Below are 72,089 nucleotides of genomic sequence, written 5' to 3'. Positions count from 1 at the left end.
TTTATTTCTGCCAAACTGCTAGTCACTGATGACTGGAATGCATCCATCTTCTCCCACATTTTCTCGAAGTTGGCTGCAATGTCTTGCTTGGAAACTAGAGATTTAATATCAGCTTTCGTCACTGGGGTCAGATCTGCAGCAGACTCTGATGGTGTCAAGTCAGTATTCTCTCCTTCCTCTTCAGCTACTGGTTTTGTAAGTGGTGTAGCGTCTCCTTTAGGAGATCTAAAAAATAAGCTGGGAGCTGTAGATTTCCCTGATATAGAGGTTTTAACCTGCCTCCTGGACGCCATGGTGGCTCTGTGTATGAGGCTCTGATCCTGTGCCTTTTTTAAAAAGTTCCTTTGTTTACTCAGGAGAGGCTTTCTGCTTCCAATGTAGATTGCCTAGACAGCTATCTTAATGATTACAAACACAGTACCCTGTCTGAGCAACCTCCTGTGGGATAACTTCCTGAAGTAAATATCACTGACCTGGGGTCTCTCCCTCTGACTGTATGGTTAGTAGCTTTTCTTCCCTTTTCTCCTTTTAACCCTATTTTTTTATTTTACTTTCTGTCTGTAAGGGGGGTCCTTCTTTAATGATGCAGTGAGGGAAACAGTTAGGTGGTCTTGCACATTAAGCCTGTAGATTGTAGTGGGAAGTGAGATGTCTCATATTAGTAGCTACATCTGCCTGTATTGTGGATGAGCTTTCAAAATGTATTTGCAGCTGTTGTGTCATCTATGAGGCTCAGCACACTAATACTCTCTTTATTCTTATTATTCCCATCTCCCTAATCTTATGTAGGACAGAGAGGGTAAGCCAAAATTGCCCTTTATGGTCTCCCATATGCCACCTTCAGCATTTCAGTCAGGCTGCAACAGTGCTCAGAGTCTTACCCCACGTGGCTCAATAAGATGGCGTCTCTTCTACACTCTGTTTCAGCTCTCATTGCCTCTCCACCGGAATCGCCCAGTAAGAAGCGCAACCGGAGCCTCCCCAGATCTTTCACTCCTAGGGTAGGCACATCTGTTAGCCTTCCGTGATGCTGACTGCACCGGATCTTAGTATTAGGCTGCTCTCATCGTTCCGCTCCTGGCTGCCGGCTGTTCACAGTATGTGGGGACTTGCGGCCTTAAAGTAAGCCTGTCACTCGATGTCTGTGACCTATTCTCCCTCTTCTCTCCGTGGCGGCTTGCTGTAGGAAGAGTGGGTACAAAGGCTGCTTGGCTGTCTAGTGTAGCTATAGTGTTAAAGCCGACAGGGGCCTGTGAGGTTCCGGCGGGAGGGCAAGTTGCGCTCTGCAGATGATCTTCTTCCCCTTCACTGTCATTCCAAAACATTTAAAGGGACACTGAACCCAAATTTTTTCTTTCGTGATTCAGATAGAGCATGCACTTTTAAGCAACTTTCTAATTTACTCCTATTATCAATTTTTCTTCGTTTTCTTGCTATCTTTATTTGAAAAAGAAGGCATCTAAGCTTTTTGTTTGGTTCAGAACTCCGGACAGCACTTTTTTATTGGTGGATGAATTTATCCACCAATCAGCAAGGACAACCCAGGTTGTTCACCAAAAATGGGCCGGCATCTAAACTTACATTCTTGTATTTCAAATAAAGATACCAAGAGAATGAAGAACATTTCATATCAGGAGTAAATAAGAAAGTTGCTTAAAATTGCATGCTCTATCTGAATCACGAAAAAAAAATTTGGGTTCAGTGTCCCTTTAAGGTCAACAGTTCATCAGTAGAGCATTCTAAGTCGTCTTTCCTTGCAAAGGGTTCTTTCAAATTGAATTTTCTAACATATAATTGAATGTCTTTAACTATTTTGAATTTATCAAATTGTCCTGTGGAGCAATGAAAGATCTTTTGTTACGTGACTGGAATCATTCTACGATGGAACTGATGTACGGAGTAGAAATGTAGAGATCCAATGAAGACCCAGTAAAAGCAATTGTGAGTCTGGATACAGTATAGCTTTTCCATTCTTTATAACTTTTATATGGAAATCGTTATCTGGATCTTTGCTTGAAGATTTTTTACTCATATTTTTAAAAATTGATTTAAGCCTCACATGGATGATTTAGTGTGTTTGTAAGACATGTGAAAACATAGAAAAGCGAAAAGCGAAAAAACTCCTTACCAGGTCATCTTAGGGATCTGCGATGCACGGGTAATGTATTTACCTCTCCAAGTGCTCGTCTGTCCGCTCGTAAACTTGCTTGGCGTCCTGGTGGGTATACTCGATATTCCCAGCGTCTCTTCTGCCCGCCTCCATCAAGGTGACACCTCCTATTGGCGGCGTTCTTCTGTCACTCACCCTGAACGAATCAACTGCATGGATCGAACCACAAAATCCTCCAATGGCTGCAGAGTTTCAGCACACACCTCCCCACAGGCGTAACTCCAGGATCAGACTGGCAAGTAGTGAAAACATAGAAAAGCGAAAATCCTGGAAGTTATGTAAAATCTTCTTTATTGAAAAATATTAAAAGGGACAATGGCACACATAACAAAATAGAATAGCAACCAGGTGTGGCACTAGTTGTCTTACGCGTTTCGGCTTGTAGCCGTAGTCATAGCCTGTAGTGCTACGTGTCACACCTCTTTACATAGTCATCACCTAAAATCTTATTGGATAAAAGATATATTAACACACCTGGTTGTTAAACATGTACAGATGACTAAAATTAACCCTACAACCTCCTCAATTGAGAGAATACTACACATATTGCCACAGAGTCATTCTATTACATTAAAAAGATTACCATTGTAGCATTAGTAAAAAGGAGAAGCAGAGCCATATAGCAATACATTAGATATAAAGAGAAAAGTTGGCTATGAAAAAGGGGGGGGGAGAGGATCAAACAGATAAACATGATAAATGAGTAATAGCAGAGATTATATGCTTGCAAGAACTTATCTGAGTAATAGTAAAGGCATACTAGGATGGCAAAAAAAAAGTATAGAAAGTGGCAGCCTTAGTGTAACAGGGCCTGTAAAAATTGAAAAAAACAGAAGATGATCAATAATAGTTGTTAATAATGGTTATTAATTAACCCCTTAACGACCAACGACGTATGGGGTACGTCCTGCAAAAAAATGCAGTTAATGACCAAGGACGTACCCCGTACGTCGTTGGTCTTTGAAAGCAGTGGAAGCGATCCTGATCACTTCCAACTGCTTTCATGTTATAGCAGTGATGCCTCGATATTGAGGCATCCTGCTATAACATTTTTTAGCCATCCGATGCAGAGAGAGCCACCCTGTGGCCCTCTCTGCATCGGCCATCAATGGCCATGTTCGTTGGTGGGTGGGAGCTGATCCAGGGAGGCGGGTGGGCGGCCATTGGTGGGAAGGGGGGCGGGATCGAGTGCGCGCGCGTGCGCGGGTGCGCGCGCGTGCACGTGAGCATGTGTGCGCGCGTGCGCGGGAACGGGTGCGCGCGCGCGGGGGGTGGGAAACCTACACTATGGAACAACAGGGGTACTTGGTGGGAGAGAGGGTGGCATCATAAAACATTTTAACGATCTGGGAGGGTGGGAGGTTGGGGGTTGAGGGGGGGCAGCTACATAATTGAGGGGGGGCAGCTAAATAATAAAATAAAAAAAATTGATAAAAAAACATTTGATTTCAAACTGGGTACTGGCAGACAGCTGCCAGTACCCAATATGGTGCATAATAAGGCAGAGAGGGGGGTTAGAGAGCTGTTTGGGGGGGATCAGGGAGGTTGGGGGCTAAGGGGGGATCCTACAGAGCAGAATTATTATTGGGTTTTTTTTTTAAATCCCCAAAAAACTCTTATTTTAGTACTGGCAGACTTACTGCCAGTACTTAAGATGGCGGGGACAATTGTGGGGTGGGGGAGGGAAGAGAGCTGTTTGGGAGGGATCAGGGGGTGTGATGTGTCATGTGGGAGGTTGATACCTACACTAAAGCTAAAATTAACCCTACAAGCTCCCTAATTAACCCCTTCAATGCTGGGCATTATACACGTGTGGTGCGCAACGGCATTTAGCTGCCTTCTAATTACCAAAAAGCAAAGCCAAAGCCATATATGTCTGCTATTTCTGAACAAAGGGGATCCCAGAGAAGCTTTTACAACAATGTATGCCATAATTGCACAAGCTGTTTGTAAATAATTTCAGTGAGAAACCTAAAATTGTGAAAAATGTAACGCTTTTTTTTATTTGTTCGCATTTGGCGGTGAAATGGTGGCATGAAATATACCAAAATGGACCTAGATCAATACTTTGGGTTGTCTACTACATTATACTAAAGCTAAAATTAACCCTACAAGCTCCCTACAAGCTCCCTAATTAACCCCTTCAATGCTGGGCATAATACACGTGTGGTGCGCAGTGGCATTTAGCGGCCTTCTAAATACCAAAAAGCAATGCCAAAGCCATAAATGTCTGCTATTTCTGAACAAAGGGGATCCCAGAGAAGCATTTACAACCATTTATGCCATAATTGCACAAGTTGTTTGTAAATAATTTCAGTGAGAAACCTAAAGTTTGTGAAACAATTTGTGAAAAAGTGAACAATTTTTTTTATTTGATCGCATTTGGTAGTGAAATGGTTGCATGAAATATACTAAAATGGGCCTAGATCAATACTTTGGGATGTCTTCTAAAAAAAAATATATACATGTCAAGGGATATTCAGGTATTCCTGAAAGATATCAGTGTCCCAATGTAACTAGCGCTAATTTTGAAAAAAAGTGGTTTGGAAATAGCAAAGTGCTACTTGTATTTATTTCCCTATAACTTGCAAAAAAAACAAAGAACATGTAAACATTGGGTATTTCTAAACTCAGGACAAAATTTAGAAACTATTTAGCATGGGTGTTTTTTGGTGGTTGTAGATGTGTAACAGATTTTGGGGTTCAAAGTTAGAAAAAGTGTGTTTTTTTCCATTTTTTCCTCATATTTTATAATTTTTTTTATAGTAAATTATAAGATATGATGAAAATAATGGTATCTTTAGAAAGTCCATTTAATGGCGAGAAAAACGGTATATAATATGTGTGGGTACAGTAAATGAGTAAGCGGAAAATTACAGCTAAACACAAACACTGCAGAAATGTAAAAATAGCCTTGGTCCCAAATGGACAGAAAATGGAAAAGTGCTGTGGTCCTTAAGGGGTTAAATAGCATTCATCATGCCCGAATACAGAGATACTTAATTAGAATGCAGACACTAAGAACAGCAATGATAGAATTCACCAAAAATTCATAATGTCGTATTTGGAGTTGAGGCCACTGGGAATCCATGTGCCCAATGTAAAGATCCAAAAAGCCTCCCTCAACTCCAATATACGATCAATTGAACCACCTCTTTTGGGTTTATAGACCTTCTCGATAGCACACCATGAGAAAGTGGCAAGGTTGCCACCATGGTATCCTCCAAAATGCTGTACTACTGGAGTGCTAGATTTCGCTGTGGTGAAAGAGGACAGGTGCTCCCTAATTCTAGTATTGAGATCCTTTTAAATAAGTCCTATGTATTGGATTTTGCATTGTGAACAATTTAATAAGTATATAACATATTTACAGGTGCAATTAAGGAATGATTTAATGTTATAAGTTTTGCCTGTGACAAAACTGGAAAAGGTGTTACCTGTCCTCACATAGTCACAGGGTTTGCACTTGTTGTGACCACACTTATGCATACCCTGGTGTCTCATCCAAGCACATGAATCTTTGGTATTTGTCGGCAGCATGGTTGGTGATAGTAGGGAACCTAGAGTGGGACCTTTCCTGTATGAGCATCTAACTCCACTTTTGACTGTGTTAACTAGTTTGTCATCTGCCTGAAGAATTTTAAAGTGTTTACGTACAATTGAGCAGATATCATTATATTGACGGCTATGTGTAGTGACAAAAGTGACCCCATTAAATTGTTTAGTAGTATTACCTTTTTTGTTATTAGTATTCTGTTGAAGGAGACTTTCTCTAGTTTTAGTAAACTACTACACATAGCGGTCAATATAATGATATCTGCTCAATTGTACGTAAACACTTTAAAATTCTTCAGGCAGATGACAAACTAGTTGACACAGTCAAAAGTGGAGTTAGATGCTCATACAGGAAAGGTCCCACTCTGGGTTCCCTACTATCACCAACCATGCTGCCGACAAATAGCAAAGATTCATGTGCTTGGATAAGACACCAGGGTATGCATAAGTGTGTTTACAACAAGTGCAAACCCTGTGACTATGTGAGGACAGGTAACACCTTTTCCAGTTTTGTCACGGGCAAAACCTATAACATTAAATCATTCCTTAATTGCACCTGTAAATATGTTATATACTTATTAAATTGTTCACAATGCAAAATCCAATACATAGGACTTACTTCAAAGGATGTCAATACTAGAATTAGGGAGCACCTGTCTTCTTTCACCACAGCAAAATCTAGCACTCCGGTAGTACAGCATTTTGGAGGATACCATGGTGGCAACCTTGCCACTTTCTCATGGTGTGCTATTGAGAAGGTCTATAAACCCAAAAGAGGTGGTTCAATTGATCGTATATTTTAGTTAAGGGAGGCTTTTTGGATCTTTACATTGGGCACACGGATTCCCAGTGGCCTCAACTCAAAATACGACATTATGAATTTTTGGTGAATTCTGTCATTGCTGTTCTTAGTGTCTGCATTCTAATTAAGTATCTCTGTATTCGGGCATGATGAATACTATTTAATTAATAACCATTATTAACAACTATTATTGATCATCTTCTGTTTTTTTAAATTTTTACGGGCCCTGTTACACTAAGGCTGCCACTTTCTATACTTTTTTTCTTGCCATCCTAGTATGCCTTTACTATTACTCAGATAAGTTCTTGCAAGCATATAATCTCTGCTATTACTCATTTATCATGTTTAGCTGTTTGATCCTCTCCCCCTCCCTTTTTCATAGCCCACTTTTCTCTTTATATCTAATGTATTGCTATATGGCTCTGCTTCTCCTTTTTACTAATGCTACAATGGTAATCTTTTTAATGTAATAGAATGACTCTGTGGCAGTATGTGTAGTATTCTCTCAATTGAGGAGGGTGTAGGGTTAATTTTAGCCATCTGTACATGTTTAACGACCAGGTGTGTTAATATATCTTTTATCCAATAAGATTTTAGGTGATGACTATCTAAAGAGGTGTGACACGTAGCACTACAGGCTATGACTACGGCTACAAGCCGAAACGCGTAAGCCAACTAGTGCCACACCTGGTTGCTATTCTATTTTGTTATGTGTGCCATTTTCCCTTTTAATATTTTTCAATAAAGAAGATTTTACATAACTTCCAGGATTTTCACTTTTCTATGTTTTCACTACTTGCCAGTCTGATCCTGGAGTTACGCCTGTGGGGAGGTGTGTGCTGAAACTCTGCAGCCATTGGAGGATTTTGTGGTTCGATCCATGCAGTTGATTCGTTCAGGGTGAGTGACAGAAGAACGCCGCCAATAGGAGGTGGCACCTTGATGGAGGCGGGCAGAAGAGACGCCGGGAATATCGAGTATACCCACCAGGACGCCAAGCAAGTTTACGAGCAGACAGACGAGCACTTGGAGAGGTAAATACATTATCCGTGCATCGCAGAACCCTAAGATGACCGGGTAAGGAGTTATAACGCTTGGGCAGCAGTGGGGATTACTTTCAACGCTTCCCATGCTATTTATGTTGAGTCACACCAAACACCCTTTGACTTTATGAACGAACTTAAGTTTACAATTCCACGATGCTGCATTGAATCTATATGTTACTACAAGTTATACATCCACTGATTTGTTTCTTTGAATTGTGAAACGGAGTTTCTTTTTGTATGTGTTTGTAAGACACATGTGTCTTGTTTTTTAATATTAAATTTATGTCCAATTTAAAAAAAAAGAAAAACACTGATAGATTAAATATTTATTTTGTTATATATTGTTTTTATTTATTTTAGATACATATTAGATTAGATTTAGGTGAGTAACTGTTTAGCGCTACCCTTATTAGTTTTGTGTTTAAGTATCTTTTCTTGGTTTTAGCAATACTCACTTTTACTAGCAAGATTGGAAGTGTGCTCTTTGGTTTTCAAGTAAGTTTTCTCACTTATCATTCCACTATTTTTCCCCCATAAAAGAATAGGATTCAGATTAGCTCTTTTTATCCACAACTGGCATTACATACCATCAGACCCTTGGATAATCCAATTTATTTCAGTCCTTCATTTAAATTTCATCACTCCTCCTATCCAAGTCTTTTCCCATTCCAACAAAATTTTCACAGACAGATCTTTTTTTAATTAAATCTAGAAATGTTAGACCTGTTCAAAAAACAGGCAATAGAAAAGTCCAACATTATATAGATTCCTTAGTAAGCAGCATGTTCCCAGTAAAAAAGAAATGTATTTTCGTCTGGTTATAAATTTAAGAAACTTAAAGAGACATTATACAATAGATTTTTCTTTGCATAAATGTTTTGTAGATGATCCATTTATATAGCACATACAGGTTTTTTTTTGTTTTTTTTTAAATGTATAGTTTTGCTTATTTTTAAATAACATTGCTCTGATTTTCAGACGCCTAACCAAGCCACAAAGTTTTAGGAGAATACTGATGTATACCTACTCCAGCATGATCCTGTTTGTGTAAAGGGTCTTTTTGTATGCAAAGGAAGGGTAAGTGTCTGCTTTTTCCCCCTTGCAGTGGGTGTTCCAGCTACCTTTTTAACAGAACTAAACTGGGAGCTTCTAAGTAAGTTTTTAAATTGTTTTATAATGGATTTTTATATCAGTTTCTGTGCATATTATTCTTTATAGTAGTGTCTATTACATGCAGTTATATGAAAATTGGTGTATACTGTCCATTTAAACTGAATCTGTAATACAATCACTTCAAGATTGGGGATATTCATCTTCTCATGGATAGTCTTAGACAACGACTGGTAATCCGATTGAACTAAAAAGATGCTTAACTCACTATCCATATACATTCCACCTTTAGAAAATTTATTTTGTTTTAGATGGAAAGATACCCTTTGGCAGTTTTCTTGCCTTGTTTTTGGTCTTTCCTCGACTCCTTGGGCTTTTACGAACATTTTAAGGAAATGAGCGATTCATCTAACCATCTATCTTGACAAAATCCTCCTCTTACATCAGGACCCTTAAATCTCACAATTTAACTTTATGAATATTTCAGTTTTATCATGGGTTTTATCATCAACCTAAAGAAGTCAGTTCTTTCTCCTTGTCAATATCTAGTTATCTTGGGCTTTCACACAGACACAAAAATCAGCTACCATGAGTCTTCTGGCAGAAAAGATGAAGAGATTCTTCATATTCTCAATAAAGACCTGTTTCCCATTAGTTCCCTAACTCATGTCATGTCATTTCCTCATCGATCAAAGATATTTTTCCTGCCCCTCTTCAATACAAAGCTCTTCAGAGACTAAAAATCAAATTCCTTCAACAAGGCTATTCATAATTTCACAAGATATTATTATCCAAGGAAGCCAGAATAGAGCTTCATTGGTGCTTAACCAATAGCAAAGTGTGTGCCATTTTCGACAAATCTCTGGACATTATTTGTCAGCAAGACAGGTTGGGGAGCTAGATGTGGCCCTCATATCAAAGCAGGCAAATAATCCTTCGCAGAACACAATCTTCACATCAACGCTCAACCTGTGTCTATTTTACTTGATGGACAACATTTCTGCAGTAAGTTATATCAATCATTTAGGAGATATTACTTTAAAGAATAACTTATCAGACATAATGAAGGACTTCATCTTTGTCTGTCTCACAATATCTTTATTCAAGCAGGATACATTCCAGGATTGAAAAATTCTGCTCCTGACTGGGGCTCTCCTTATCTCTATGACTGCAGTGATTGAAAATAGAACAATCAACTTCAGATTCTCAGAGGTAAAGGATCTCTTCACAACTTGCCTAAACATCCAAATGCTCACCTTTTTCATCTGGAGACTGGACCCAGAGACCTTAGCCACAGATCCATTTTCTTCAACAATGGCTTATTCAGGGAGCATAGTCCTTTCCTCCTTTTAATATGATTCCTCAAACTATCCCCTTTCTGTCCATCCTTCTGATAACTCATTGGTGACTACCTCAGTCTTAGTTTACCTCTCTTCTGGAAATGTCTTACCTCCCTCCAATTCTCCTTGCTCTTCAAAAAATCTTCTTACAGTCCACAAGCTTGTCTTTCAACATAATGTATTTGATGTGTGGCGGTGCCTTTCTCCAATGGAGAGGGACTTAACCTTCTTCTCTAGACCTCACAAATCCTATTTGAGGATAGATTACTTGTTCTGTGTTCTCGCGGAGTCTACATAAGTTCTCTCAACTTATTTTCCCTTGGTCAGATCACAACCTAGTATGCGCAGACTTCTCCCTTTTGCATCTTCCTGAAAAGTGTTAGAATTGGAGGATTCCAGATCAGACTCTTTCTGAACCATGGACTTCTGAGCTTTCTTTAATAATTTAAAAATATGTACTACTAAATGGTGAAACTAATCTTGCAATGGTCTGGGCAGCCATGAAAGTCTATCTGAGAAGCCATTTTGGAAGTGACAAAAAAAAGAGACCCAAAGGAACTTCTAGCTATTCAGATAGGCCAGATTTGCGAGGAAATAGCCCTTAGAGAAGAACAGAGGGTAAAAGATAACCTCCATAAACTCAAACAATTCTATTATTATAAGGGTAATAAAGTGGATCACCTGCTGGTGAATAAGCTCAGGCAGAGAACACAAGGGCGTATTTCTTGTATAAAGACTCCTAATGACCAAACTAATTCCCCCAGAGAGATAAGAAGTTTGTGAACTATTATACCTCCCTATATAATCTAGGTAAAAGTCCAAACCTAGTGCAAGCTGATAATGATGCTATTCAGAGTTTCTTAAATAAAATGGGTCTTCCTATATTGGACAATGAATTAGCGTCTAAATTAACTAGCCCTTTCACTCTGGAGAAAGTGCAACTAGCTATTTCCTCTTTAAAAAAAACCATAAGGCTCCAGCCCCAGATGGCTTCACAGCTGTCTTTTATAAGACTTTTATAAATTATTTAGCCCTGATATTACTAAACTTCTGTAATTCTACTGTGCAAGATGGCTTCCTCTCAATTGAATTCCTAGAAACCAGCATTCTTATGAAATCCAAGGAATGCAAGGATCTCTAAATTGTGTGGAAGTTACAGACTGATATCTCTCATCAACCTAGATTCCAAAATATATGCTAAGATATTAGCTACCCTTCTTGGCCACCACTTACCTTTGTTTATCATTGGCAGGCAAGGAGTGGATAATACCTTCTTCTTTGAGGTGGCAAAGCATCTGTCCCTGGATGCTGAAAAGGCATTCCATAGGGTAAGGTGGGATTATATTTTCCAGACCTTGAAGGTGTTGTACGCTGTGGTATCAATCAATATGTATTGTGGCGATCTGCCAATAATCACAAATAAAAAATAAACTATATACTGTATACTCATGGGCTCTGCCATAAATTGACCAATAAATCTACTGTGACTATCATCACTAAATAAACGAATGCAGTGAACAAAAACACTACACAGTATTAATCAATGGATCATCTGGAGCTAAAATTCTCAGTGGTGCCCGCGGGGTTAATTGGATATTTTAAGTTCCCAGTGCTCCTGATTCTAGATATAAAGAACGGTATTTAATTAAAGTCAACTCAACAAAATACTAAGTTAGAAATAGAGCACCCCATATATCCCCCAAATGCTCCCCTAACATGTTTCTTCCTCTCTTCCCTCCTATGTTGCTTTAGATGACCTTCTTTGGATCCCATCACACTGTACCAAAAAGATTACAATCTCCAATGCTCTAATCAAGGGGTGCCAATAGTTCAAATTCAGGAATAATTCCTTAATAGCCCCACTTCCTTCCCCAATTCATTCTGCTAGAGGTTTGATTCATGGGTTGCCTGATTTACATATCCAAGGTTGGGGTATTGTTGGCCTACTGTTGCTTAAATACTTCTATTCAGGAGATACTCCCAATAATCAAGCTAAGCTGTTAGACTCATTAGCCATTCTTTGAAAACGTAATTTTGACCTACTCCAATTTAGAGCATTGATGAGGATTTTTTTTTAAAGGTGGTCTTCATCCACTAACTCTACTGGAAATTAGATGGAATGTGGGCATCCAACTTCATAAGCCATTGTCTGCCCATTATAGGTGCCTCATAAACTGACCATTTATTCTTAAAACTAAATATATTGAGACTTGGGAGGTGGACTGGCGACCGGAGTACATAGTAAAACAGTGGTCATTGGAAATTCTCATGATAAAACTAACAATACAGTGTGTCATATAAACTATTATATTATAAGATGTTAATCCGGTGGCATATGGTCCCTTCAAAATTGCACAACATTTTCCTTGACCATTCCCCACTGTCCTGTAGAAATTGCAGGGAACTGAGAAGCCCCTCCATATTTGGTAGACCTGTCCTGTTATTAGGCCTATTTAGGCACAAGCAATATGTGAGCGTTCAGGACTCCCAGATATATTGCACCCTAGTACTGCACTTCTCCACTTAGAACTAAGAAGATCACCAAAGTAAAGCAATGTCTACTAGTGTATGTCCTATTATCTGTGCAGCTTCTGATAGCTAAGAATTGGAAAAATAAAGCAACTCCACAATGGAAAGTTGTATTAGAATGTATCAATTATATAAAAACTATGGAGGAATACATTTTTTGTTCTACACAAGAGATTGACTTATTCGGGATAATATGGGAACCCTAAGAGACTAACTTCTCATGGTTCTTGAAACACTAAGGCTTTCTTTTGAAACATTATGGACCAGATTACAATTGGAGAGCTAATTTTCTGCACGCCCGCAAACAGGAAAATGTGTCCGTTTGTCAGGCGCACGATAAATAACCAGCCATTACAAGTAGCTGGTTATTGCTACCGCGAGCTGGTGGTAGCAACTAGCGCTTATAAAATTAACCAGAGATCAGGAAACCCCAAAATGTTCTTTCATCATTTTGAACATACAATTTTAAACAACTTTCCATTTTACTTCTATTATCAAATTTGCTTTATTGTCTTGTTATCCCTTGCTGAATGAACAGCATTGCACTACTGGCAACTAGCAGGAACCAATCAGCAGCTAACTCCCACTAGTATAGGATATGTGCATATTTTTTTTCAACAAGGGATATCAAGAGAGCAAAGCACATTTGAAAATAGAAGAGAATGTAAAAATTAAAAGCACTATCTGAATCATGCAAGTGTAATTTTGACTTTCCTATCCCTTTAACCCCTTAATGACCATGATGTACCCTATACGTTGCCGGTCCTTAAGGGTTTGTCTGGGTGTAATAGCACAGGTCTTGCGCGAGCGGGAAGACCGCGCTACTAGACCCTCCCTCCTGCAGGCTTTGTATAATATTACGGTCTTGTTGCTGGCGGCGAGACCACACTACTAAAAAAATCACACCCATAGAAAGACCAGCGGCGTACAGGGTATATTGCTGGTCATTAAGGGGTTAAGTAATTTATGCAAGCTGCATTCGTCTGGATAGCGAGACTAAACTTATAAAAAGGAGCTAATTAAAGTACTAGAGAGAGTTCAGCTACTAAGTTTAGTCTCGTTGTTTTCTTACCCCTGAACTCTGTTAAAACACAGTGTTGTTGACGTTCAATGGATCAGTAAGGGCTTCTGGTGAGCTGAGACACTGAGAGGATGAGTGCTCGCACAGGAAAGCAGTTTGCTATTTGTTTACCCCTTTTTTTTTATCTTGCCCCTTTGAGAAGTATATCATTTATAGTAAGCTGGCTGAATGTATTCAACTAGAATGTCTGTCTAAACTTAAAGGGATACTAAACCCAAATGTTTTGCTTTAAAGGGACAGTCTACACATGAATTGTTATTGTTTAAAAAGATAATCACTTTATTATCCATTCCCCAGTTTTGCATAACTAACAATTATATTAATATACTTTTTACCTCTGTGATTATCTTGTATCTAAGCCTCTGCAGACTGTCTCGTTATTTCAGTTCTTTTGACAGACTTGTATTTTAGCCAATCAGTGCTGACTCCTTGGTAACTCCACGGGCGTGAGCACAATGTTCTCTATATGGCACACATAAACTAACACCCTCTAGTTGTAAAAAACTGTCAAAATGCTTTCAGATAAGAGGTGGCCTTCAAAGGCTAAGAAATTAGCATATGAGCCTACCTAACTTTAGCTTTCAATTAAGAATACCAAGAGAACAAAGCAAAATTGATGGTAAAAGTAAATTGAGCGTTGCTTAAAATTACATGCATTATTTGAATCATGAAATTTATTTTTGACTAGACTGTTTCTTTAATGGTTCAGATAGAGCATGCAATTTTAAGCAACTTTAGCAAACCAATAAGCAAACATAATTCAGGTTCTCAACCACAAATGGGCCTGCTCTTAAAGGATTACTTTCTGTTATAATGTTTAAGCTAAACAACTAACATATTAAAGTTAATAAACATTAATTAAAACCTACTGACCTATATTTTCTCCAAAACAAAGTTTCATAACGTTCTAAAAGTTATATCTTTTATTCGCCGATGATGTCACGTTATCCTGCCCACTATTTTCAGCACTGCATGTTCAAAATACTTAAACCAATGACTTTGTTTTTAAAGCGCCATTTTGAAACCTAGGTATTGTAAACGGATTGGTACAGAGCAAAGGATACCCACGGAGTGGGTTTGGAAAACAATTAAATTTGCAGACAAGATTTCTGATATACGGTAGAGATATGTTAATGAAATGCTATTGATAAAAAGCGTATTTGGGGTAGTTAGTTAGTAACCGGCATAGAAAATATTTACTTACAGTGGCCCTTTAAGCTTTACATTCCTGCTTTTTAAATAAAGATAGCAAGAGAACGAATACAATTTGATAATAGGAGTAAATTAGAAACTTGCTTAAAATTGCATGCTCTATCTGAATCATTAAAGGGACACTGAACTTTCTAATTTACTCCTATTATCAATTTTTCTTTGTTCTCTTGCTATCTTTATTTTAAAAGCAGGAATGTAAATCTTAGCAGCCAGCCCATTTTAGGTTCAGCCCCATGGATAGTGCTTGCTTATTGGAGGCTTACTTTTACCCACCAAAAAGCAAGCATATCCCAGGTTCTCAACCAAAAATGGGCCGGCTCCTATGCATCACATTCCTGCTTTTTAAATAAAGATAGCAAGAGAACGAAGAAAAAATTATAATAGGAGTAAATTAGAAAGTTGCTTAAAATTGCATGCTCTATCCGAATCATGAAAGAAAAAAATGTGTGTTTAGTGTCCCTTTAACCCCTTAATGACCGGACCATTTTTCAGTTTTCTTACCCTTAATGACAATGGCTATTTTTACATTTCTGCAGTGTTTGTGTTTAGCTGTAATTTTCCTCTTACTCATTTACTGTACCCACACATATTATATACCGTTTTTCTCGCCATTAAATGGACTTTCTAAAGATACCATTTTTTTCATCACATCTTATAATTTAATATAAAAAATATATAAAATATGAGGAAAAAATGGAAAAAAACACACTTTTTCTAACTTTGACCTCCAAAATATGTTACACATCTACAACCACCAAAAAACACCCATGCTAAATAGTTTCTAAATTTTGTCCTGAGTTTAGAAATACCCAATGGTTACATGTTGTTTGCTTTTTTTGCAAGTTATAGGGCAATAAGTACAAGTAGAACTTTGCTATTTCTAAACCACTTTTTTTCAAAATTAGCGCTAGTTACATTGGAACACTGATATCTGTCCGGAATCCCTGAATATCCCTTGACATGTATATATTTTTTTTTAGAAGACAACCCAAAGTATTGATTTATGCCCATTTTGGTATATTTCATGCCACCATTTCACTGCCAAATGCGAGCAAATAAAAAAAATTGTTCACTTTTTCACAAATTTTGTCACAAACTTTAGGTTTCTCACTGAAATTATTTACAAACAGTTTGTGCAATTATGGCACAAATGGTTGTAAATGCTTCTCTGGGATCCCCTTTGTTCAGAAATAGCAGACATATATGGCTTTGGCGTTGCTTTTTGGTAATTAGAAGGCCGCTAAATGCAGCTGCGCACCACACGTGTATTATGCCCAGCAGTGAAGGGGTTAATTAGGGATCTTGTAGGGACCTTGAAGGGTTAATTTTAGCTTTAGTGTAGTGTAGTAGACAACCCAAAGTATTGATCTAGGCCCATTTTGGTATATTTCATGCCACCATTTCACCGCCAAATGCGAGCAAATAAAAAAAAAAGTGACATTTTTCACAATTTTAGGTTTCTCACTTAAATTATTTACAAACAGCTTGTGCAATTATGGCACAAATGGTTGTAAATGCTTCTCTGGGATCTCCTTTGTTCATAAATAGCAGACATATATGGCTTTGGCGTTGCTTTTTGGCAATTAGGAGGCCGCTAAATGCTGCTGCGCACCACACTTGTATTAAGCCCAGCAGTGAAGGGGTTAATTAGGTAGCTTGTAGAGAGCTTGCAGGGTTAATTTTAGCTTTAGTGTAGAGATCAACCTCCCACCTGACCCATCCCACCCCCTGATCCCTCCCAGACAGCTCTCTTCCCTCCCCCACCCCACAATTGTCCCCGCCATCTTAAGTACTGGCAGAAAGTCTGCCAGTACTAAAATAAAAGGTGTTTTTTTTTTTTTTTTTTTTTTTTTAAATTATTCAGCTGTGATGGACCCCTGCCTTAACCCCCAACCTCCCTGATCCCCCCCAAACACCTCTCTAACCCTCCCCACCTACCTAATTGCCACCATCTTGGGTACTGGCAGCTGTCTGCCAGTACCCAGTTTTCCCCCCCTGTTTTATGACATGTTTTATTTTTTCTGTAGTGTAGCTGCCCCAACCACCCCCCCCCCCACCCCCCCCAGATCCAGATCCTGATCAAGTGTAGCTGCCCCAACCACCCCCACCCCCACCCCCCCCCAGATCCAGATCCTTATCCTTACTTATCCTTATCCTTATTCATTGGTGGCAGTGCCAGTGATTGCTGCGCGCGCGCTCGCACACACACACGCGCGCGCGCGTGCACGCAGCCCCCGCACGCTCCCGGGATCCGGCGTGCACAATACACTTGAAGGAACCGGATGCCGGGTAGCGATGGGCCGCCCACCCTCCTCCCTGTAAGCTCCCACCCACCAACGAACGGCCACATCGCTACCGGTGCAGAGAGGGCCACAGAGTGGCTCTCTCTGCATCGGATGCTTTCTAAAGGGTATTGCAGGATGCCTCAATATCGAGGCATCACTGCAATACCCTGAGAGCTGCTGGAAGCGATTGCGATCGCTTCCAGCACTCTCTTAGACAAGTGACGTACCAGGTACGTCCATTGTCACTAACTGCAAGTTTTTGCAGGACGTACCTGGTACGTCACTTGTCATTAAGGGGTTAAAGAAAAAATGTGTGTATAGTGTCCCTTTAATGATAGTGTTGACATATTGTATGTTTATTACGTGACACAGTTGCATTGTGGGATTGACATATGCTACCAATTTTTTATTATTATCTCATGCCCGAAATGTTTTGCTTTGCAGCTGTTTATTCTGTATTATGTAAAAAAAAATTCTCACAGATCCCAATGGAGGGTTTTATCCATCAAGTATCTCCACAACTAGCTTGGAAGATTTCAGGGGATGCTGGGCCTCTGATGGTCTTTTGGCAAGAGCTAGAGTCCTCCTTCAGAAATCTTGGACCAAGAAAAGATGTTTTCCTCCTGGTCTAAATTGTTTTAGCTGGTGCTGTGACAGGTACCTGGATCTCTTTTTAGAGTGAAGTTATTAAAGTGAAGGTCAATTTCGCTCCAGCGATTCCCACGGCCGTCGGAAGCCTCTTCTTACGTCAGAAATGACTAATCCGGCTTCCTCCAATAACGGCTTTCCATCCCAGGGGGATCATGGCCTGAGGCAACGCCTTGATTGGAGGAAGCTGGATTTGTCAATTTGGACCCGCAAAGAGGGCTTGCGATGGGCGGGGGAATCGCTGCAGCCACTGTCAGGATAAAAAAGTAAGTTTTTGAAGAAAACGAGTGAAATGTCAATTTTGATGAATTAAAGTGCCCTTGTTTTTAATAGGATTATTAAAAACCGAACAATAATTCATCGAAATTGACCTTCACTTTAATTTTCTCACTTAAAGTGTCAGTAAACCTAAAATATAATGTTATATAATTCTGCACATAGTTTCCCCTTTGAATTTTTTAAAAATATGTCAGTTTTTCAGACCCGTTCTCTGCGCTCTTCTGAGCGGGTCTGTTTTTATTACACAGCGCATCGGGCCAGCTGTATAGTCACAGCCCGGCCCGACCGCGCCATAACACTAAGAACAGCTTGCTCGTGCTGTCAGACAGAGCAGGAGCGAGCTGCACTTAATGTTATGGCGCGGTCGGGCCGGGCTGTGACTATACAGCTGGCCCTATGCGCTGTGTAATAAAAACTGACCCGCTCAGAAGAGCGCAGAGAGCGGGTCTGAAAAACTGACATATTTTAAAAAAATTCAAAGGGGAAACAAGGTTTTATAACAATAACACTAATATAATGTTTTATAATTCTGCACTATGTGCAGAATTATATAACATTATATTTTAGGTTTACTGTCCCTTTAATTATTTGAGGCTGGAATTACAGGTCCATCAATGTGACCCATTCTGCTTTTTCAGCCATTTTTTCTTTCACAACTCCCCTATAGTGTTACAGAGTGAAAGGGAGACTCAGCGCTATGGTGCAATACTACTTGAGCTCCTAAAAATTAGGTTCCTAGCTTACCTAAAAATATATACAATGTTAAAGAAAAGTTGGCGCTCCTTTAACAACTCCCCTATAGGTCAATACGCTATCTGCAGGTTAATGCTATCTGTCTCACTAAATGTAGCCACCAATCAGCAAGTGCTTCCCAGGGTGCTAAACCAAAAATGGGCTGACTCCTAAGCTTAGATTCCTGTTTTTTTCAAATAAAGATAGCAAGAGAACAAAGAAAATGTGATAATAGGAGTAAATTAGAAAGTTGCTTGCAATTCCATGCTCTATCTGAATCATGAAAGAAAAATAATTGGCTTTAGCATCCCTTTAAGGAGATGAATATTTTCCTACCACTCTATTTAGACCCCCCCCCCCTTATAAAATTGTTCTTTTTTTATAACACTATATTGTACTAAAACATTTTATATTTTGCAACTGCAAATAATTCCAATCCAGGATTTTGAGAATGAATGTTCTTCAGTGAATCCACAGACTCCAGGTCAACCGCAAACTTCTACTACTTATTTAAGTTTTTGTTCAAGATGTTACAAATTCTCCAACTAAAAGTTGTTATTCAGACTTTAGCTTTCACACTTTTTGGTATTGATGTTTTGCATTTTTTGCCTTTTTCAGATTTTTTTTTTACCTGCCTTCTTTTTCCTTCTAGAATCAGAGATTAGTGATGGGAAGTTCGGTTCTTCTGGGTGAATCGGTTCATTTCGGACGGTTCGATTAACTGAACCGGTTCATGAACCGATTCACCAGTTCACCTACTGAACATGAGGTAGAGGCTCTACCTCATGTTCAGTAGGTGAACTGCAGAGCCGCAGATTTGCAGATCCGTTTCCTGCACAAGCTATCTCTATATCTAAGCTAACTTTTACTTAGCAACAGCTACAAATATATATACAGGTAGCCCTCAGTTTACGCCGGGGTTAGGTTCCAGAAGGAATGGTTGTAAATCAAAACTGTTGTAAATTGAAACCCAGTTTATAATGTAAGTCAATGGGAAGTGAGGGAGATAGGTTCCAGGCCCCTCTCAAAATTGTCATAAGTAACACCTAATACATTATTTTTAAGCTTTGAAATGAAGACTTTACATGCTAAACAGCATTATAAAGCTAATAAAATAATCACACAACACAGAATATATAATTAAACTAATTTAAATGAACAAAACCATTTGCTAAACGGCAATATAAACCTAATAAAACCTAACAGTTCTTTCTATGCATTCCAATCTGGACTGATTTATAGACAGGAAGATCTTGCTTCCTTAAAATCTGCTCAATAGCTCAGGTCTTGTTAAACTGATTAATTTCAGCTTGCTTGGCTTGCATATCTTTGCTGCAACTCAAGTGGACAGCTGCACCTACTGGCTTTTTTAATCAATGCACTGCTTCTCAATGCTTTTCAATAGCAGTCACATGACTGAAAAAAAAAGGTTGTTATTCTGAAACGGTGCAAATTGAACCGTTGTAAACCGAGGGCCACCTGTATATAATTTGTAGCTGTTGCTAAGTAAAAGTTATCTTAGATATAGAGGAAGAACAACAATTTTTTATATATATATATATATATATATATATATATATATATATATATATATATATATATAAACAAACATGGGATGCTGAATGGGTTAGGAAGACTGACAGCAGACTGAACATTAGAGGGACTTTGGTCCTATCTAGGGTTGCTACCCAGCTGGTATTTTACTGACATGGACTGTATTTTTAAGGTTCAGGTCATAATTGAAAATAAGATTTAAATATAGAAATAAAGATGCTAAAATAGTTACTTCTTCTAAGCGTGTTAGAGAATCTTATTACTGGTTGTATAAGTGACCTTAAATACCATATTATGTGTGTTTTGCTATACAATAGAATAGATCGTCAAATTCACTAGGGTACCCTTTCCAAATGCATATTGAGCCAACTGTATTGACGACGAATTATTTCCGGTACAAATTACAAAGTGGAACTACCAGTGTGACTAAAACCTTTTTTTCTAGTTATGCCCCCTGCCGCCCATATCCCCTGAGGTGGCATAGAGATTTCTACCAGCTGAGCTCACCCATGAACATCACGAGATAACCACGCCCACCAATAAAAATAGGTAAGATGATATTGGTTACGCCCACTACGCGTTCACTCATTCCTGAGCGACAAACAATCAGCCAATCTGGGCTAAATTTCTAGCCGCACCTAGAAGCCGCAACCCAATCGTAATGACATTTGCTAAGGTGACGTCTGTGGTCAACAGGAAGTAGTGAGAACCGGGAAGCCGGAAGTATCTGAAATCTACGAAACTATCTGGAAGCTGGATATACATTCGCTAGTGTAGGCACCAAGAACCGAGGGTTCATCATGTCAAATATGGAAAGTATCCTGAGCACAAGCAGCCTGCGCTGTGTGTAATATGTGTGTCTGTGTGTTGTACGGGTATTGTTTCTTTGTATATGATGTCAGTTGTATTTGTCATTGTGTTTAACAATAAGTGTAATAGTAAATCTCATATTTTAATAATGTAATATCGAAGCACGTTCTATTAACTCTTTATTTCCGTGTTCTACTTTTTTATGACATACAGTAATGGTGTAATCAACAGGAAGTTAACTAATCACAATAATAGTTCATACTCTTGACCAGAGCTATAGGTGAGACCATATTAGGTTAAAATGCACTACCATCTCTAGAGGCGTTGGGCACTAAGGATCTTCGCTTACTCCTGCCCATTGACCATTGATTTGATGATTTTTACTAGGAAATATAGGTGCATTATATGTGAAGTGTAATGTACTGAGATTGTAAGGAACAATGCTTTGGAGTATGTGTGCAGCAGTAATTGATTAAAGGGACAGTAAACACTGTGAGATTTTAAGGGGATATTAAAAACCGTATGTGATTGTAATATAAAATATTTCATTATGTGCCGTTAAAACAACTTTGTCATATAATTGTAATTATTTCTTTTGTCTCCCCTTTTCCTCTAATTTAAATCAGATTTTTTTTTTTTAATTTTACTGAGTTTCTATAAAGTAATCAGTGCTGCCATATTTGAACTTGAGTTGTCCCCATATCTGTTTCCCCTGCTGAAGAGACAGATATAGGTAATAAAAGTAGACTTCCCAAACACAGCTGCGTGGAACATAATAAAAAAGAGATTCCACACAGCTTTGTTTGCACCCCCCCCCCGAAATTTAAAGTCTTAAAATTGTGTTTTTTTTTTTTCACTTTGGTTAATTGGAAGTGCACAGGACAGACTTATTAAGCCATACCATGCCACATATCTGTCCCTAATTGACCCTTGAGAGATTATCCAAAAATGAACTACAGGTACAAAACAATGGACATTTTATACCAAAATGAAAGTGATCCTGGCAAGCCTTATCTATGTCAGTAGCATCTCCAGTTTGAATCCTCCAAATAAGGCAAGAGGCTGGTAGCGTTTGACAGTTTAAAAACAATTGCAGCAAGTGGGGTGTTAACGCATTAAAAAAGCGCTTAACTAGTATGGTAATTTATTGCAAGAAGTTTACTCTCCTTTTTAAACATAGCTGTATCCAAAGGTAAGCCAATAGAATGATTGACATACTGTTGGTACATTGAAAGAGATGAGTGACATGTACCTTTTTCAAACAAATTGATTGGTTTATTTTTAGTTGCCAAAGTGTAAAGATGTTTACATTTAAATTGTTGCCTATATAAAAATAATGTTTTGGTTGATGTGCTTAGAATTGTGCATATCAGCATGTTTTGAGAGAGACTGTTTTAATTTATTAAAATTCAAAACCTTGTTTTTCTGGGGGAGTTTCTTTAAAAAAAAAAAAAAAAAAATCCATAAACTATTGAACATTGGGCTAGCCGAGGGTTAAAGCAAGTTAAACCAGCTGAAAATTAAATGGCAATAAAACACGCATTGTCATTTAAAACCAAATATTTTGCTGTTATGTGTTTTTAAGGTTTTAAAACTCAATCCCTATAGTGTCTCCCCGTCACCATAACATTTTGAATCAAACATTGGACCTTAGTGCTTGTAGTTTTTTAATTTGTTTTTGCAATCATGCTTTCTTCCAATCTCTATTAGTTAAAATGAACTTTACAGTTGAAATGTCCTCTATAAATTTATATTTTAATTACCGTAAAAAATATGTTTAATTAAGGAACATAAAACACTGTTGCAGGTTATATTCATTATTTGTTTGTCTGTGTTTGTTGTTAAAGGGACAGGAAGCAAAATATGTTCTTTCATGATTCAGAGTATGTGATTTTAGACAACTTTTTAGTTTAATTCTATTATCAAATTTGCTTCATTATCTTGGTATCCTTTGTTAAAGGAGATGCTATGCATTACTGGGAGCTAGCTTAACATATATAGTTAAGTAGTGAACCAATGAAAATAGTCTTTTGTGTCCAGCCTCCAATCAGATGCTAGTTCCCAGTAATGCATTGCTGCTTCTGAGAATAGCTATGGAACAAATTAGATAAAGAAGTACATTAGAAAGTTGTTTAAATCAAATGCTCTGACTGAATCATGAAAGAAAAAAATGAGTTTCATGTCCCTGAACATTGTGCATGTTACTCTGTCCAGAGAGGCTGGAGTGCCTTCATTGTACTTATATAGCCATTATAGTGGAAAAACTACATTTTATAATTTAAATCAGTCTGTGTTCGCTTAGCATCAGCAGTTTTTTTTCAGCTCCTTTTAACTGTGTTTAACCCATGCAAAAAGTGTCAAACTTACATACTCTAACACATTAGTGCATCTAAGTTTTCAACTTTAATAGGCCTTTTAAAGGGACAGCCTCGTCAAAAATAAACTTTTATGATTCAGATCTGCCATGCAATTTTAAACAATTTTCCAATTCACTTTTAGCATCAAATGTGCTTTGTTCTCTTGGTATTCTTTGTTGAAAGCTAAACCTAGATAGGTTCATGCTAATTTCTAAGCTCTTGAAGGCTGCCTCTTATTTCAATTAATTTTTACAGTTTTTCACAGCTAGAGGGCATTAGTTCACATATGCCATATAGATAACATTGTACTCACGCCCGTGGAGTTACTTTTGAGGGGGGCACGAAGGCTAGTCTGTCAAAAGAACTAAAATAAGGGGGCAGTCTGCAGAGGCTTAGATACAAGGTAATCACAGAGGTAAAAACAAACAAACTAGGTTCTGTAGGTTTATTCTTAAGTTGAATTTGTATGTAAGTTGGAGCAGGCACTTTTTTTTTGGTGAAACTCTAGCCAAACATTTTTTTTAAGTTTTGGATAGCATATGGAAAAGTTTGTTTTGCTATCTGTGCCTAGGGTTGCCACCTTTCTTGAAAGAAAATACCGGCCATGCTAATTAACATAAATTTGCATAAATAATTAAACAGCATAACTCAAAAACTAAAGCTGATAGGACTGATTTTAAATGCTCATTTGTTTATAACTATTATTCATCACACTCAGAAGAAGTTTAATTTTGACAGGGACTTTCTTTCAATATTTATTCTTTATTTTCAACATTGACATGAACCTTAAAAATACCGGTCGTGTCGGTAAAATACCGGCTGGGTGGCAACCCTATCTGTGCCCCTGTTCAGAAAATTTCACATCATTTTCTGTCTTTCTGACAATTGGATTTTGAGTATTTTGGGTTATCCTGGAAAGAAGGATTGGCGATAAAGCTCTATTTTCTCCATTTGTAAGTACGAGTTGTACTTAAGTCGGTTGTCTGTAACCCAGAGACTGCCTGTATATATCTTTTTAAACAACAAACATTCTGAAATAGACTGTCCCTTTTTTAAATATGGGGAAATTTCCCTGAGCCTGCAGCATTCTAGACAGTGATTGGTTTGATCTGATCACAAGCTCGTATATACCTGTCCCTTATTAGCTTCAACAAAGGGGAGCTGGAAAATGGATTTCACCAGGCTTTTTACGGGGTGTGTCCCTGAACCTTGATTTGCAAAACTTATGCTAGCAAAAGTATATTGTTAAATGTTTTCAAAATATTACTTGTATGCAAGAAATTGCAATGCAAAAAGTTAAACACTGGGGCAATAAAGATATGTCTCTGTGCAATGTCCCCTTTAATCTGTTCCATGCTAGTCTATGTTTAGTGGATTCCTTGTTACGCTCATTCTCCTACTTGTCATGTGATGAGATGTGCAGCCCAGAAAGCATGTGATAATGAGGTCACCACCATACCTGGCAGACATGAGGAGGAGTACTGAAAACTGGCTGATCAGGAAACTCCGGAATACACAAACTAATAAAAGATGTGACGTCATTTATGTAATTCAGGCACCAGGCTATTTAAAAATTGAATAACAACCGACCTCCTGATAAACACTGCATGTGTGTGAATAAAACAGACTAGTTTTTAACATGCAAACACAACTTGCTTATTGGTATATACACAGAGCATGTGCAGCTTTCTGCAGAGTATGTACAGCTGCATTATAAAGAAGTCACATGTATTTTGTGTGCATTATCATTAAAGGGACATTAAAGCCAAAATTAAACATACATGGATTGGATAGAGCATGATATTTTAAAAACAAAATAAACTGAACAGTTTACTTCTTTTATTATTTTTCTTAGTTCTCTTAGTAAAAGAGTAATCCTAGGTGAGCTCAGGAGCGTGCACATGTCTATCCATCTGGCTGCAGTGTTTGTAGCAATGTTATACATAGTTGTGAACACTGCTGCCATAGACTGCAAAATACACACTCCTATTTATCGTAACCTAGTTTTACTTTTCAACAAAGGATATAGAGAGAGCAAAGCAAATTTGATGATAGAAGTAAATTGGAAAGTTGCTTACTTTTTTTTTTCTGAATCATGAAAATTTTGAATTTACTGTCCTTTTAAATTTAAAGGGACACTGAACCCAAATTTTTTCTTTCATGATTCAGATAGAGCATGCAATTTTAAGCAACTTTCTAATTTACTCCTATTATCAAATTTTCTTCATTCTCTTGGTATCTTTATTTGAAAAGCAAGAATGTAAGTTTAGATGCTGGCCCATTTTTGATGAACAACCTGGGTTGTTCTTGCTGATTGGTGGATTCATTTAACTGACCAATAAACAAACGCTGTCCAGAGTTCTGAACCAAATAATAGCTTAGATGCCTTCTATTTCAAATAAAGATAGCAAGAGAACGAAAAAAAAATTATAATAGGAGTAACTTAGAAAGTTGCTTAAAATTGCATGCTTTATCTGAATCGTGAAAGAAAAAAATTGGGTTCAGTGTCCCTTTAAACAATACTAATAAAGTTTGTTGGGAACCTACTTATGTTTTTTTAATGCTGATAAGAAATACTTACTATATAAGTATTATTATTGTAAAAGGATTTGGAAATTTTGTTTACCTGCTAGATTTAGTATTAAAGGGACATTTCAAAGAGTCATTATAGTAATAAAATAACATGCTCTAATTCGTTAGTGTTCGTTGCATGAGCCAGCTGCAAGAGTGGCACTGCTGATTGGTACTTTAACTATGTGTTTAACCCATTTACTATAAAGAAGAAAATGCACAGATAATGATATAAAAATCCAGTATAAAACCTTTTAAAAACTTCCTTAGAAGCTCTCAGTTTAGCACTGTTGCTGAGGTTATGCTGAGACACCCATTGGAAGGGGCTGGGAAATCAGGATGAGAAGACACTCCCCCCTTCCCTGCATATGAAAAGACCCACTGCTAGACAAACCATAAGCAAGCTGGAATCTGTGGACAATAGTATACATCAACAACTTTAGGGCTTGGTTAGGAGTCTGAAAATCAGCACAATGCTATTTAAAAATAAGCAAAACTATACATTCTCCCAGATAAGCTATATGTAAATGATCCTCTACAAAACATTTATGCAAATAAAAATCTAGTGTATAATGTCCCTTAAAAAAAAAAAGCCTGCTGTGATCTCATGAGATTTTACTGAAATAAGTAAACTTCCTTAAACTAAATAGGGAAATAACATGATTGTGCCTGCACATGCCAGATGCATGCTTCTTTGCAAGTCATGGGACTAGTATCCTGATTTGCTGCTTAAAGTCCCTCTACAATGGGGTGTGAATACTTAGGATATTTTTAGGTAAATATCTTACTTTTTTTACATATAGATGTTCACGTGATATTTTCTAGGCAGCTTATTACAGCTATGCTGCATCACTTTTTTAAGTGTTTCAACATTTAGGTATCATGTCCCATCTCAGAGGGGTTAGTTACCCTTTAAATTAAGATATACCCCAAAAAAAAACATTTTGATGGTGATGAATTCTATGATATATGTGGTTTCACATATTTAATTGTACAGATACCACTGTCAGATTCAAAAGGACAACTAGCGAACAGGACATACACTTCCTAGATCTGAGTATCTTTAAGGAGACACAGTCTTTGGGTACTACGTTGTATAACAAACCCACCGATAGAAACTCGATCCTTAGGGCAGATAGCTGCCACCCTCCTGCCCTCTTGAAGGGCATTGTTAGGTCCCAAATGATTAGGGCGATACGTAATAATTCCAACAAACAGGTATCTCCCAGCTGACCGGAGTAGGTGACAAGTTCCTTCAAAGAGGCTATAGACCAAGTTTGGTTAAAGAAATTATTGAAGAAGTGTCATTTCTAACCCAGTCCGACTTAATCACTTTGAAACCAAAGCTCAAATCCAGGGACAAGCTGATTATGGCTACTACATTCACACCAAGTACCAGGAAAACTGGACAAATACTTTGAACCCACTGGCCAATTGTGACATCAGAACCAAAACTCCATTTTGCAAATAACTTAGACCCTATGGTGGGTTTCAAACAGGGAACCAATTTGAAGGATCTATTGGTGAAAACGGATCCCAAACGGAGCTATACCACCAAGGCTAAGGCTAACATAAAAGGGTCCTATCGCTGCCTGGGTTGCACTATATGTAACGGACTGATTAACACCAAATCCTTTCATCATCCACATACCAACCAGAACTATGTCATCAGACACTCTTTATCATGTACCACCACACACGTTGTATACTTATTGTTTTGCCCACGTTCCAGCTTTTACGTGGGTAAAACCTCAGGTACACTAAGGGAACGCATGGCAAACCATAGACATGCAATTCGATTGGCGCTACAACAGGGTAATTCTGACCAACCGGTAGCAAGACATTGTGCCAGAGAAGGCCATCCAGTGTCTTCAATCCAGTACATTCTTATTGACCATGTCCCTGTCTTTGATCGAGGTGGAGACAGAAACAGGATGCTTTTGTTGCATGAGGCCCTATGGATATATCGATTGGGTACGATACACCCTGGTGGATTGAATACAACACCAGACTTTAAAGCACTAATATAATTCCGTATAGTGTGGCACAAACAGGGGGTGCATCCCCATGACGCTGGGACTCTGTTGGGCGACGGGCAGTCGGGTGGTCCCTCTTGCTGTGGCTGCTGTCTGTCCAGTGCTAACAGCACCCAGCGTTGGGAGCATCTTGTATCCTGATTGCTGGGTGGAAGTCTAGGTGGTTGTGGGTGGTCACTCATTTTTCCACACTACAGGATCATGGACAGCAAGTGACTTTCCCATACATGTGTATAACTTCATTTGTTCATGCAGGTTCGGTTTGAACAGAATAAGGTGTATTCAATCAGATGTACAAATGATTAATGTATGGATGTGCAAGCACAGTGATACAGTACTCTTGGACATGATGGTTCAAGGTTATATAAGAATATAAGCTTACAGCTTTTGATATATGTGTAATTATGCTAAGAGCTGGCTTATATATCAAGTATATGAGTATGGTGTGTAATATATCATGAGTTAGGATCGTGGTGGGTCATACACTGAATACATTAGTTACAATTCCTCAGATATGAGCTGGATTATGGTATATCTAACAGACTAGAGGATAATGTATGTGCTCAGTTAATGATGGTAACATGAGAGGTTCAACTAGTATGCAATATAGCGCTCTGATACAATTAGTATGACACCACACAGTGTAGTCCAAAAGTGTAAGTTTTTTGAGTGTAATTCTCTGGATGTATATAGTCTAACATTTTTTTTTTAGCCCACATTGATGCACATTTCACGTGTGAATTGCACATATCTACGATCATGAGGAGATCTAGTGTATGCCTGCAGCACAATTTTGTGTGAATTATTTCAATATAGTCACTAAGGTGGTTAGATCTTGCAGGTAGGCACTTACTATGAGTTAAAATATGAAAGCATTTGTATTCATTTACTTATATTCTTGACCAGTTACCAGTGTAAGTTGACTATACCACCATTGCAGGTAGCTCTGCTATTAGCACAGGATTATAAATCAACATGTTGGTGGTTTTTGAAACACGTACTGGCACTTTAAGAATATCATCAACAGCTGTCTATGCGGTTCACTACTATTAAGTAATACATGTTAAACATGTGAATTTAACTTTCACTTGAAACGCTAGTATTGTGCACTTTTAACACTAGTTCCCTGTGGCCACATTGACCAGTTCCCTGTGGCACATCATGGCAGTTCTTGATATTGAATGTGGTGTCCGTGGCAACAGAGTAACTAGTCTATTTTGTAAGACATTATTTACTTTAGGCATTATGCATAGTTTTTGTTATTGCATTATTATATTTAACACTATGTTGTGATGGTCTGTATACACAATTGATGTACTTTTGTGTTTTTTTATGTTCTTTTGACACACTTCGATATGTCACATATACAGTTCCGGAAGTGATGTCATTTCACTTCCGGTTCTAAGAGACAGTGGAACGCAAGATGCGTTCCAGCACGGAACTTTGGCGCCACTTACACGCTAGGTATGAGATTTGTTTGTTTAGCACTCACTATAAATTGGGATTTTCCCTCACTTTTTATGCTGACGAAGGGGACAAGATCTCTGAAAACGTTTCATTAAAGTATTTTTGACTACTTATTGAAAAAGTCGTTTCTGTGATTATTGCATTGTATCATTGCACCCAGGCAGGTGACGGTTGGTGGGTCGAACTGCAGATTTGTGTATGTATGTATGTCAAATATATTAAAAAATTAGGAGCCAGTAAGAATATTTAGGATCCAGGCATATTTTTAGGAGCCAGACAGTTGGATTTGTATATAGATATATGGATAATAACCCAAAAAGTTAGGAGCCAGGGGCAAAATTCTAGGAGCCCGTGGCACCCAGGCTCCTGGGTTTGTCGACTGTAATTATTATTATTTTTGTTGCAATTTGTGTTTGTGCTCTACCTTAACATATCATACAGAAAACCTGTTTAACTTGAAGTTTGCTGCTAAAGAGTTGCATCGAAATGCCAAAAAGTGTGAAAAAGAAGAAAAAATAGAAAAGGCCAAAATTAAAAAGGTAAGAAAAAATTATTTTTATAATCACTTAGTTTATTACTCACATAAGTTTTAATTAGAAAATTCTAGCTATTAATGGTGTTTTTTTCCATGATTACTTATTTGTCCATAGAAGCCAATGGAGGAAAAAAAAGTGGAAAAAACTCCTCACTCTCACACACGATCGCATATTCTCATTTGCACTAACCTGACATGAAAATATGAATATTTCACATTCCAATTTCCAATATTCTGCACATAACGGAATATGTTCTATTTATTTGTAAATGCAAACTGCTACATATATCTGATGTTTTTTGTTACAATATATATCAGAAGATACATTTTTTTTTTTTAAAACAACTTTTCAATTTACTTCTATTATCAATTTTGCTTCATTGTCTTGGTACCCTTTATTGAAGGAGCAACAATGCACTGCTGGTAGCTAGATGAACACATCAGTAAGCCAATGTCGAGAGACATATATGTGCAGCCACTAATCGGCAGCTAGCTCCTGAGCCTACCTAGGTATGTTTTTCAACAAATGATACCAAGAGAAATAAGCAAATTTATTTAGTAAAAGTAAAATGGAAAGTTGTATAAAATATGCTCTATCTGAATCAGGAAATAAACAAATTTAGATTTCACATTCCTTTAACTGTGTGTTTAACCCATTTGCAAGCAATAATGCAATAATATGCACTAACGCATTATTTTTGTCTTTGCACTTATATATTCCTTTAAAATGGCTAGTAAAGTGCAATACTGTGTATACTACTCATTAAATATCCCCTATATAAATTAATTTGGTTTTAGATGTTTCCACTTGTTTTTCGGATTTCAAAGCGGCTGTTCATTAAATTATGAAGACACACTTTCTTATACTTTGTGGAAACTGCTATCTGATGTTCTGAGCTGCTCTTCTGCAGCTAGGCCTTTCCTGGCCAATCAGTCTTCATAGGAAGCATTCTCAGGGCTCCATTTAACAAGTAGTGATAGCTGCTTCGGAGCCCCAGCGAGCCTGAAATGCTATTTAAAGGGTCATGATACCCAAATGTTGAAAAACTTGAAAGTGATACAGCATAGCTGCAAAAATCAGACTAGAAAATATCACCTGATTTATCTCTATGTAAAAAAGAGAGAGATATTTTACCTCAAAATGTCCTAAGTATTCACACCCCATTGTAAAGTACTTTAAGTAGCAAATTAGTATGTCTGTCCCGGGACCGGCAAGGGAGCGTGCCTCATGCACACTCATGTTATTTCCCTATTCAGTTTAAGGGAGTTTACTATTAAATCTCATGAGATCACAGTAAAAGAGTTCATGACCTCAGTACTGCTGATGCTGATCGGCTGCTGTTCATTTCTTCCTTTTTTTTTTTTTTATTTAACCTGCAGCTGGGCAGTAACTGAAAGATAACTTTTTACACAGCACTTACTTTTGTGAACTGAAGACATTTTGAGGTAAAATATCTTCCTTTTTTACATAGAAATTATAAAATTAGTATTATGTCCCTTTTAAGTAGCAGTGGTCACAGATTTTAGGTCGTGATTGCAATCATCTCTATCCGATCAGGTTGAGATGATTGACAGCCCCCTCTTGGGCACGGTGGCCCGCTGTCTACTAGCCGCGAGGCTAAACAACCCAAGGTTCAAGATCACGAACCTCGTCCGCCTAGCCTTTGATAAATGGAGCCCATTATCCCCTCAAGGTTTTGTGGTTCTGCCTAGCAAATGTAGATATAGGGCTTCATCATGTTCATAAGACTTCCAGACTTAATAAATGCTTCTTTTTTTACTGTGGGTTATGGTCTAATTTTTTTTGTTCTAGGCTATTCAAAAAGGCAACACGGAAATAGCAAGAATACACGCAGAGAATGCAATAAGGCAGAAACATCAAGGCATTAACTTTTTGCGCATGAGTGCCAGAGTGGATGCAGTAGCAGCTAGAGTACAAACTGCTGTTACAATGGGCAAGGTAAATATCAAATCATTGTGTGTTGTGTTTTTGTTTTTTAAAGAAAGGGAAGCAGATTTTTAATTCAAGTTTTACACATCCCCTGAATTACCAGTGCACAAACCCAACATTTTGCTCTCAACCACTGGTATTCTACTTATCTGGTCTCCACTTAAGGTGTGGACTTTACCTGTCCACAAGACCAGTACCTCTCAGCTCATATCTACTTTCTGCTCTCTTTCACCTTCTTTCAAAGTTTGTTCTGCTTTTTGGTTTCAAGTACCTTATATGTTGTTTTCCTGTTTGACTCCTCAGCCAGCCTTACTATCTCTTCACTCCTTTGCTGCATAGGCCTCTATGTTTTCTGTCCTCCACCGTTCTCAATCTCATCCTTGCTGATTCTACTTAGCTCATTGATCATCTTTTGTTGTGGCCATAGCTCTAAATAATATAATTTCAACACCCCTCCTCTTTTTTATTTTATTCTATTCTCATCCACGTTGCTACAGACCTCTTCACTCTATAGACCTTCAGCTGAGCTTGTTCATTCAACGGGCTCTAGTCTGCAATATCTCATAACACCAAACCACTGTTTATTTAACATAATCTCTCCTGTTACATTACTTCACTCCAAACATATATATATATATTGTCATTAGAAAAGAACTAAACAAAAAATGATCAAAATGAAGCTATGAATACAAATTTACACCATTAGACACAACCCGTTTGCCATCTTTCTTCAGCTGTACTATGGTCTTTTTTTTTTTTTTAGCCCAGCTCTGCAATCTGGCTGGTGGATCCATCTTTGTGATCCATTGTGACTCTTACTCGCTTTTCTAAATGATCTCTGACTATCTCTATTCAAATAGTCTTCATCATAACTGCATAATGTTACCTGTACTTTTGTTTTTGCAGTGCACTCTATATGTAAATATGACATATTTGTATAAACTGTAAATAAATATTAAGCTCTCACAATTTCCTCATTTCTTTTGCTTTATCCAGGTAACTAAATCCATGGCAGGGGTGGTGAAGTCTATGGATTCCACATTAAAGAGCATGAATCTGGAAAAGGTAATACGTTCAAAATCACAGTATTCATACTAATGCTGAACTTTTTGTATTTCTAGATCTTGAATATATCTTTGTTTAATTTTTAAGATTTCAGCCTTAATGGACAAATTTGAACATCAGTTTGAAACGCTGGATGTTCAGACACAGCAAATGGAAGATTCAATGAGTAACACTACCACCCTAACCACCCCACAGGTAAGTAGTTCAATGTTTATGACCGTGTTTCCATGTGTTTTATAACATAGCCAGAGTATGACAAATAATATTGTTTACTTTTCTTTTTTTGGGCAAATAGGTTTTAATTAGACACACAGGTGTATGTACTTGTCAAATTGTGGTTCTGGGTTTGAGTACAGCTGTATGCTCTATTAGGCATTCCAAAATGTCATATATGGGGCCACGCCAGAAAAATAAATTCTCTTGGACCACAGTAAAACTATATATATTTCAGTAATGGTGTGTAGACTATAGCATGAAATAATTAAGAAGATGACAACAAGAACATTGCAAAATCAGTAACAGGAGATCCCTCCAAAACTAATAAATGTACTAGGAGATAGCATATCGGGTTACTATTAGGCTAGCATATTATCCTTAGAATAGCAAAAGGTATTCTATGAATGGCGTGCAGTTTTATGCAGTCATGGGCATTATCCTTTTAAATAAAAATAAAAAACTTAAGTAGTGTTTGCTGCTCAAACACTAATTAATCCCATAGCTGCCTGTTTATAGTAACAATATGCAATTAGGAAATGTGTGCAACCAGTACGTGGGTCAGTGATAATTTTGTCGACTAAAACTAGATTAAAATGAGCATAAAACAAAAAAATTCTGATGACTAATATACAATTAAAACTAAAATGGCATTTTAGTCAACAGACTATGACTAAAACTAAATCAAAATTTGCTGTCAAAATTAACACTTTATGCAAGGTGTTATAATCAATCCATATCTAATGAATGCTTTTTTGAAATAAAAAAAAATCAAGGCTATCTTCTTGTTTATTTACAAAATTTGGTTTTATTTCATTTTAATATAAATAAAGACATGTTATATACCACAACAGTTAAATCTGTATTGCATGTTCAAACCTTAATACCATAAATAAAAACAGGTTAATAAAAAGAGTATGGGTTTAAGTTATGCTGTGCCTGTGCTAGCTGCAGAAGCTTTTTGTTGTGTTGAGTTACTTGATACTTGTTTTAATTATTGACAGAGGACGTTACAGCCAGTACAGTTTGTTTTATATTTTAAAGTTGCCCTTCTGTTTGTTTATGAAACTTGGTTTTATTTATTTTTAACAGACGTTATATATCACAAAGGCTAAATCTGTATTGCATGTTTAAACCTTAATACCATAAATTATAACAGCTTATTAGATGTTTACTCCTGGAATTATATAATGAGTTTGGAAATTATAAATACATTACACTTTAACTAAACCCCTTAGATTTTAGTCAACTCAAATCTACTGGCGATTTAGTCGACTAAAACTAAAACAATTCAGATGACTAAAATACGACTAAAACTAAAATGGAATTTTAGTCAAAAGACTAAAACTAAGACTAAATTCAAATTTGCTGTCAAAATTAACACTGATGTGGGTTTATTCATCATCCAAATTGTGTGTGCTTATAAAGGTGCTATGATAACTTTATTTTCTTGTTGTTTATCTAAGGGTGAAGTGGATAGTCTGTTACAAGAAACAGCTGATGAGGCTGGGTAAGTGTTCTTTAACCGTATTGCAGAGAGAAGCAACTGAAGTAATTTGATTGTGAAGTTCTCATTGTCATTTTTTTTTTTTAGGATTTAAAATTTGCTTGTAAAACAGTTAAAAATCAATGCATATTATACTTTTTGGTGAGAGTGTTGATCAATATGAACCTTTATTTAAGGCAACTCACCAGGGTGATATGTAAAAATAGTATATATCCAGTAGTAACTAGCAATGGGCAAGCATGGTCAATTTTGGGTGTAACAATCCAAAGTGTACAAACAACATATAAAGAGCAGATAAGGTTTTATTGCTAGATCTATCCTAACCACAGAACTGGCTAACTGACACTCCACGTCTGGATCTATATTTAATATAACTTGATATAGTCAGATCTGGTAATTTACTGTATATGTAGGTTATTGTGTATATCCTTGCACCATGTATCCCTACAGAATAGGGTGGCAGACTATAAATTCATAATAGAAAATAGCCCTTGAAAGTGCTTTCTCAACAAACATGTATAGTCAGGACTTTTTTGTTTTTATATAATCGTGCATTTTTTGTCGTTTTTGCTTTATTACAGTCTTGAACTGAATATGGAATTGCCCCAAGGTCAGACAGGCTCTGTTGGTACTAGTGTTGCATCTACAGAACAGGTATGTATTGATTTCTTGAACATTAGTGTACATTGGGATTACATGGTTTCCAGGGGGATAACCATATGGGTTGAGCGTGTCAGTACAATAATAAAATGCTCAAATTTTAGTGGTGGTCAACTTATGGCACAGATGCCTGAGATGGCTCTCGAACATTTTTCTAGCACACTGCCCCATGGCTACGACCATACTCTATAGAGACCAGTTTCACTTGGCTTATATTGCGGCTGGTGACCTACCACATTATCTGGGAATCTACAACTAGTAGCAGATTACAGAGCAGATAGCATATTAGCCTCTGTTTCAGATGTAAAGTGTTGTGCTTTAACTAAGCTGTAATCTCCTAAATTAACCCCTTAGTGACCAGACCATTTTTCAATTTTCTTACCGTTAAGGACCAGGGCTATTTTGACATCTTTGCGGTGTTTGTGTTTAGCTGTAATTTTCCTTTTACTCATTTACTGTACTCACACATTATATACCGTTTTTCTCGCCATTAAATGGACTTTCTAAATATACCATTATTTTCATAATATCATATAATTTACTATAAAAAAATATAAAATATGATGGAAAAAATGGAGAAAAATCTGATACACATCTACAACCACCAAAAAACACCCATGCTAAATAGTTTCTAAATGTTGTCCTGAGTTTTGAAATACCCAATGTTTACATGTTCTTTGCTTTTTTTTTTTTTTTTATATACAAATTATAGGGCAATAAGTAAAGTAGCACTTTGCTATTTCCAAACCATTTATTTTTTTCAAAATTAGTGATAGTTACATTGTAACACTGATATCTTTAAGGAATCCCTGAATAACCCTTCACGTGTGTATGTGTATACTGTATATATAATATCAAACAGAAGAGCACTCCAAAGGTCTTGTAAAATTCAGTCACCTTTTAATGTGAACGTTTTTGGGTCAATACGACCTGTCCTCGGACATACAGTCTGAATTTTACAAGACCTTTGGAGTGTTCTTCTGTTTGATATTCTATTTGTATTGATGAGCAGCACCCAAGGCAATATATATATTTAGTAGACAACCCAAAGTATTGATCTAGGCCTATTTTGATATATTTCATGCCACTATTTCACCACCAGATGTGATCAAATAAAAAAAAAATCGCAAACTTTTTCCGCAATTATGGCACAAATGGTTGTATATGCTTCTCTGGAATCCCCTTTGTTCAGAAATAGTAGACATTTATGGCTTTGGCATTACTTTTTGGTAATTAGAAGGCCGCTAAATGCCACTGCGCAACCACACTTGTATTATGCCCAGCATTTAAAGGGTTAATTAGGTAGGTAGCTTGTAGGGTTAATTTTATCTTTAGTGTAGAGATCAGCATCCCACCCTCTGATCCCTCCCTGACCACCCCCAAACTGCTCTCTTCCCTCCGCCACCTCACAATTGTCACCGCCATCTTAAGTACTGGCAGAAAGTCTGCCAGTATAAAAATAAAGGTTTTTTTAAAAAAAAAAAATAAATATTTTATCTGAAGTGTAGTATCCCCCCTTAACTCCCAAACAGCTCTCTAAGCCTCAACCTATTGGCCGCCATCTTAGGTACTGGCAGCTGCCTGCTAGTACCCAGTTTACTAAAAAAATTGCCCTTTTTAAAAAATAAACACCCCATTTTCTGTAGGGTAGCTGCTTCCCCCTCAATACCCTACCCCCTTCCTGATCCCTTTTCAAATTTTTTTCCCAATTTCTCTTTCCCTCCTTTGACTTAATGTTAATGTGTGTGTGTGCTTGCGCTCGCGCTCCCGGACACTCAGGAACAGGATCCGGAACTCGCACTAGTGATGGGCCGCCAACCCGCCTCCCTGCAATGGCTCTTACCCTCCAACTCTCTCTGCATCGGATACTTAAAAAAAAAAAGGTTATTGCAGGATGCCTCAATATCAAGGCATCACTGCGATAACCTGAAAGCAGCTGTAAGCAATCGCGGTCTCTTCCAGCGCTTGAAGACCCTGAGGACATACAGGGTACGTCCTTGGTCATTAAAGGGACAGTATACGCCAATTTTGATATAACTGCATGTAATAGACACTACTATAAAAAATAATATGCACAGATACTGATATAAAAATCCAGTATAAAACCGTTTAAAAACTTACTTAGAAGCTTCCAGTTTAGCTCTGTTTAAAAGGTTACTGGAACACCCACTGCAAGTGTGAAATATCCAACACTTCCCCCTCCCCCTTCCTTTGCATATGAAAAGGCCCTTTACACAAACAGAAGCAAGCTGGTGTAGGTATACGTCTATTCTCTTAAAACTTTGTGGCTTGGTTAGACGTCTAAAAATCAGAGCAATGTTATTTAAAAATAAGTAAAACTATCCATTTAAAAAAAACAAAAAAACTTTATGGACTATATAAATATATCATTTACAAAACATTTATGCAAAGAAAAAACAAGTGTATAATGTCCTTAAGGGGTTAATTATGCATACCAAGTTATCATGGGACCACAATTTTTCTTTTATTTTGCAAATTTGAGTGCATGCTTTCAAAAAGGTTTGTCATTTCTGCTTTAACACATCAGATCATGTAATTTTTACACTAGAATGTACCTTTAACATTGAAATGTGCATGAGACCACCAATATCTAGCTTTTAAAATTTTATACATTAATTCCTTTGCCAAAAGAAACTTGGTTTTCCCACTGCTCCAGAGAAGCTGGATTGCATCCAGGATGCCAAACTGAAATGACAACAATCTTATACAATAATTGTTTAATCGGTGCAGTTATACTGTCTCTAATTGGTTACAGCAAATCAAATAACCATGCCAGAGAAGCTTTCGATGGTCACTCAACAGAAGAATAATAATCACATTAATAACAAAATGATTGTTTAAAATGCTTTAAAATCATTTTTTTCCAGATTATTTGTAAGTAAATTGCTTTATTATGTGTATATAAAATAGTCCTTATGTTTGATTCCAATAGGATCCAATTGTTTTCTGAATGGTATTATGTATTTTATTATGGTAATGGGTGAATCTTATTTAATGTAAGCGAGTCAATTGTTAACACGTGGACACTTTTGTGTGTTTAAAATATTCTAAATGTCTTTTTAATTGGCAGGATGAGCTTTCCCAAAGGCTTGCACGTCTGCGTGATCAAGTGTAGTTGGAGCATTTTCTTTACCATAAGCGCATTGACTACATTTCTTCTCTCTATGTAGTACATACCTGGATTTGTTTTTCTGTGTATGTCTCAACAAATAAGTAATTCTCATACAAGATTCTTGTTTCCTGACTTCCTTTTCAAATGGCCAAAAGATTCTGGAAGTCTCAAGTACAAGTTTGGCCTTGAATAGAATGCTAATCCTGGACTGCTTCATATACCAATTTGGATTTGGTTCAAGAAATGTACGACCATTGCATTATCTGTTTTGAACCTTTATGGTTGAGGTTTCCAAAGGTGTGAACAACATCCTTATATATAAGGAACTGACAGTGAATTATCTGCTCTTTGTGAAAACTTAAAATATATATTATTTTGGTTTGCCTTTAATTAAACTTTTTTTTTTTTTTTAAGTGATCAATCATTTGTCCTAGCTTTGAGATCTATGCAAACATTTTCCATTAATCTGATAGTTATGGTCTTGAATTTCTCTAATTTATATATTGTGCTAAGATCATAGGATGTTTGTTACATGTAATTCACTGGTGAAACTTTCATGTATAACCCTATCATTTAAAAAAGCTTATCAGTGTATGTGTCTGTTTTTTTTTTTTTTGTTGTTTTTCTTCCCCTACTAAATTCACTAATTATCTTTGGGGGAAATGTATCAGATTGCTGGTGGACAAGTTCTCAATTAGGGAACCTGTCTGCCTTCAATCGCCACTTGGGATGCAGCATCTTGTGGCAAAATTTAACATTGCACAAGAGCTCTCTTGAACCTGCCCAACAAAGCCTCAAAAGCCTAGCTATCTTCCACAATCACAAGGTTAAAACTGGTTTTGTGCATATTAAGTTCTACAAATGAGGTCTGTAATGACCCAGAGATGTCCAACGTTTGACTGTAAGTGCAGTATATAGGCAGTTTCTTAAAAGTCCATCTGTTCAGATAAAGTTGACTTCTTCTTTCCAATTTTCTCCTATTGTAAAATTTGCTTCTGCCTCTCGTGCTTATTTTCCTTTCTTTTTCTTTTTTTTGTTTTAAATACAACAAATAAATTGTACACTCTACAAATAAACCATGAAAGGCTTTCATTTTGAATCCATATCCCTTTAAGCAGCATTTAAACACATAATGCATTGGATGATTTCCAGTTTTATTTTGTATTATCAAATGTGTACCCGAATCTTTTAACTTTTTTTTACTAGCTCCTTAGATTGACATACATAGTCGAGCCATGTGATAAATATCTATATACATACCTATTTTATGCAGTCAAGTTTTAAAACAAACTTTTTATAATTTTTATTTAATTTAAATAATCACAGTTGTCTTAATATCTGAATAGTGAGAACAGAATTAAATATTTGATGTCTTTTATATTCAGAATGGTACAGAATGTATTATAAAAAAAGTAAAATTGACTGCTTACATAGATGAAGAATCGTGTAGAGAACATGGCAAACAATTTATACAAATGTTCAAATATTTTTTGCATTTGTCTTTATCACACCCATGTAGGTAAATTTAGTTTTTTTCTTTCTTTTGTAGTTTGACTTTTCATTTAGGTTCTCTTGAAGGATAATATGGTTTACTTACGTATTTCTATTTATAAAAAAAGTTAATTGTTTAAGAACATTAATACAATAGTGTTGTACAGTGCTACCTACAAAAATGTAATTTGTTCTTTCTTGTATGTTTATTTCTTGAATAAACCATATTTTCTTTGACTGAAGGCATCTGCTAAACTGGCAAATATTCCGACAGATTTTTGTTTGACAAAAAAAAAAATTCTAAAAAAAATAGCATAATTAATATCTCTTTAAGAGAGACTATTTGGTTATCCCCATTATATTGCTAAGGTGATATTACAGACCTGTTATTATCAACAAAACATTATCAAAGTGAATGTATTTACACAGCAGTGATGTTAGATGCAGGGACCAATGTATAACTTTGGTATAACTGTTGCAAAACTCAAGGTTATGGTTTTGGGATTATAACGGCTAAACTCCCAAGACTAAGGCTAATTTTCCCCTGTAATAGTGAATGGAAATAAAATGTAACATGTGGAGTTGTAATGAAATGTGGGTTTTATTATGTTTCTGGAACACTAGAAAATAGGTTAGTTTCTTTCCTAAGATATGGTGAGTCCACAGCGTCCTCAATTACTGTTGGGAATATCACTCCTGGCAAGCAGGAATGGAAGCTGTCGAGTTTGTTTCAAAATGTGCAATGCACCAATTTCACTAGTAGAAAAAAATACGATACAAGAAAAAATGCAAGATAATGTACACTGAAAACTTTAAAATCCTTCCATTTACCCTGAATCCTCAGTCATTTTTTTGCCTCCAAGATGGAGTGAGGTGAATTTTGCTGATCTACTCATCGTTGACAGGAGTTTTCTAACCGATCCAAGACGCATTTTCCTCCAAAGAGTGTCTATGATGGGCAAAGGGAGGGGTAGACTAGGAGTTTACAGCTAGGAAATGAAAAGTCTTTTCCCAGTGAGGAAATATCACAGGCCTCCCAGGTGAAATGCAAATGTATCTGCCAATTCCCTGGGTTGTATAATTCTGTTCCTTATGAGATCTTTGCTACAATTCTTGTACTGCCTCAGATGGGCCCATCTACTTTAAGCAGTTGTATTGCACCTTCATGGCCCACTGGCTATTAGCATGTACATGTACACATGATTCACATAGTGTGGGGACTTGTATTTATACTATGTGTCACCTAGGTGGCTTAATAGGTAACTGGAATGACAGAGATATAGAGTATCACATTATACACATTTATAAGTATAAGGTTTAGTAAAAAAACAATGTACAGCTAGAATAAAAATAAAGCGTAAGTACGTGCAATCTTAGAAGTGAGCACTGTAAAATACTATAAATTTAGTGAGACTTGTTGTAAAAGATATTGATCGTGAAAAAAGATGGTGGAACTCAAGACTTAGACTATTGTCGCAAAATGCCTAAGCTAAATATTGATGAATATATAAATTAATATATAAAATGTGTATCACATATAATAAAATTTAATAAAAATTCAGTAAAAATTCAAACGTATAAGACATAGCGATAATGGACAAAATGTAGCAATAATAAACAAATGCAAACGTTTGCAACAATAGTATCAGAAAGAAACCTAAAGCATTAAAAATGCCAGAAGTATCTAAGCATAGTATCTGATTGGTTTTGGATAAACTACAGCTCATATTAAAAATAAAAAATGGAAATCATAAATGACAAACAATTAAAAACAAAGAACTTTCATGGGATAATGCCGATAAGTCTTTTGATAATCCTTCCAAAGTGAATCGGAGAACAGGAGTGCTGCAAGATAAGGAGATTCGAGTTAGAAGCACAAACGGATCCACAATATAAGGTGACAAGTCTTACTTACACCGGAATATTGTGACTTGATCCCCAAGTTTAGATAGATTCGTCTGATGACACAAAGAGCAACACTTGCTCTGTCTCTGTGAATTCTCAAATGGCATGGACCAGAAGGAACGCTTCACTGCGTCTATGGTGGAAGTCCTTTCAGCGTTCAGCTGCAATTGTATGGTTCAGAGACTTGGCGCCTTACAGTATTCAATAGACAGCTGGGCAAGCTTCAGGGCATCGGGCCTCCTCCAAATCCTGGATCCTCTGCCTGTAGCTGTAGTGTGAGACGAATCTATCTAAACTTGGGGATCAAGTCACAATATTCCGGTGTAAGTAAGACTTGTCACCTTATATTGTGGATCCGTTTGTGCTTCTCATTCGAATCTCCTGATCTTGCAGCACTCCTGTTCTCCGATTCACTTTGGAAGGATTATCAAAATACTTTTTTGTCATTATCCCATGAAAGTTCTTTGCTTTTTTTATTTATTTATTTTTAAAAGAGCTTTATTTATTCAAGTCAAACATATCACAGGTCATTCAAACAAAGAAGATAACAGCACTACCATTGTGAATCTGATACATCAAATTGCATTAATAATAGAGACAGAAATGTCCAATTTGTATCTTCATGCAGTAGTCCAAATCAGTGATAGTGACCACATAGTTTGTAGAAGTTGTAGATTGTTCTTAAAGCTCTAGGTTTTATATTTATACGAAGTTTGATAAACACATGAATTTTACCCATGTCACTTCATACTTTAACAACAAAGCAGTACATGAACAGGTATTTCTGCTACAAGGAATAAACATATTATAACTAATTATATACTTCATAAACAGAACTGGAATATAAATAGATTTAATTTGAAAAGCATATATAAAACAGTATATTTGGGATATATCTATTGTATAGAAATGGTATAATTTCAACTGGTCTAATCTTAAACTTACTCCAGCTCGTGCCTATCTCACTATTTCAAAGTCCAGGAGTCCTAAGCTAAACAAGGGTCTTTACTGGTGTGCATAATACAGGCAAGAGGTCAGACCTATTACAACTAGAGTGTGTCAATATGGTATTATGGTGACATAGGCCTAGATTTGGAGTTTGGCGGTAGCCGTGAAAACCAGCGTTAGAGGCTCCTAACGCTGGTTTTAGGCTACTGCCGGTATTTGGAGTCAGTCAAAAAAGGGTCTAACGCTCACTTTTCAGCCGCGACTTTTCCATACCGCAGATCCCCTTACGTCAATTGCGTATCCTATCTTTTCAATGGGATCTTTCTAACTCCGGTATTTAGAGTCGTGGCTGAAGTGAGCGTTAGAATTCTAACGACAAAACTCCAGCCGCAGAAAAAAGTCAGTAGTTAAGAGCTTTCTGGGCTAACGCCGGTTCATAAAGCTCTTAACTACTGTGCCCTAAAGTACACTAACACCCATAAACTACCTATGCACCCCTAAACCGAGGTCCCCCCACATTGCCGCCACTCGATTAAATTTTTTTAACCCCTAATCTGCCGACCGCCACCTACGTTGTACTTATGTACCCCTAATCTGCTGCCCCTAACACCGCCGACCCCTATATTATATTTATTAACCCCTAATCTGCCCCCCACAACGTCGCCGCCAGCTACCTACACTTATTAACCCCTAATCTGCCGAGCGGAGCTCACCGCTACTATAATAAAGTTATTAACCCCTAATCCGCCTCACTAACCCTATAATAAATAGTATTAACCCCTAATCTGCCCTCCCTAACATCGCCGACACCTAACTTCAAACATTAACCCCTAATCTGCCGACTGGAGCTCACCGCTATTCTAATAAATGTATTAACCCCTAAAGCTAAGTCTAACCCTAACACCCCCTAACTTAAATATCATTTAAATCTAACGAAATTAATTAAATAAATTATTCCTATTTAAAGCTAAATACTTACCTGTAAAATAAATCCTAATATAGCTACAATATAAATTATAATTATATTATAGCTATTTTAGGATTAATATTTATTTTACAGGTAACTTTGTATTTATTTTAACCAGGTACAATAGCTATTAAATAGTTAAGAACTATGTAATAGCTAAAATAGTTAAAATAATTACAAAATTACCTGTAAAATAAATCCTAACCTAAGTTACAATTAAACCTAACACTACACTATCAATAAATAAATTAAATAAAATACCTACAATTACCTACAATTAAACCCAACACTACACTATCAATAAATTAATTAAATACAATACCTACAAATAACTACAATGAAATAAACTAACTAAAGTACAAAAAATAAAAAAATATTTACAAACATCAGAAAAATATTACAACAATTTTAAACTAATTACACCTACTCTAAGCCCCCTAATAAAATAACAAAGCCCCCCAAAATAAAAAATGCCCTACCCTATTCTAAATTACAAAAGTTCAAAGCTCTTTTACCTTACCAGCCCTGAACAGGGTCCTTTGCGGGGCATGCCCCAAGAAATTCAGCTCTTTTTCCTGTAAAAAAAACACATACAATCCCCCCCACAACATTACAACCCACCACCCACATACCCCTAATCTAACCCAAACCCCCCTTAAATAAACCTAACACTAAGCCCCTGAAGATCTTCCTACCTTGTCTTCACCTCACCGGGTATCACACCGATCTGTCCTGGCTCCGATATCTTCATCTAAGCCCAAGCGGGGGCTAGACATCCATCATCCGACGGCTGAAGAAGTCCAGAAGAGGCTCCAAAGTCTTCATCCTATCCGGGAAGAAGAGTAGATCCGGACCGGCAACCATCTTCTTCCAAGCGGCATCTTCTATCTTCATCCGATGAGGACCGGCTCCATCTTGAAGACCTCCACCGCGGACCCATCTTCTTCCGACGACGACTTCCCGACGAATGACGGTTCCTTTAAGGGACATCATCCAAGATGGCGTCCCTCGAATTCCGATTGGCTGATAGGAATCTATCAGCCAATCGGAATTAAGGTAGGAAAATTCTGATTGGCTGATGGAATCAGCCAATCAGAATCAAGTTCAATCCGATTGGCTGATTCAATCAGCCTATCAGATTGAGCTTGCATTCTATTGGCTGTTCCGATCAGCCAATAGAATGCAAGCTCAATCTGATTGGCTGATCGGATCAGCCAATCGGATTGAACTTGATTCTGATTGGCTGATTCCATCAGCCAATCAGAATTTTCCTACCTTAATTCCGATTGGCTGATAGAATCCTATCAGCCAATCGGAATTCGAGGGACGCCATCTTGGATGACGTCCCTTAAAGGAACCGTCATTCGTCGGGAAGTCATCGCCGGAAGAAGATGGGTCCGCGGTGGAGGTCTTCAAGATGGAGCCGGTCCTCATCGGATGAAGATAGAAGATGCCGCTTGGAAGAAGATGGTTGCCGGTCCGGATCTACTCTTCTTCCCGGATAGGATGAAGACTTTGGAGCCTCTTCTGGACTTCTTCAGCCGTCGGATGATGGATGTCTAGCCCCCGCTTGGGCTTAGATGAAGATATCGGAGCCAGGACAGATCGGTGTGATACCCGGTGAGGTGAAGACAAGGTAGGAAGATCTTCAGGGGCTTAGTGTTAGGTTTATTTAAGGGGGGTTTGGGTTAGATTAGGGGTATGTGGGTGGTGGGTTGTAATGTTGGGGGGGGGTTGTATGTGTTTTTTTTACAGGAAAAAGAGCTGAATTTCTTGGGGCATGCCCCGCAAAGGGCCCTGTTCAGGGCTGGTAAGGTAAAAGAGCTTTGAACTTTTGTAATTTAGAATAGGGTAGGGCATTTTTTATTTTGGGGGGCTTTGTTATTTTATTAGGGGGCTTAGAGTAGGTGTAATTAGTTTAAAATTGTTGTAATATTTTTCTTATGTTTGTAAATATTTTTTTATTTTTTGTAACTTAGTTCTTTTTTATTTTTTGTACTTTAGTTAGTTTATTTCATTGTAGTTATTTGTAGGTATTGTATTTAATTAATTTATTGATAGTGTAGTGTTAGGTTTAATTGTAGGTATTTAATTTAATTTATTTATTGATAGTGTAGTGCTAGGTTTAATTGTAACTTAGGTTAGGATTTATTTTACAGGTAATTTTGTAATTATTTTAACTATTTTAGCTATTACATAGTTCTTAACTATTTAATAGCTATTGTACCTGGTTAAAATAAATACAAAGTTACCTGTAAAATAAATATTAATCCTAAAATAGCTATAATATAATTATAATTTATATTGTAGCTATATTAGGATTTATTTTACAGGTAAGTATTTAGCTTTAAATAAGAATAATTTATTTAATTAATTTCGTTAGATTTAAATGATATTTAAGTTAGGGGGGTGTTAGTGTTAGGGTTAGACTTAGCTTTAGGGGTTAATACATTTATTAGAATAGCGGTGAGCTCCAGTCGGCAGATTAGGGGTTAATGTTTGAAGTTAGGTGTCGGCGATGTTAGGGAGGACAGATTAGGGGTTAATACTATTTATTATAGGGTTAGTGAGGCGGATTAGGGGTTAATAACTTTATTATAATAGCGGTGCGGTCCGCTCGGCAGATTAGGGGTTAATAAGTGTAGGCAGGTGGAGGCGACGTTGTGGGGGGCAGATTAGGGGTTAATAAATATAATATAGAGGTCGGCGGTGTTAGGGGCAGCAGATTAGGGGTACATAGGGATAATGTAAGGAGCGGCAGATTAGGGGTTAAAAATAAAATGCAGGTGTCAGCGATAGCGGGGGCGGCAAATTAGGGGTTAATAAGTGTAAGGTTAGGGGTGTTTAGACTCGGGGTACATGTTAGGGTGTTAGGTGCAGACGTAGGAAGTGTTTCCCCATAGCAAACAATGGGGCTGCGTTAGGAGCTGAACGCGGCTTTTTTGCAGGTGTTAGGTTTTTTTTCAGCTCAAACAGCCCCATTGTTTTCTATGGGGGAATCGGGCACGAGCACGTTTTTGAGGCTGGCCGCGTCCGTAAGCAACTCTGGTATTGAGAGTTGCAGTGGCGTTAAATTTGCTCTACGCTCCTTTTTTGGAGCCTAACGCAGCCATTCTGTGTACTCTCAATACCAGAGTTATTTTAAAGGTGCGGCCAGAAAAAAGCCAGCGTTAGCTACGCGGGTCGTTACTGACAAAACTCTAAATCTATGCGTTAGTGAATTAACAACAACCCCAGCTCCTAAACCATCTCTGGGTATATCCCTGTGTAAGCCTCTTGAGTAGAATGACATTAATCGCCCTGATAGATATTCCTAATCAGGATTTAAGATGGTAATGTACTAACGTCTACCAGGGCTAAAAAAAAAAAAAAATTAACTAGATATGATTAAGGAAATTAAAGCATTGTGTGGGTTAAATAGTCCCTTAGTGTTGGAGGGGTAAATTAGCTAATCGTACAATCATATCGCTAAGATATTTAGGCTATAAACTCCTATCTAAGCAGCAAACACATAGTAACTGGAGGCTGAAGTAGAGTACATTAGGGATGCAGCCACATAGATATCATATAAAGCCATATAAACTTTTAGCACTATGGGGCACATAATGAATTCAATAAAGCAGACTCTGTACACTATCAGCTGCCCAAAAAGTCCTCCGGTAATATAGCGATGCATCCAGCAGAGGTCTTTACATATTAAAGTTCCGTAGATTATAATGACCGTCTGCAAGCTTCAGGTCAGGTTTTTAAGATAGGTCCTCCCGGATCAAAAAGCCGGCACAAGCTTCCCACAAGCTTGTCGGGAGCTAGGGCTCTGCCATTCGATGTTATTCTATACAAAGTGGGATTTTGGTGCGCAGAGTGGAGATTTGCAGCCACAGCTACTATTTCTTTCGCATTGTGTACTGCACGGTGAGCGGATTTCACCCGTGGCTGCTTCTCCCAAATCACATACCTCCCCTTCCTTGCCCATTGCTGCATTAATACCTTCGGCCTCACCAGCTGCTGGGTAACGAGCATACGGCCTGGCTTAACAACTGCCGGTAAAGCCGGGCACCGCTTAGCTGCACTATCCTGCAGCTCAGGGAAAACAGGATGCGTCACCAGGTTATCTGTGATCAAGGCAGGGTAGACTTCTGAATCAATCGTTGGAGGTATGTAGCAAACGCTCTCCTCCCCACCACAGTCAGGGGCATGTGGGGGCTGAAAAGCCTCATCTAGCATATCGTAGATGAGGCTTTTCAGCCCCCACATGGCTATTCGTTAAACTGAATTGTGGGTGTGGTGGGGGGTGTATTTATAGGCATTTTAAGGTTTGGGAAACTTTGCCCCTCCTGGTAGGAATGTATATCCCATACGTCACTAGCTCATGAACTCTTGCTAATATGAAAGAAATGAATTTATCAGGTAAGTCCTTACATAAATTATGTTTTTTCACCATTTTAACTGGTTGCCGGTGTGATTTCTATATTGTCAGCACCTGTTAATTTATACAGGTGAGTTTAATTACAAATTACAGGAGCATCACAAACTTGGAATGCAATTATTTCTTACAATTTTAAGAAGGTGCCAATAATTTTGTCCAGTCCATTTTTGGAGTTGTGTCAGATTTGGCTTTTTTGCCTCCACTTTTTGTGTCATATTAATACAAACAAAAGAAATAAACATGATAATGCCTAAACATTTGTAATTGCAACAATTTTCTGGGCGAAGTGGTGCATATCTGACAGAAATGCAGGGCCATGACTGTGTGTATATGTGTATATATATATATATATATGTATATGTATATATATATATATATATATATAGTATCCCAAAAACAGATCAGCACATCAAACAGTCTGTACAGCAGCCAGGGTGCACTTAAATGAAAATCCACAAACCCAAAGGCAAAAAAAAAAAAGGCACTCACTGTTCACAATAAAATATAACTTTTAATTAGTATTCAAAGGTTAAAACGACATAACGTTTCAGGGTTCACATAACACCTTTGTCAAATGTCAAAAACAGTTATAGACAACTTAATGTGAGTGGTTGGGCATTAAGTTGTCTATAACTGTTTTTGACATTTGACAAAGGTGTTATGTGAACACCGAAACGTTATGTCGTTTTAACCTTTGAATACTAATTAAAAGTTATATTTTATTGTGAACAGTGAGTGCCTTTTTTTTTGCCTTTGGATTTATATATATATATATATATATATATATATATATATATTTAAATATACATAGAACATATTAACCTATGTGAAGAACATTGGAATGTGAAAGAGTTACGGTAAATACACAGTCAAACATTTAAAGTGACATACTAATCATATGATAAATCTCTTGAAAGTGATGCAGCATAACTGTAAAAAGCTGACAAGAAAATATCACCTGAATATCTCAGTGAAAAAAAGGAAGATTTTTTTTACCTTAAAATTTCTTAAGCTCACCAAAGTAAGTGCGTTGTAAACAATTATTCTTCAGCTGCTGTCCAGCTGCAAGCTGAAAAAAAACTTAACAATAGCTAATCAGCATCAGCAGTGCTGAGGTAATTATTTGCCTTTGCTGAGGTTTTATTGAAATCTCATGAGATTTTATAGAACTTGCTTAAAATGAATAGGAAAATAACATGACTGTGCCTGCACATGCCAGATGCACACTCCGTTGCAAGTCCTGGGAAAAGCATAATAACTGGCTGCTTAAAGTCTCTTTATAGTGGGGTGTGAATATGAGGTCAAATATCTTCAGTTTTTACATAGAGATGTTCAGGTGATATTTTCTACTCAGCTTTTCACTGCTATGCTGCACCACTTTCGTTTGCTTCAACATTTGGGTATCATGTCCCATTAAATATGAATATTACATAAAAATGATTTTACATTTTTTTCAGCTACTTAACTGCGAAGGGCTCCAATGCACTTATATAAGTGTCTAAATATGTATACATATGTGTTTATGTATCAGATATATATAGAAATATATATTTAATAATAAAAAGTACACTCTTTTCTATGTGAAGAACATAGGAACGTAAAATATACATTTGCGCATTGCATTTCTCAATTTAGATGTTAACTTTAGCACACATGAGAACTTAGTATTCCTAAGGTGCGTTATTAAAATATTACGATCGCTAGCCTGGGGTATCCTCTATTTATGCTATTTCTGCACGGCCTCACTCCTGAGGCATGCAGAAATAGAACGGTTGCACCAACAGGGCCAACACAGGCGCGCTCACAGCCTAGGACACAACCGCCCTACAGGGCTAAACGACCAGCACTGAACCCTGTACGGTGCTGTTTGTTAAGGGCTTAAGCTTAATTATGTTGTTTGTTTTTTGTTTGTAATATTTATGTAGTGTCTGTGTGATGTATGGGTGTGTGTAGTGTAGCATTAACTCTGCTGTAGAGATGTGCAGGGAAGAAAGTTTTGTCTCCCAGAATATTCCTTGGCTGCTTTATTTGTTTTTTGTTTAGTTTAAAACTAAATGAAATTGAATTTTTGATAGACATTGAATTTCCTTTTCGTTAAAACTAATGAAAATGTTTCAAAGCTACAGGTGACTCTCCAGAGCATGTAAGTAAAAACCGCTTAAAAACATAAATAAAGGACATGAATGAATACTTCGTCAGTATTTTTTTTATTTTTTATTTTCGTTTCAGATTTTTATTTCGTTAAAATGGAAGGAAAATTTGATGTTCGTGACAAAAGTGCATTCGTACGAAAAGAATACACATAGTTAATGTTTTTAATCTATCCTTGAATTGGAGCGGCACTCTTATTTTTTTATTATCAGGTATTTGTAGAGCGCCAACAGATTCTGCAGCGCTGTAAACACACGATGTACAGGATAGCTTTTGTAGGGGTCAAGTGAGTAGAGGGCCCTGCCGAGAGTTTCACTGTTGTAGTCGGCTCTTATGAAGTGATCTGTAATTAGCTGGGCCCATAGGCTTACACTCTAAGGGGTTCAAGGGGAAAGCAGTGGAGTTATTAAAGGTTAGTGCTGGTTGTATGCATCCCTGAATAGTAGAGTTTTTAGGGAATGCTTGAAGCTGTTAAAACTAGGGGAGAGTCTTATGGAGCGAGGCGGGGAATTCCACAAGATGGGGGCCAGTTTGGAGAAGTCCTGTAAACGGGAATGTGAGGAAGTAACAAGAGAGGAGGAGAGGAGGAGATCCTGAGCTGATCGAAGGGGACGGGAGGGAGAGTATCTAGAGACAAGTTCTGAGATGTAGGGGGGAGCAGTGCAGTTGAGAGCTTTATATGTCAGGGTGAGGATTTTATGTTTAATCCTAGAGGCAAGAGGAAGCCAGTGAAGGGATTGGCAGAGAGGTGCAGCAGATGAAGAGCGACGAGTAAGGAAGATGAGCCTGGCAGAGGCATTCATAATGGATTGTAAAGGAGCTATGCGGCAGCTAGGTAGACCAGAGAGGACGGAGTTGCAGTAGTCGAGGCGGAAGAGGATGAGAGAGTGGATTCAAATCTTGGTTGTATCTTGTGTAAGGAAATGTCTAATTTTAGCGATGTTTTTAAGGTGGAAGTGGCATGCTTTAGCCAAGGACTGAATGTGAGGAGTGAAGGAAAGATCTGAGTCAAGTGTGACCCCAAGACTTCGGGGTTTGTGGGGTAGGGGTAATGATGGAATTATCAACAGTTATAGAAATTTTGGGGATGGAGACATTGAAAGAAGGGGGAAAAATAAGGAGTTCAGTTTTGGAGAGATTTAGCTTAAGGTAGTGAGAGGACATCCAAGATGAGATGTGAGAAAGACAGTTAGTGACACGGGTTAGTAAGGAAGGAGGTAGGTCTGGTGCAGAGAGGTAGATTTTGGTGTCATCGGCATACAAATGGTATTGAAACCCATGGGATTTTATTAAGGAACCTAGTGACGACGTGTAGATTGAAAAGAGAAGGGGACCAAGGACAGAGCCTTGAGGTACCCCAACAGAAAGTGGTAATGGGGCAGAGGATGCTCCGGAGAAGGCTACACTAAATGTACGGTTAGTCAGATAGGAAGAGAACCACGAGAGAGCTGTGTCACAGATGCCTAAGGATTGGAGGGTTTGGAGCAGAAGAAGGTGGTCAACAGTGTCAAAGGCTGCAGACAGGTCAAGGAGGATAAGCAGAGAGAAGTGGCCTTTGGATTTTGCTGTAAGTAGGTCATTGGTAACCTTGACAATTGCTGTCTCTGTAGAGTGATGGGAACGAAATCCAGATTGCAGTGGGTCAAGAAGAGAGTTTAGTGTAAGGAAATGGGATAGACGTGCGTAAACTAGCTTTTCGAGGAGCTTTGAGGCAAGAGGGAGTAGGGAAATAGGACGGTAATTGGAAGGGGAGGTTGGATCAAGGGAAGGTTTTTTGAGGATAGGTGTGACCAGTGCATGTTTTAGAGACGAGGGAAATATACCAGTTCTGAGGGAGAGGTTGAAAATGTGTGTGAGTATGGGGGTGAGGGTAGAAGAGAGGGAGGGGAGTAGCTGTAAGCGGATGGGGTCGAGGGGACAGGTAGTGAGGTGGGAGGACAGTATAAGGGCAGAAACTTCATCCTCATTGACAGGGGCAAAAGAGCTACATTTTTGGATATTTGGGTTTTGGGTGATCGTGAGCTTTTGAGGGGGTGGGAGATTGGAAGTATGTTGAGAGCTGATTTCACTTCTGATGGAGTCAATTTTTTTTGTTGAAGTGGCTTGCAAAATCTTGAGCTGAGAGAGAGGTTGTGTTAGGAGGTGGGGGTGGGAGGAGAAGAGTGTTGAACGTGGAGAACAGACGTTTAGGGTTAGAGGAAAGAGTAGAGATGAGATCAGAAAAATATTGTTGCTTATAAAGTTTAAGGGCAGAATAGTAGGAGTTTAGGGTTAACTTGTAGTGAAGAAAGTCAGCTGAACTCTGAGATTTCCTCCAATGTCCCTCAGCAGTACGGGAGCATCTGCCTAGGTATCGTGTCAGAGGGGTATGCCAGGGCTGAGGATGAGAGTGTGGTTTCTGAGCTAAGGTTGGAGGGGCCAGAGTTTCAATGACCGATGTAAGAGTGGAATTATACTGGCAGATAGATTGGTCAGGGCAGGAAAAGGAGGTGATGGATGAGAGGTTTGAGAGAGCTAGTAGCGAGCTGGTGCAGATCTAGTGACTTAGTGCTTCTGTGAAGTTTGGTGTGAGGGGTAGAGGGAGGGGGAGTTGTAGGTAGGGAAGTGATGTTGCAAGTTAGTAGATGATGGTCAGAGAGAGGAAAAGGGGAGTTTGTTAAATTTGAAAGAGTTCATCGATAGGTGAAAATCAGATCAAGGGAATGACCATCTTTGTGAGTGGAAGAGTCAGTCCATTGTGACAGGCCGAAAGAGGAACTCAGTTGAAGAAGTAGTTTTGCAGAGGAGGCATTGGGATTGTCAAGAGGGATGTTAAAGTCGCCAAGAATGAGGGCAGGGGTGTCTGAGGAAAGGAAATAAGGAAGCCAGGCAGCAAAGTGATCTAAAAATTGAGTTGGGGAGCCAGGGGGGCGGTATATGACTGCAACACGTATAGAGAGGGGAGAGAATAACCGAATCATGTGTGCTTCAAATGAAGAAAATGTGAGTGAAGAGAAGGGCTGTATTTGTTGGAAGGTGCAACGAGAGGAAAGTAAAATACCGACACCACCTCCTTGTCTATTGCCAGACCTAGGAGTGTGGCTGAAATGGAGATCCCCATGTGACAGTGCAGCAGTGGATGCTGTGTCTGAAGCAGAGAGCCAGGTTTCTGTAAGAGCCAGAAGGTTAAGAGAGTGGGAGATAAAGAGATCATGGATAGAAGTGAGCTTGTTGCAGACAGAGCGAGAGTTCCAGAGTGCACAAGTGAAGGGGGAGGGTTTTTTAGATGTAAGAGGAATGCGATAAAGGTTACCAGAGTTTAGTTTATGAAGTCTATTGAAAGGCACACAAGGATGCGAAAGGCTAGGAGGTTGTGAGGGACCAGGATTAGGGAAGATGTCGCCAGCAGCTAGAATGAGCAAGAGGGAGAGTGACATGAGATGAGAAGCAGATTTGCAATAATGAGGCTGTTGTTTGGCTGAAGTGGAGGGGGGAGAGAGAGTGTTTAGGAATAGGTAAAGTTCATGAGTACAAAAGTAAGGTGAGTATAAGAGAGATGGGCTAATGAACAGTGCAGGTGGAGAGGGAGAAGGAGTAAGGGAGTCATGTAGTTTGTTATAGAGACAAGAGGTAGCAAAAAGGAATATGAAGATTTTGAGCATTATTATGAAAGTGGGAACCAAGTAAACACATAAGACACAGTGTTACAGCAGCACTTGCATAAGGATACAATGAGATACATAAAACATAGTATTACAAGAGTACTTGCCTTGTGTCTTGCCCCTTGCCCAATCCTTGTTGAATTCTTGTATAATTCTTAAAAATAAGTGCCTCACTTATAAAATGTTCACTTTGAAAATGTGAACATATGCTATTGTTAAAAAGTACACTGCCCTGTAAGCAGTGCACACCCCTGTGCAGTGCACATCCCCAAACTAGTCTGAAATATATACAGGTAGGGCAGTCAGCTGAGTCCAATAAATTTAGTTGATTGCTAATCAAAGGCAGTTGGTAAGGCCAATTGGAATGTTAGAATCTGGTCAGGGTGAGATGAGTTAAGTAAACAGACAATAAAATTTGGAGGGGGTTAAAACTGTGACATAAGACAACTATAAATTTAAGAGTTATAGCAAGTATTGATAAGGATTGAGCATCACATTGCAATTAACTAGACATTAGATGTGAGACATTGGGAAAAATCATTACAAAAAATGCAGGGCTTAATTTTAACAGCCTAAATTCATGTGCTCTATATACATATACACAGAGAGACTTGGAGTAAAATGACAGAAAAGCAGGGAATAGCAGGATTTCAATGCAGGGCCTTAATTCACGTACCAAAAAGAGAGACTTGGAGTAAAATGACAGAAAAGCAGGGAATAGCAGGATTTCAATGCAGGGCCTTAATTCACGTACCAAAAAGAGAGACTTGGAGTAAAATGACAGAAAAGCAGGGAATAGCAGGATTTCAATGCAGGGCCTTAATTCACGTACCAAAAAGAGAGACTTGGAGTAAAATGACAGAAAAGCAGGGAATAGCAGGATTTCAATGCAGGGCCTTGATTCACGTACCAAAAAGAGAGACTTGGAGTAAAATGACAGAAAAGCAGGGAATAGCAGGATTTCAATGCAGGGCCTTAATTCACGTACCAAAAAGAGAGACTTGGAGTAAAATGACAGAAAAGCAGGGAATAGCAGGATTTCAATGCAGGGCCTTAATTCACGTACCAAAAAGAGAGACTTGGAGTAAAATGACAGAAAAGCAGGGAATAGCAGGATTTCAATGCAGGGCCTTAATTCACGTACCAAAAAGAGAGACTTGGAGTAAAATGACAGAAAAGCAGGGAATAGCAGGATTTCAATGCAGGGCCTTAATGCACGTACCAAAAAGAGAGACTTGGAGTAAAATGACAGAAAAGCAGGGAATAGCAGGATTTCAATGAAGGGCCATAATTCACGTACCTGAAAGCAGAAGAGACAGTAGGTTAACTCAGCATTCCTTAGCAGATGTCAGTAGGCAGTTTGTTAGTTAGTAGCCAGCAGTGTGGAGAGTATTGAGTGTAATTCTTGTATAATTCTTAAAAATTAGTGCCTCACTTATAAAATGTTCACTTTGAAAATGTGAACATATGCTATTGTTAAAAAGTACACTGCCCTTTAAGCAGTGCACACCCACTCTTCCTTTTGTCCTTTGTTACTTTAGATTACTCCTAAGTGATTCCAATACACTTGTTTGTGAGGAGCTGCACACTTGAGTCATCTATATTGTGGAATCTGGCATCCAATGTCATAACAGATTGATCAATAGGAGGTTTCAGAAATACTCTAAAAAAATATGGACACATTCTAGTGATTTGCTGTTTACCTTTCTTTCATGCAGTGGCGGCTGGTGAAGTTTTAGAATGGGGGTGCACAAGACCCTGCCCCTTTTAGAAAGCCACGCCCCTTTGAAAAACATGACCCTTTTAAAAAAACACGCCCCTTTTAACAAGCCACACCCATTTTTAAAAGCCACACCCCTTTGCGAAAGTCTGCAGCTGTTAGAAAATATACAACTCAACTTGAAGTAATAGTTTAATATTTTGGCAGTTGTTATCTAATATTATATATATAAGTTGTAGGTAGGTAGCTCTGCAGCTGTTATAAAATATACAACTCAACTTGAAGTAATAGTTTAATATTTTGGCGTTTTTTATGTAATATATAACTTGTAGGTAGCAGGTAGGTAGCTCTGCAGCTGTTATAAAATATACAACTCAACTTGAAGTAATAGTTTAATATTTTGGCGGTTGTTATCTAATATTATATATATAACTTGTAGGTAGGTAGCTCTGCAGCTGTTATAAAATATACAACTCAACTTGAAGTAATAGTTTAATATTTTGGCGGTTGCTATCTAATATTATATATATAACTTGTAGGTAGGTCGCTCTGCAGCTGTTAGAAAATATACAACTCAACTTGAAGTAATAGTTTAAATAGTTTGGCGGTTGTTATCTAATATATAACTTGTAGGTAGGTAGCTCTGCTGCTCTGCAGCTATTAGAAAATATCAACTAGAAGTTGAACTAAATTGTTAAAGAACTCCCTAAAAGTCCAGTATACTCCTAAACTTGCTAATCTCAGACTCAGACTGTGTCTGTTGTTTAAATTACAAGTAGAAAAATGAATTTATTTATTTATTAATACTAGTTCAAGTTCAAGACTCAACTCAAGTTACTCTATATAAAAAGCAATCTCAGACTCAGACTGTATGTGTTGTTTAAATAACAAGTAGAAAAATATAAATGTTTTTTTTTTTAAACACTAGTTCAAGTTCAAGACTCAACTCAAGTTACTCTATATAAAAAGCAATCTCAGACTCAGACTGTATCTGTTGTTTAAATTACAAGTAGAAAAAAAAAATATTTTTTTTTCAACACTAGAAGTTCAAGACTCAACTCACTCAGTTACTCTATATAAAAAACTGCAGGCCTGCAGCAAAAATCATTAAAATATCTGCCCACAAACTGTCAAACAACTTACTGAACTAATATAATATAGTAGTATAAAATTTAATTAGTAACTATGTTCTACTAGATAGATAATAGAATACTAGTAGTTAGTGACTGCGAATCTAAAGTTAAGTTCTAAACTCTATTGCTAAGCTAAGCTAAGCTAAATGTAATAATGGCTAACTCTAACTAACTCACTCACTGTCTATTATTAGCCTAAGGCTATTTGCACATTGCAGCAGCAAATATGACAAATATGACAAAATCGTTTTTTGCAGTTAACAGATTTTTGCACAACAGAGCTAAATCTAAAATTAAGTTCTAAACTCTATTGCTAAGCTAAGCTAAATGTAATAATGGCTAACTGAACTCTAACTCACTCACTGTCTATATTAGCCTATATTTATTAATTAGCCTAAGGAGCCCTAAGGCTATTTGCACACTGCAGCTCAGGCTCAGCAGCAGCAAATATGACTGTGTTGACTGTTGATGGCTGCCAGCAGGCAGCAAAACAGATTCGTTTTTTGCTAACAGATTTTTGCACAACAGAGCTATGCAAAACGCCTCCTCTCAGCTCAACGGCTATCTCCACAAAGATTTTCGCGCCGTTGAGCCGGGAGGAGCCTCGTGGGGACCATCACATGAGCCAGGGAGCCCTCTCAGCCTATCACACAGTCCGGATCAAGAGGCTGGGGGAGGAGACAGAGCACAGGCTGAACGACCGCACAGTTCAGCCTGTGCGATTATGCCTCTATAGGCATGAAGCTGGGGAGGAGCTACGCCTGCACAGTGAATACATTGCGATCACTGTGCAGGCATATAGAGCTCCTTACCGCACATGCGAGTGGGGGGTGGAGACTGGAGCCTGACTGTCAATCTATGACTCACAGACTCAGCCTCTCTCAGCCCCCTCAGGCAGCAGTGCGATGAGCGCCGTGGTGCTGTGGTGTGTGTGATGTCACGGACGTCAGCACACACTGAAGTGTCCACCCGGTCCTAGCTCCTGCCTCCTGCCTAATAAACTCAAATGTACCTGGTACCAAAATGAAAATATCTGATGTGATAGCATTGCAAGCAGCTTAAGCTGGCATCATGATCATGATACTGATAGTATACACTGCACACTGCACAATAAATATAATAAATACAATATAAAATAATATACATAAAAAATAAAAAATAAAATTTTTCATATTTTATTTTTCCTGCTCATTTTTTTTTTCCTGCTCATTTTTTTTCCCTCCTCTGCCCCCTGGGGGTTCTCGTGCGACAGTGCACATATGGAGGAGCCGCCACTGCTTTCATGTAATTGTCAAGAGTCCATGAACTACTAACGTATGGGATATGCAATCCTACCAGGAGGGGCAAAGTTTCCCAAACCTCAAAATGCCTATAAATACATCCCTCACCACACCCACAATTCAGTTTTACAAACTTTGCCTCCTATGGAGGTGGTGAAGTAAGTTTGTGCTTAGATTTCTACGTTGAAATGCTCTTCACAGCATTTTGAAGCCCGATTCCTCTCAGAGTACAGTGAATGTCAGAGGGATGTGAAGGGAGTATCACCTATTGAATGCAATGGTTTTCCTCGCAGGAGATCTATTGCATAGGTTCACTGTTATCGGTCATAGAGATTCATCTCCTACCTCCCATATTCAGATCGACGATATACTCTCATATTCCATTACCTCTACTAATAACTGTTTCAGTACTGGATTGGCTATATCTTCTATATGTGGATGGGTGTCTTTCGGTAAGTATGTTTTTATTACTTAAGACACTCTCAGCTATGGTTTGGCCCTTTATGCATTAATATAAAGTTCTAAATATATGCATTGTACTTATATTTGCATCAGTAATAGTACAACGCTTGTTGTTCCTCCCACATCTAATGTACATGATATACCTGTGAATATAAAAGATTTTATTGCTGATGTGATTCAGAAGGCTTTGTCTGCCATTCCGCCTTCTAATAAACGTTAAAGGTCTTTTAAAACTTCTCATAAAGTTGATGAAATTTCAAATGACCGACAACATACTGAATTATCCTCCTCTGATGAGGATCTATCTGATTCAGAAGATCCTTCCTCAGATATTGACACTGACAAATCTACTTATTTATTTAAAATGGAGTATATTCGTGCCTTGTTAAAAGAGGTGTTGATTACATTGGATATTGAGGAAACTAGTCCTCTTAATATTAAAACTAGTAAACGTTTAAATTCTGTTTATAAACCTCCTGTGGTTACTCCAGAGGTTTTTCCAGTTCCTGATGCTATTTCTGATATGATTTCTAAGGAATGGAATAGGCCTGGTACTTCTTTTATTCCTTCTGCAAGGTTTAAAAAATCATATCCTTTGCCAGCAGTTAGATTGGAGTTTTGGGAAAAGATCCCCAAAGTTGATGGGGCTATTTCTACTCTTGCTAAACATACTACTATTCCTATGGAAGATAGTACTTCTTTTAAAGACCCTTTAGATAAGAAACTTGAATCATATCTAAGGAAAGCTTATTTATATTCTGGCTATCTTCTCAGGCCTGCCATTTCTATGACTGATGTTGCAGCTGCATCAACTTTTTGGTTGCAAAGTTTAGCGCAACAGGAAATGGATCCTGATTTGTCTAGCATTGTTCACTTGCTTCAACATGCTAATCATGTTATCTGTGATGCCATTTTTGATATTATCAAAATTGATGTTAAATCTATGTCTTTAGCTATTTTAGCTAGAAGAGCTTTGTGGCTCAAATATTGGAATGCTGACATGGTATCTAAGTCTAGATTACTATCTCTTTCTTTCCAAGGTAATAAGTTATTTGGTTCTCAGTTGGATTCGATTATTTCAACTGTCACTGGGGCGAAGGGAGTTTTTTTGCCTCAGGATAAAAGACCTAAGGGTAAATCTAAAGCTTCTAACCGTTTTTGTTCCTTTAGTCAAAATAAGGAACAGAAACCTAATCCTTCCCCCCCAAAGAATCTGGTTCCAATTGGAAACCTTCTTCAAGTTGGAGTAAATCCAAACGATTTAAGAAACCAAAGCCAGCCCCCAAGTCTGCATGAATGTGCGGCCCTCATTCCAGCTCAGCTAGTAGGGGGCAGATTAAAATTCTTCCAAAACATTTGGGCAGATTCTGTCCAAAATCAATGGATTCAGAGTATTGTCTCTCAAGGGTACCGAATAGGATTCAGAGTAAGACCTCCTGTGAGAAGATTTTTTCTCTCATGCATCCCAGCAAATCCAGTAAAGGCTGAGGCTTTTTTGAAATGTGTTTCAGACCTGGAGCTTTCAGGGGTAATCATACCAGTTCCGTTTCAGGAACATGGTCTGGGGTTTTATTCAAATCTATTCATTGTCCCAAAGAAAGAAAATTCATTCAGGCCAGTTCTGGATTTGAAAATTTTGAATCGTTATGTAAGAGTGCCAACTTTCAAAATGGCGACTATAAGAACTATTCTGCCTTTTGTTCAGCAAGGGCATTATATGTCCACAATAGACTTACAGGATGCATATCTTCATATTCCGATTCATCCATACCACTATCAGTTTCTGAGATTCTCTTTTCTAGAAAACCATTACTAATTTGTCGCTCTTCCATTTGGCCTAGCGACAGCTCCAATGATCTTTTCAAAGGTTCTCGGTGCCCTACTTTCTGTAATCAGAGAACGGGGTATTGCTGTGTTTCCTTATTTGGACGATATCTTGGTACTAGCTCAGTCTTTACATTCTGCAGAATCTCACACAAATCAACTAGTATTGTTTCTTCAAAGACATGGTTGGAGGATCAATTTACCAAAAAGTTATTTGATTCCTCAGACAAGGGTCACCTTTTTAGGTTTCCAGATAGATTCAGTTTCCCTGACTCTGTCTCTAACAGACAAGAGACGACTAAAATTAGTTTCAGCTTGTCGGAACCTTAAGTCTCAATCATTCCCTTCAGTAGCTATGTGCATGTAAGTTTTAGGTCTCATGACTGCAGCATCGGACGCAATCCTCTTTGCTCATTTTCATATGAGACCTCTCCAGCTTTGTCTGCTGAACCAATGGTGCAGGTATTATACAAAGATATCACAATTAATATTCTTACATCCCAATGTTTGACTCTCTCTGACTTGGTGGTTAAATCACCATCGTATAGTTCAAGGGGCCTCTTTTGTTCGCCAACCTGGACTGTGATCACAACAGATGCAAGTCTTTCAGGTTGGGGAGCTGTCTGGGGATCTCTGACAGCACAAGGGGTTTGGAAATCTCAAGAGGCGAGGTTACAATCAATATTTTCAAACTCTGTGCTATTTTCAGGGCTCTTCAGGTTTGGCCTTGTTTTCAGGCAGACAATATCACAACTGTGGCATATGTCAATCATCATGGTGGAACTCACAGTCCCCAAGCTATGAAAGAAGTATATTGGATACTTGCTTGGGCAGAATCCAGCTCCTGTCTAATTTCTGTGGTTCATATCCCAGGTATAGGCAATTGGGAAGTGGATTATCTCAGCCGTCAGACTTTACATCCAGGGGAGTGGTTGCTCCATCCAGATGTGTTTTCTCAGATTGTTCAGATGTGGGGTCTCCCAGAAATAGATCTGATGGCTTCCCATCTAAACAAGAAACTACCCAGGTACCTGCCCAGGTCCAGGGATTCTCATGCGGAAGCGGTGGATGCGTTAACAGTTCCTTGGTGTTACCAACCTGCTTATATTTTCCCGCTTCTAGTTCTTCTTCCAAGAGTGATCTCCAAAATCATCATGGAACAATTGTTTGTGTTGCTGGTAGCTCCTGCATGGCCTCACAGGTTTTGGTATGGGGATCTTGTTCGGATGTCCAGTTGCCAACCTTGGCCACTTCCATTAAGGCCAGACCTTCTGTCTCAAGGTCCATTTTTCCATCAGGATCTCAAATTATTCAATTTGAAGGTATGGAAATTGAACGCCTAGTGCTTAGTCATAGAGGTTTCTCTGACTCAGTGATTAATACAATGTTACAGGCTCGTAAATCTGTTTCTAGGAAGATTTATTATTGAGTTTGGAAGACTTATATTTCATGTTGTTCTTATGAATTCTCCTGGCATTCTTTTAGAATTCCTAGAATTTTACAGTTTCTTCAGGATGGTTTGGATAAGGGTTTGTCTGCAAGTTCCTTGAAGGGACAAATCTCTGCTCTTTCTTTTTTTACTTCACAGAAAGATTGCTAAGCCTCCTGATATTCACTGTTTTGTACAGGCTTTGGTCAGTATCAAGCCTGTCATTAAATCAATCTCTCCTCCTTGGAGTCTTAATTTGGTTTTGAAGGCTTTACAGGCTCCTCCATTTGAGCCTAAGCATTCTTTGGACATTAAACTACTTTCTTGGAAAGTGTTGTTCCTTTTGGCCATCTCTTCTGCTAGAAGAGTTTCTGAATTATCTGCTCTTTCTTGTGAATCTCTTTTTCTGATTTTCCATCAGGATAAGGCAGTTTTGCGAACTTAATTTAAATGTCTGCCTAAAGTTGTGAATTCTAACAACATTAATGGAGAAATTGTTTTTGGTAGAAAAGTTTTTCAGTCAGCTGTTTCAGTTTCATTCCTCTGCTTATGTTTAAGTTTTTTCTTTTCATTATGAAAATAAACTTATATTTTGGGTTTTGGATTATTTTTTTTCAGCGGAAAATGGCTGTTATTATTTTATCCCTCCCTCTCTAGTGACTCTTCTGTGGAGTTCCACATCTTGGGTATTACTATCCCATACATCACTAGCTCATGCACTCTTGCCAATTACATGAAATAAACATAATTTATGTAAGAACTTACCTGATAAATTCATTTTTTCATATTGGCAAGAGTCCATGAGACCCACCCTTTTTATGGTGGTTGATTTTTTGTATAAAGCACGATTATTTCCAAATTCCTTTGTTGATGCTTTTTACTCCTTTCTTTATCACCCCACTACTTGGCTATTCATTAAACTGAATTGTGGGTGTGGCAAGGGGTGTATTTATAGGCATTTTGAGGCTTGGGAAACTTTGCCCCTCCTGCTAGGATTGTATATCCCATACGTCACTAACTCATGGACTCTTGCCAATATGAAAGAAATTAATTTATCAGGTAAGTTCTTATAAAAAATAATGTTTTTTACCTGATCAAAATCAAACGGTGGAACAGACAAACTTGATATGTAACGGGATACACAAAGTACTGCCTCTTCACGTTTACACTTACCGTTTATGTGGGCTGCAGCTGAGGGTATTGCTATTATTAGTAGCAGACCCTGAACTGACACACACATACACATGGAAATTAGAGATGGAAAGTTAAGAGAAATTTTTCAAGCTTTATTGTTTATTAGGAATTACAATAAGCAACGATATTGATTTTGTGTTTTTTGTTGCTAAAAATTGAGTAATTACCAGATGCACAAGCACCTTAGGCTCTCTAAACAAGTGCTGTGCTTAAATTACTCGAGCAGGGTGCATACTTAAAGGACCAGTCAAAACAAAAGATTTGCATAATCAACAAATGCAAGATAACAAGACAATGCAATAGCACTTAGTCTGTACTTCAAATGAGTAGTAGATTTATTTCTGACATTTTTAAAAGTTATGTCTTTTTTCCACTCCCCCTGTACCATGTGACAGCCATCAGCCAATCACAAATGCATACACGTACCATGTGACAGTCATCAGCCATTCACAAATGCATACACACTTATCCTTGCACATGCTCAGTAGGAGCCAGTGACTCAAAAGGTTTAAATATAAAAAGACTGTGCACATTTAGTAAATTGGAAAGCTGTTTAAAATGGCATGCTCTATCTGAATAATGAACGTTTAATTTTGATTGCGTGTCCCTTTAAATATGCTTTTGAAACAGTTATAGCATTTATTAGAATCATTTTCGCTAATACATGTATTTTACAAAAATGCCTCTAAACTGAAATGCATCCATACTTAGCCCAATTTTGGCTATAATGTCCCTATTAATATACAATTAGTTTCAACTGAATCACTTTGTTCACGATAGGTATGTTTATATGAATGGGACTTTTTAATTCATTGTGGTCTGATGTCCTTTGATGTTTATTACGTGAATACCTGTAAAATGTAATATTACAATGTAGAGTAACTTAAGCAGCTCAATGTTTTATAATCTAATTCATTTTAGAAATCTCCTATAAAGACCTCGACTGACCCTATTCATTTGTTTTTTAATGTTGTCTATATTTCTGCAAAAACCATACATTTCAGCCAACATTAAGCGTTTGCAAAATACTTTATTGCTCAATCAGAGCAACTGCAAAAATTAACATTTAGATTGGTGGCTTTATTTCAAGATGCAGATTTATGATTGTAAATAGTTCATAAAACATTCGTTCTGGTATTAAATTCCTCTGATCTTTATCCAGGTAAGTGGTTAGGGGGGAAAAGAAATCAGCTTCACTTGTGCTGAATAAAAAAATCTGTTTATAATTTAAATATTTTCTTCTTGACATGTTGCTTTATAAATGAGTTCCATGTTATTTAGACTCCTGTCATTTTCAGGTATTTTGTAGAAGAGCAGGATTTATTGCACACTTATTGTTAATCTGATAGTTTGATGATTGTTATTTCTTGCTAATACAAAGCATGTATTTAAGTTGAAACATAGAAACATAGATATTGATGGCAGATAAGAACCATAGGCCCAGCAAGTCTGCCCGATATTACCTAACAGTATAAACTTATCTAGTTTGTAGGATAGCCTTATGCTTGTCCCATGCATTTTTAAAGTCCCCCACAGTGTTTGTTGCTACTACCTCTTGAGGAAGTTTATTCCATAAATCAATCACTCTTTCTGTAAAGAAGTGCTTCCTCAAATTACTCCTGAATCTACTACCCTTTAGCTTGAGCTCATGACCCCTTGTTCTTGAATTTTCCATTTTATGTAAAATACCCACAGCCTCAGTTTTACTAAACCCTTTAATGTACTTGAAAGTTGCTATCATATCACCTCTTTCCCTTCTCTCCTCTAAGCTATACATATTTAGGTAATTGAGCCTATCCTGGTAATTTTTATTTTTTAGACCATGTACCATTTTGGTAGCCCTCCTTTGCACAGATTCAAGTTTGTTAATATCCTTCTGAAGATATGGCCTCCAGAACTGCACACAATACTCAAGATGAGGCCTAACTAATGATCTATAAAGTGGCATAAGAACCTTACTATTTCTGCTGCAAATACCTCTACCAATACATCTAAGCATTCTGCTAGCCTTACTCAATGCATTACTACATTGTTTACTAAGTTTTAAATCATCTGAAATAATAATTCCCAAGTCCTGTTCCTCATCTGTAACAGTCAGTAAAGTGTCACTGAGTCTGTAATTAACATTTGGATTTTTCTTCTCTAAATGCATTATTTTACACTTTGCTGTGTTAAACTTTAGATCCCAGTCGTTTGTCCAATCCTCCAATTGTTGTATATCACTTCTCATTTTGTCTACCCCCCTGGAACATCCACTCTGTTACAAATTTTTGTATCATCTGCAAAGAGAAATACTTTCCTCTGTAGCCCTTTGCTGATATCGCAGATAAAGATGTTAAACAAAACAGGCCCCAGAACTGACCCATGAGGAACACCACTAGTAACAGCCCCCTCTGCTGAATGAACTCCATTTACTAAGACACTTTGAATGTGTGTATGTTTTTCCATTCTTATCATGAGCGAGCCTGCACCTGACGTCTTAACCTCTCTGACGGCTTTGAGTGGGCAGTTTAAAATCACCCCGGACTAATCAATATGGACTAATCTGATTGGGGTGATTGACAGTCCCTGCTCTTGCATGTTTGGTTGCAATGATAAATGTGGGCAGCAAAATGCTGCCTGCTAGCTATGATCACAGGCAGACAGGTTCCCTACCGCTCTTTCATAAACATCAAAACATTATCAAAGAGTAGTAAGAAAACGTTAAAATATACTTTATTTATTTTGCCCCTTTTCGTGTGATTTAGATCTGAAAATGTAGAATTTTCTAATTCTCAGAACTAGAAAGGCACACTGGGGAATTTTCAAGGCTAACACTGCTACATACATTTCCCTAATTGGTTTCAGCAGATAACAACAGCCTTGTCTTCTTCAAAAGCAAGCTGGATTTGTCACTCCAAACAAGGCAAGTGGTGGGAGGAGTTGGACTAATGAAAAGCAATTGAAGCAAAAAAAGGTGTTATTTGTATAAAAATGTTTAGACTTGACTGATATGTTATTTTATAGCACAAAAACACGAATTCCAAGGTGTTTAGTGTCTTTTAATAACAGTACATACATTGTCATTTTTATGCAGTCTTCCGGTAGATTAACATATCAACAGAGTCTAAACCTAATTAGAAGAGATTAACACCTTTAATTGTTTTTCAATGGACAAACTCCACCTACAAATTTCCTTATTGGGAGGAGACTGAAGAATACAGGATTTGACACTGTCATTGTGTTAACAAAATCTCCACCGGCTGCTTCCTAGAAACGCAGTTGCAGACACATCACTGGGTCAAAGATAGTGTCTAAAAATGAAGCGCACAAAGGTGCTCCTCATAGTGCAATATCTTTAATATGCAACAGTAAAATATAATATACACTTAAAATGTATAAAGGTACCCACAGGGGCACCTACCAACAAGTATTACAGTATTTTCCGGCATATAAGACGACTGGGCGTATAAGACGACCCCCTACTTTTCCTGTTAAAAATATAGGGTTTGTGCTATACTCGCCGTATAAGACTACTCCCTTACCCCCTCAATGAATGCAGCAAGCACACCAAATAAAAATTAAAAAACATCTGAACCTACTGCCATCAGATTTAATCTATTTAAACCCTCTCACACACCTGAGTCTACTGCTCTCAGCTTTAATTTATTTACCCCTCTCACCCCGATCCTACTACCCTCAGATTTAATCTATTTACCCCTCTCACCCTGAGCCTACTGCCCTCAGCTTTAATCTACTTACCCCTCTCACCCTGATCTTACTGCCCTCAGATTTAATCTATTTACTAGATTAAATCTGAGGGCAGTAGGATCAGGCTGAGAGGGGTAAGTAAATTAAAGCTGAGGGCAGTAGGCTAAGGATGAGAGGGGTAAATAGATTAAATCTGAGGGCAGTAGGATCAGGCTGAGAGGGGTAAGTAGATTAAAGCTGAGGGCAGTAGGCTAAGGATGAGAGGGGTAAATAGATTAAATCTGAGGGCAGTAGGATCAGGGTGAGACGGGTAAGTAGTAGATTATAGCTGATTAGCTGAGCCTGAGAGGGCAGTAGGATCAGGGTGAGAGTGAGGTAAATAAAGCTGAGGGCAGGTGGAGGTAAGTAAAGCTGAGGGCAGTAGGATCAGGGACAGGCAAGGTGATAGAGCTAAGTTAAGCTGAGGGCAGTAGGATCATCTCACACACTGAGACTGAGTACACAAGTAGTGCTGCAAGGGTCAGGTAATTTCTAGACCAGCCTTCATCTGATTACATGAAAATTCAGTGACAGTGTATGCATGTTCTCCACTCCACTGCAATTTTGCTTCCTTACGACAGTCGACTGACAAGTGACTCTCTCTCTGACTCTCTCTGAATCACTCAGAGTCAGAGAGTCACTTGTCAGTGTAAGGAAGCAAAATTGCTGGAGTCTGGAGAATGGAGATTGATCTGGAGAACATCCATTATACACTGATTGCAGGCTAGTAGTTTAGTTTTTATTATTAACATGACTTGTCGTCTTACTGGTAGTCGTAGATCCGGATTCCAGACCAGTCCCTCCAGAATAGATCACACAGACACAGTCAGTCACCGCTTGCCTGCAACTGTGTGAAACTCCTGCTCTCTCTCTAGTCTTGCGCGTCACTTGCGCATGCGCAGTCAGCAGTGAGATCATCATGGTGGGGTCATAATGGAGTCACGGTGGCATGTTGCCCAATGATGAGAGAGACGCCGTGATTGAATTTGCGCCACGCCCACCCACTCTGAGTCTGCTCTGACTACTCCTGTGCAGCCTGCCCCAGACTTAGGCGCAGCAGTACTGAGTGACTCACTGACAGTCTCAGACTGTAAATCTGTGACATCATTCCAATCCACTCCACATGACTGTATTTGGGGCGGCCGCCTGGAGCGGGAGGGAGCCCTAAGAACCCCATACTATTACAGCTTAGCCTGCACACAACGCCACTGACTCACTCTATTTATTACATTAATAAGGCTTATAAGACGACACCCGGCGTATAAGACGACCCTCGACTTTTGAGAAGATTTTCATGAGTTAAAAGGTCGTCTTATACGCCGGAAAATACGGTAATATAAAGTAGGCAGAACTGCTATTGTCAGAAAATTGGCTACATTATCCACAGTACTCCAATTGTTTCCATATGTCACTTCCTGTTCTAGACCTGTTTTGTGACAGGAGTCTAAAATGTCTCACATCATCACAATATGCTATAGTGTCATTAGATGAAGAAACAGCTCTTTTCAATTTTAATTCATTTCAGTAAGGGATAGTAATTGATGCTTCAATTATCTTAAATACACCTAAGCTATCCTTTTCATGTGATGTGATACTTGTTAACCATCTATGTAAAGCAGAGCAGTATTTCAGAAGTTATAAGGGTGGCATAGCAATTTTCAGAACCCTTAAAGGCCACATATAAATTAATGGCTACACACAAATAATAATATATTTCCTAAAAATGTCCAGTGGTGTCCCAGAGCCTTATTTAGGTAAGGGTGCAGGTAGGGTTGCCACCTCAGCCATGTTTTCCTGGACACGTATAAGTTACACATGCTGCAGGGTAAGCAGGATGGAACATGTATTGTGTTTCTGGACAGCACTATTAATATTCTTCCCTGCAGCATGTGTAACTTATAAGTGTTCTGTATTTTAAGGGACGGGTGGCAACCCTAGGTGCAGGACAAGTAGAACACCATTCTCTTTACATCTGATATACTTGTCCCTTTTTTCTTTTTTGAATTTATAGTTTACTTGGAGTGGATTGAGGGATTTACCAGCAGAAGTTATATTGAATATTGAACTCTTTTTGTATGAGGACTCTTGTGTGTTACTGTATTTGATTTCTCTTGTGTGTATAAATATATATATATATATATATATATATATATATACACACACAGTATATATATATATATATATATATATATATATATATGTGTGTGTGTGTGTGTGTGTGTCTATATATGTATATATGTCTGTAAATAAATACATATATACACATATAAATACATAAATACATATATCCAAAACAAAATTGATAAGAGGGGCACCTCTAAACCTAGTAATTAACAAAAAATAAGTAATTTATTGTGGTGCAAGGGTTAAAAGGTTCCCTTCTCCTTAGAAAACCAAAAAAACATGCAAATTAAATGGAAACCCAGCACTCACGCAAAAGTGAACAACATACAAAAATGGAATCTTTATTAAATCAAATTCATAAAAAAAACCTCAGAGCTCTGGTTAACTAACTTAACTGTTTCGCGAAACAAAAAAGTTGCACAAAACACATAAAAAATACATTACAAAGTACACTTACATAATAACGCTAACAAAAATTATTAGAATTTCTTTTTGCACACATACATATACTACATGTCTAAAGATATCTTGGGGTCATACTTGACTCAGATCTCTCTTTCACTCCTGAGTCCCCACATCCAGTCTTTGGCCAATTCCTGCCGCCCCCACCTCAAAAACATCTCCAAATTTTGTCACTTCCTCCCACAAGAAACAACTAAGACTTTAATCAACTCTCTCATCATTTCCCATCTTGACTATTGCAAATAAATTGGGTTTAGTATCCCTTTAATTAATAAAAATAGTAAATATTGGGTTCCCCCAATTATTCTAAAAACAATAATAATACATGTCAGGACCACTCATACCTCTAAGTTGCTAATAAGGCATAAACAATATGTGGCATATAGCCCAAGCACAATATATGGCTATTTATAGCAGTTTTCAAACATAGACCACAATATAGAACATACAGCCTAAGTACAGAATATGGCTAAATATAGCAGTCTTCAAGCATAGATACCTAACACTTAAAGGGACATCAAAGTCAAAATTAAACTTTCATGATTCGGATAGAGCATGCAATTTTAAACAACTTTCCAATTTACTTCTGGTATCAAATTTGCTTCATTCTCTTTGTGTCTTTTTTTGAAGAGTAAAACTAGGTAGGTTCATAAGAGCACAAGGTATGGAATAATGAGAGCAGGGTAAAGACACCAAACTCCTGAAATACCTAAAAAGTCCCTAACATAGGTGTGTAAAATTGACAGAGAGTATCGTTTAAACAGGAGCGCTATAGCTAAAGGTGTGAAATAAAAGTGAAAGGTAGTGTTACTAATTAGTAAATAAACTTGTAAATATACGTAGTTGTAGGACAAATTGATATGTGTAAAGTCACAAGATACAAATGTGATAAGAAATATATCAATAGTGTAAAATGCTTAGTGAAAAAGTGATTCGTGCATACTGCAAATAGCCAAAAAGTTAAATAAATGACAGACTTAGTGTTATTTGCAAGGCTCTGCCTAAAATTTAATACAGCAAAAAAGCAAATGTCAAAATTTAAAAACACAGTGAACTAAAAACGGACGTCTCCGTATATAAAAAAGGTTGCCAATACACCAAAACCAGTTATAAAATGTCTCTCCTTATGGCCAAATGTATTTGAACAATCCAGATAAGGGTTATTATGTAGATAGACGATGCAGGCTTACCCCCAAACAATGCGGCTCTCGATTATGAGAAAAAGAAAATTACCGCCGTAGCGGAAGTGACGTCACCTATATTGGTCCCTGTGCGATCGCTCTCAGGTTCCAGCTGCTTGGTTCCACGAAGACAGAGTATCCACTCTTTAAGTGCCCAAAGCACGCAGGATACTATGGAAAGGTGCTGTGTAATGTGTACAGCTGTTAGAGTTGGTACAAAGTCCAGTGTTCCCACCTTCAATTAGGCTGGTGATTTAAGTGCATAGACAAGCACCAAGACAATGCGAAGTTCAGAGTTTCACAGATGGCAAACGGCATCAATCTGTGACAGCAACTGTTGGCTGTGAAACACTCTTTAAAGTTCAATAATAGCAACAAACATCAACGCGTTTCTCCCTTTACAGGGCTTTCTCAAGATGAGGTGTTGCAGCAGGTGCACCTTTTTAAAGGTGTATCCCAATTTCTTATTGGTCACATTAAATTGGTCATAGAAAAGGAGGTGTATATCGTCATTTGAAGGTGGTATTGGCAAACCTATATTTACTAGAGGCAGCAATAAATCAAATTAAATACAATAATTAAAAAGCTAAGAATATCATTTAAACATATTTAGATCAGTATGTTAAAAAAGAACCTAAACTCCATAACTTATCTAGAATTGTCAGTTAGAAGTTACAGTGGTAGTGGTGTTATTTTAACAAAGTGCAACAAATGTAAAAGACTTCTTAATAAAGTAGGGACATTAATGAATCAGACCTGAGGTCTATATATAGGAGCCTAGATGTTAGTTCGACAAAAACTACTGTATATATAAAAAGAATATAATTATAAAAGATCGTGTTTTTTAAATTGTAAAAATGGATGTAGTTCTCTAAGTTATGAAAAATTATATATCTACACCCTTGTTATATGGAGTCTAAGAATATATTAAAAGTGATACATCTATATTAGTAAAAGGAGGGACACAAGTTTTTGTTAAAACATGATAATAATATTATGTCTGAGGTACATGATTAATCTAGTAGAAACGGGGAGATATCTAACTCTGAGTTCAGGCCAGCAGGAAATAGGGTATCATATCTGTATTTAATATTCCTAAATCCCTGCCTTCCTTCCGGGATTGTAGTAATGGATACCAGCTATTATGAATCAGAAGCCAACAGACTGTTAAGTGAGACTAAAACTTATAAGAAATTAGAATTAAACCCCACTAATAAATTTGCAGCGTCACTTAAAAAGCTTTTAAAGGAAAGCAGGGATTTAGGAATATTAAATGAAAGGGATGTGGAATACCTGGACCCTAAACATCCTAATGTCCCTGTGTTCTACTTCCTTCCAAAAATCCATAAGAACGTAAAGCAACCACCGGGTAGA

The 72,089-nt window shown here is 37.8% G+C and overlaps 1 protein-coding gene across 1 annotated transcript; it reads left to right on the top strand.

Annotated features, from left to right (window-relative positions):
- Window positions 1-21,004: 21,004 nt before the first annotated feature.
- CHMP1B (charged multivesicular body protein 1B) lies at window positions 21,005-40,732 on the top strand. The gene is made up of 8 exons (XM_053699342.1): window positions 21,005-21,159; window positions 30,026-30,123; window positions 31,933-32,079; window positions 33,067-33,135; window positions 33,223-33,330; window positions 34,815-34,858; window positions 35,437-35,509; window positions 38,607-40,732. Exons 1-8 carry the CDS (start codon window positions 21,144-21,146, stop codon window positions 38,649-38,651), a joined length of 600 nt encoding a protein of 199 aa, XP_053555317.1. The 5' UTR covers window positions 21,005-21,143; the 3' UTR covers window positions 38,652-40,732.
- Window positions 40,733-72,089: the final 31,357 nt, after the last annotated feature.

This window comes from Bombina bombina, chromosome 1 (assembly GCF_027579735.1).
Source record: "Bombina bombina isolate aBomBom1 chromosome 1, aBomBom1.pri, whole genome shotgun sequence".
Lineage (NCBI taxonomy): Eukaryota > Metazoa > Chordata > Amphibia > Anura > Bombinatoridae > Bombina > Bombina bombina.
The sequence above is the reverse complement of the archived record's forward strand: the minus strand, read 5'-3'. Positions and strand labels throughout refer to the sequence as shown.

Bases quoted from the DNA above. Each gene is read 5' to 3' on its own strand.
- CHMP1B (XM_053699342.1), top strand. The intron at 33,136-33,222 runs GTAATACGTTCA...TTAATTTTTAAG, and splicing joins AGAGCATGAATCTGGAAAAG to ATTTCAGCCTTAATGGACAA. The intron at 34,859-35,436 runs GTAAGTGTTCTT...GCTTTATTACAG, and splicing joins GAAACAGCTGATGAGGCTGG to TCTTGAACTGAATATGGAAT.